The sequence below is a fragment of the Hemiscyllium ocellatum genome, chromosome 1 (assembly GCF_020745735.1).
Source record: "Hemiscyllium ocellatum isolate sHemOce1 chromosome 1, sHemOce1.pat.X.cur, whole genome shotgun sequence".
Lineage (NCBI taxonomy): Eukaryota > Metazoa > Chordata > Chondrichthyes > Orectolobiformes > Hemiscylliidae > Hemiscyllium > Hemiscyllium ocellatum.
In genome coordinates, this window is record NC_083401.1 from 152,489,966 (window position 1) to 152,562,054 (window position 72,089).

At 39.5% G+C, this 72,089-nt stretch overlaps 1 protein-coding gene across 1 annotated transcript; it reads left to right on the forward strand.

Annotated features, from left to right (window-relative positions):
* Nucleotides 1–1,947: 1,947 nt before the first annotated feature.
* LOC132818744 (annexin A10-like) lies at nucleotides 1,948–58,058 on the forward strand. The gene is made up of 11 exons (XM_060829836.1): nucleotides 1,948–2,200; nucleotides 5,994–6,088; nucleotides 18,350–18,463; nucleotides 27,150–27,240; nucleotides 28,547–28,626; nucleotides 37,085–37,144; nucleotides 37,276–37,369; nucleotides 45,173–45,268; nucleotides 45,475–45,533; nucleotides 56,405–56,527; nucleotides 57,990–58,058. The coding sequence occupies exons 1-11, from the start codon at nucleotides 1,948–1,950 to the stop codon at nucleotides 58,056–58,058; spliced, it is 1,134 nt and encodes a 377-aa protein (XP_060685819.1).
* Nucleotides 58,059–72,089: the final 14,031 nt, after the last annotated feature.

Sequence of the window (72,089 nt, forward strand, 5' to 3'; positions counted from 1 at the left end):
ATGGAAAGGCTTTCCAAAATTTAGTTTTGAATCCTTATAAATGTAAAGTATATTAAATCAAGAGAACAGATCAGTCAAACAACGTTATAAGAACTTAAATGTTATTGCTTGAATTAAAAAGCAATAAAATTGTATTAGTTTTTGTTCTGTTTCCACTATTATTTTAATCACATCCATTCTGAAGATTTCTCTATGAACTAGCTGGTTTCAATTCAACTGAACAGTGCTACTAGTTTATTTAAAGCACTTTTGTGTCTTTATTACTACCATACTTTTAAAGTATTAATTAAATATTAATTGCCAATCAAATCATCATCATTTCACCACCTACATCTCTCAAATGCAACTTATTTGACAAGGCAACAATCATATTTTAAAACCCATCATGTTATATGTGAATTTGTCTTTCCAGGCAAGTGAGACATTTTAAGGTGTTTTTTGAAGCCCTCAAAAAGTTAAAATGAGGTTTCAAGAATAGCATTTGGGTAGTGGAATGTAACTTTCTGCAAAATGAAGAATTGAATTGATCAGACTTCATGAAATTCTGCATTGCCTTATCACAATGAATGGCATGCAACCATAGCACCCTGGGAATAGTAGATTCTAATCCTGAGACAATAACCATGTGTCAAGTTATATTTCCAGTTGTATATCTCCTATTTTTATTCTACCATATTGAGAGGATCACTGAAATTTATAGTTGAATTTACAAACTGGATTATCTGCTTAAACACGAGGGGAACTTTGTAACAGCAAATACCTCAAACGGATTAAGATAACATTTGGTAGCAAAGACCTATGTGCTTAACCAGAATGAATAAACCCCAGCCCATATTAGGCTTTGGACCTCATTAAAATTAAATGAGTGAGCTATGGATACCTGCTAAGAATTCATAGGCAGCTCACTAATCAAGCTGTTAGATTACATTTAGGTTTGGTTATCCTTAACACAGCAGAATCGGTGCTTTCAATATTCATGCAACCCAATTTTGGAAAGACAGGCATAATGACCTAAAAGGTGATTTCAGACACAAGCCTGGGATGCCTTAACTTTATTGGAATGGTGCTGGAAAAGCACAGCAGGTCAGGCAGCATCTGAGGAGCAGGAAAATCAATGTTTCAGGTAAAAGCCCTTCATCAGAAATCGGATACGGCCTGACCTGCTGTGCTTTTCCAGTACCACTCTAATCTTGATTCTAATCTCCAGTATCTGTAGTACTCACTTTTGTCTTAACTTTATGTTAGACATGCAATTCCGGCATGGAATATACAATGTGTGCAGCACATCATATTGAATGCTCAGACATCCATTTTGCACTATTACATGTATATTATCTTTTACATTTTTCTGCACAGCCTTGCAAAGGCGATAAGTTGTAACTTGATTGCAGGCATGCAACTTAGTGAAAGTGTTTAATTTTTAATGCACAGAACCAACAATCTCATGCTTAAAATTACAGCAGAGACTCTGAAATACAGTAGGATTATTTCTCTAGCAAGATATCGTGAGTGAATTATTGTCATGTAATGCAAATTGATGGTATCTCCTGCAAGATGCAGTAGCTGGAGAATAGTTACGTATAAGTAATAGTGTCAAAGCAATCCATTACAGCAGTGAGATTTCCAAATGTGATTGACAGGGGATTTGAAGATACTACAAACACTGGGTTGAATCTTAATTTTTTTTTTGCCAAATCTGAGTTGCATCGATTTTTTTTATAAGGCAAGGCCTAGTGGTTTTCTCATTGTATCTTTCCAAACTCACTTCATTAATTACCCAACACTACCACCTCCACCCCCACCCCCGCCCAACCACGCTGGACCTCAGTTCAAATTTCTGCCAATCTTAGTACACGATGTCCCTGAAACAACTAACCACTTAGCAGACAACACCCAAGATTAGCATTGCTTACATCCATGCCAACTTTAAAAGGCATGTTTATCCAGATGGCACTGTTATTCCGAAGCTACCATGTTCATCAAAGGACAGAGCTAGAACGTGGCAAAAAAAAGAGGAAGATGGCATTGCTATGCTATGACAGGGGCCTGAAGGCCTTGCTCGAGGAAATTGTACAAAAAAGACTGACAGAGGAGGTTATGCCACCAGACCAGGTTGTCTTTTGGGTTGGCGCTATCTCCAGAGAGCAGAGGAATGTGCAGCATTACAGTAAAAAGTTCAACGACCCACTCTGCCTCCAGGGTAAGTACAACATTCTTCTCTCTGCAAATTTACACTCATTCTGTTCCTATAGACAACTCCTGCCAAGGTTCATGCTCTGTCACTCTCACTATTGCCTGCAACAATTTTCCTCATTCACTCTCATTCTTCCACCACTCCACACCGCTAACCCTGCAAGGCCTCTGTGCTACCTACTTAGTACCTGCAAACCCATCACTACCTTTTTCATCTGCACTAGCCACATACTGTTACTTCCTGATTCCATCACCCCACTCGTATCATTAAAGGAGATGACAGCTGATAATTGGGCAGAAGAAGACCATATACAAGTGGGAGGTGCCCAATATTTGGATCCTTGCCCACTAGCAGGAAAGAACCTTGGTTCTCACAAAAGACCAGGACCTCTCTTACAAAGAAGCCAAGGCATTCAAACCCTGCCAACCAAGTAGGTAACACTCTTCCTTCCAACAAAACTCTCACAGTCAAACCCTTGCCAGTCTCATTCATTGCACAATAATTCTAATGCTGTCTCTCTTTTGCATATTGCATGTACAACTAGACTGCCTGCAAACTCAGGAGAAAAACACTCAGCTCACCGGAAGTTCCTTCCTGGACTTCTGACGATGACAGTGCCGTGGTCTCAGAGGATACGTTAGCAACACTATCTCTTGCATCCCCAATCAGCTCAGATACTAACATCTTGTTAGAAGCGTTAGCATTAGAAAGTGTTGGACCACAATCTGGTGAGCACTTCACTGTGACAGATCCACTGCTGGCTGACGAAGAAATGGCCGCCTGCTCCCAGGGACTGCTAGAGACCAGGCTCCTGCTCAGGCCCAGGCAGGAGAGGAGCATGTGGTGTTGACAATCAGGGACTTCACCCACATGCATAGGGAGCGACAGGAGCAGACAGCGATGTGGGAGGCAGTGGCTCTCATTGACCAGACGCTGCTGCAGAGCAGTGAGTCATGTGACTGTCTGCCTCTATGGACAGGTTGGTGGTTGCTATGGAGAGCCAGACCCAGCATCCTCAGAGTCTGTTGAAGAGTTATGCACACAAAAACGCGCACTCCATCACTGCAGCTACTGGTCTTGAGAGCCGGAGTCACAGCAACAGTGGCTGAGGGGCAGTGACCCCAATCTAGTTGCCCTTATCTCACAAAGAGGCAGGGAGGTGCTGGGAGGCACCCAGCTGGAGATGGAACCACACAGAGGTTCCTCAGACATCCCCTATCAGGGCATTCCAAAAGTGGCTCAGCTCACCATGCCTGCTCCCCTCCAACCTTTGGCGGTTAAACCAAAGGAGGATCAACTTGATTCTGACAAGAAAACCCTTGGCATGTCTGGACTGCACTAGCAGGTTCCACCACAGAGCAGGATCCCGCAACCCAAATGCAGAACAAAGCTGTACACAGACTCATAATGGGAGAGGGAGGAAGAAGAAAACTTATTGAGAATGCTTCACTGGCAAGGTTGGCAATGACTTGTATGTGGCTCTCATGTTATGGATAAATGTTTGTTCTCTAACTGTACATAAGTTGTAACTCTCGCTGTGTAGGCCAAATGCATTTTATACCATCTGGCATCACAACATGGTCACAAATGTGGATCAATGGTTGCAGGTCTTCATTGGAAGCTGACTGCACCATCTGGAAGCGGGACATCAATGAGTACACAACACATCAAGTCACTCTGCCACTCCTCGGCCCTATCCTCATTCTTGTCATCATCTTGTTCCTTACATAAGTGTCATATGCCTTAGGGTTTTCCTTAATCCTACCTGCTAATACTTTTTCATATCTCCTTCTGGCTCTGCTAAGTCCATTCTTCAGTTCCTTCCTGGCTACTTTGGAATCCGCTGGAGACCTGTCTGATCTCTGTATCCTCAACCTTACATAGGCTTCCTTCTTCCTCTTGACTAGATGTTTGACATTCCTTGTCACCCAAGGTTCCTTCACACTACCATCCCTTCCTTGCCTCAGTGGGACAAACCTATCCAGCAATATCAGCAAGTGTTCCCTAAACAATCTCCACATTTCTGTCATACATTTTCCTGAGAACATCTGTTCCCAATTTAGGTGTTCCAGTTCCTGCCTAATAGTATTTTAATTCCCCTCCCCCAATTAAATACTTTTCCCATACCATGACTATCCCTCTCCGTGACTTTAGTAAAGGTCAGGGAGTTGTGATCACTATCACCGAAATGCTCTCCCACTGAGAGATCTGACACCTGGCCTGGTTTGATGCCAAGCAGCAAATCCAATATGGCCTCCCCTCTGGTCAGCCTATTTACACATTGAATCAGGTATCCTTCAGAAGCTGGATTCCTGTCCCTGCACATAACGTTTGGTCAGATAGGAGGCTAAATATTGCTGAAGGCAATTGGTCAAAATACAAGGCATTTAACTGACAATAATCCCTCTTAATTGGCAATTCACCACTGCCTGGTGAGAAATCTACCTCACTACTTGTGAAAAGCATAAAGATGGATCAAGATAGGCCTTACCCACTTTTCATCCAAATTTTTAAAAATTTAGGCTTGGGATGTGGGAGCTGCTGGCTGAGTCGGCATATATTGCCTGTCCCTAGTTGCCATTGAAAGGGTGAAGATCAGCTGCCTTCTTGAACTGCTGCAATCCATGTGCTTTAGGTTAACCCACAATACCGTAAGGGAAGAATTCAGGATTTTTAACCCAGAAACTTTGTTTCCAATATGGTTCTGAGGTGGAGGGAGCAGATGTGATGCCAATGAAACCGGCTGCTTTGTCCTGAATGGCATCAAGCTTCTTGAGTGTTGTTGGAGTTGCACTCATCCAGGCAAATGAGGAATATTCTATCATACTCCTGACTTGTGCCTTTTAGGTGCTAGACAAGTTTTGGAGAGTCAGGAAGTGAGTCACTCACTGCAAAGTCCCCAGCCCTTGATTATCTCTTGCAACCACTGTGTGTATATAGCTAGTCCAATTGAGTTTCTGGTTAATAGTAACCCCAAAATGTTAGGATTGGAGGGTTGTGAATGCCATTGAATATCAAGGTCCAATGATTAGATTCTCTCATGTTGGAGATGGTCGTTACCTGGCATTTATGTGGCGTGATTGTTATTTGCTATTTGGTAGCTCAATTCTGATATTGTCTAGGCCTTTTACACACAAACTGGTCCAATATCTGAGAAAACAAATATGGTGCTGAATACTGTGTAATCTGCCACACATCTTGCCTTAACCCACATCATATAGGCCCCTATAGGATTCCAGCCATTAAGATTGTCATTCAGATTATCAGTTAATGATTAATTACACTGCTCCTTTTTTAATTGAAACATGATATCTAACTGGTAAGTAATTAGTCAAAGTAATGCTCTTATCTCACTCACTAGAATGTGGTAGCACTTAAATCAAACTACTTGATCTCCATAGCCTGAGCTAGTTACTTCTCTCCATCGTTCTTCATATTCTTCATCATTCTCCGCAAATGTTTGCATTTTCTTCTTATTTTAAGATAATTCTCCAAGTTAATTATAAAATAATTCATTCATCTAATTCAGCAATTTTGTGAGAGAGAATTCCATGCTCAGTCAGGTCTCGGTGTTCATTTGTTTATTTAAACTCCCTTTATTATTTTAACAATGATTTTCATTTGATTCCTTACATATGATATTGCCAGACAATGGAACTACTGTAATTTCATCCTTGCAAACTCATCAGTTTTATTGGTTTTAGGACACTTTTTGACAACATGAACAATATAATACTTAAACCAAAATCTTCAAATTAATATACAAACAAATTCTATTCTTTGTTATTTTTCCATATAGAATGCAATAAAGATGATCTTATTGAAATTTTAACCCAACGCTGTAATGCCCAACGGCTCATTATTGCTCAGATCTACAGTGGTTCATATGGACAGGTATGTAGTTTGATATTTTGCTGATATTTGTCATGAGTTAAAATGATTAAAAATAAGTTGAAGATCTCAGATTCTATCACAAATAGATAACATCCTTTCTGAAGTCCTTTGTGTCATGTCATCAAGTTATCAGGTAAGGAGTTCTTGACAGTTGTTGAACTTATTTTCCTAGTTTTCCATTTGTAAATGGAGAGTGTTATCACTCTCACCATCTCGACTGAAAGACACTCTCCTTAGGGAATTAAGTAAAGGTAGGGGCTTTGATTATAACAGAAGTCCTCGAAATGAAAGCATGGCCCTTGCTTAATTAATTTCTCTTAAAGGGAGTATCTGGCTTAATCTAGAGAGAAGAACATTTAAAAGGCATCTGGATGGGTAAATGAATAGGAAGAGTTTGGAGGGATATGGGCTAAATGCTGGCAACTGGGACCAGGTCAGATTGGAATGTCTGGTTGGCACAGACGAGTTGGACTGAAGGGTCTGTTTCCATTCTGTGTGACTGTGTAACTCTGTGGTGATATTTTTAAAAATTTGATGATCTGCAGAGCTTCTTTTTCTTCATCAGACCCAGATTCCCTCAGCACCCCTCCCCTGGTAGTGGACTATTATTTGAGTGATACACCATCAAATACCCACCTCCACTGATATTTTACCAAGGGATGCTTTGGCTGTTTCACCCCACCCTTGACCTCAAGTGGCCAATTGATTTTATCAGTGAGGAGAGGTGCACAGGTCACATGTTGGTGCCATCTGGTAAAACATGTTACCCCACTGTGCCCTCACCCCCACCTCCTGAACTCATTCAACCAACCATTTCTCTAAGGTCAGCCACACTAGCTTGGTAAAATTCACAACTTGCCGAATTCAGTTCCATATCTCATCAGAACCCATATGATTGCCCAGCAGCTCACAGACGAAGAGCTTCTGAAGGATTCCTGACTCAATATTTAGATAGGTCAACTAGAGCGGAGGCCATATTGGATTTGCTGCTTAGCATTAAACCAAGCCAGGTGTCAGATCTCTCGGTGGAAGAGCATTTTGGTGATAGTGATCACAACTCCCTCACCTTTACTAAAGTCATGGAGAGGGATAGAAGCAGACGATATGGGAAAAGTTATTTAATTGGAGGAGGGGGAATTACATCGCAATTAGGCAGGAACTAGAGCACCTAAATTGGGAACAGATGTTCTCCGGAAAATGCACAACAGATTCATTATGGTGAGTGTGTTGTCTGTGAGCTATAGTCCCACATCCAAATGAATTGACAACCTGACCACCATAAAATCAGATCAGGGCAGCCCAGCCAAATGGAGGCGGGCCCATCATAAATTTTCAAAAATGTAGTCAGAGTCAACCCTTTCTTGGACACCTGTCCATGTTTCAAATACTAGTGTCCATACAGCAAATTCTCTTTATCTGTTCAGAGGAGCTGGGTTTCTTTATCTAGGTCAAAAATTATTACTGATTTCTAATTGCCCTGGAAAAGGTGGTTATTAGCTTCCTTCTTGAACTAGTTCAGACCAGTTGGTCTAGGGATACCAACAGTGATGTTAGAATGAGTGCACTGGAATTTTCACACAATAACAGTGAAGGAATTGTGACTTATGTCCAGGACAGGATGGTAAATGACTTTGAGGGGACTTGCAGATGGTGATGAATCTGCTGCCCTTTCCTTCTTGATGATAGTGGTTGTATGTTTGGGAGCTATACAAGGAATTTGGATGAATTTGACAGTTGTTGAACTTATTTTCCTAGTTTTCCATTTGTAAATGGAGAGTGTTATCACTCTCACCATCTAGACTGAAAGACATCTCATTAGGGAATTAAGTAAAGGTAGGGGCTTTGATTATAATAGAAGTCCTTGAAATGAAGGACTTTCTGTAGTGCATCCTGCAGGTAGTACACACTACTGAGTATCGTTATTGGAGGGATGAGCTGTTCAATCAAGCAGGCTGTTTTGTCTGGATGATGTCCTGGATTCCATTGCATTCCTCACTTGTGCCTTGTAGATAGTGGACAGGCTTTGGGGTGAATAAGTATAATTTGTACAAGTTGGCCTTAAATTCAACAAGGCTTGAAAACAAGTGCAAGGACTATGATTAACCTAGAACGTGTGCCTCCTGTTATTTAAATGATTATAGCTTGCAGACAGTACTATAAACGTAGAGTGGCTCCTCACCTCTGTGTGGAGCCATAAGATCATTTGAGGCTGGTACCAGCAGTCCTGGATTTATTTTTGAGTTCAGCTTTCATTCAGTATTTCATGTGGCTGTGTAAACATGATAATTTAAAGAAGCTGACGAGTGGGCAACCTGCAGAGATACTTTCAGCTTGCACAGCCACGTTGCTAATAGAGATGATTAGCTAAAAATACATGAAGCTCATCAGTCCAACTCTGCCTGACCTTCTCAAAGGGGGAGTGTACTCTGGCTGTAACTGGTTCTGTGTTCAGAAGGAAGTGGGCAAGAAGAATGATGCAACAATATGGCAATGAGTGAGCTCCAAGATTTTCCGATTTTATGTATTCAGCCAAAGTGAATACTTGCAATTGCATTCATGAAGCGTAATCACATCCTCAAAGCACTTTACAGCCAGCAGAAATCCACCCCATGTGGCGTAGACCCTCTCCTCTGCTGCAAAATTGATGTGTTTTTTTTGTATTCATTTTTGGGATGAAGACATCGCTGGCTAGCCCAGCATTTATTGCCCATCCCAGAGGGCAGTAAAAAGTCAACAATGTTGCTGTGGGTCTGGAGTCACATGTAGGCCAGACCAGGTAAGGATGGCAGTTTCCTTCCCTAAAGAGTATTCATCAACCCAATGGGCTTTTCAGGGTCATCATCAGATCCCTTCTTCCAAATTTTACTGAAATCAAATTCCAACATCTGCTGTAGCAAGATTCAAACCCTGGTCCTCAGAACATTAGCTGGGTTTCTGAATTAACAGTCCAATGGTGATACCACAGGACCATCACCTCCAATGATAGAGACATAACTAAAGCAGATGTAGAAGCAAAATAATGTTGGGCCAAGAAAGTCACCCCCATGAAGGTCTTTCACTATTTAAATTTGCTGCCAATGTCATTTGGCATGATGTCAACCAGTCACATTGGTTTGTGCCAGGGTCCCAGCCTTGTTTCCAGTATTTTCTTGCATGTCCAAAATCCACATCCCTGGGCCAGAAAAATCTGCTTCATATGTCCCTCAATGTAGCACTCCCTCTGTACATCATTAAGAGGAAAGCCTGAAGTCAAAATGCATAAAACTGTGGTACATCTCAAATTGATGGCCTTCTGGCTCAGAATTGGTGTTAATACCAACAGAGCCAATCTGACACTTTAAACTGTGATTACTGAAAATCTGACAAAAATGCAATGTAGTAAATAAGTCTGTTTTCAGTGGGGTGCTTTTCATCAGAACTCTAGCAATTTTTTTGTGACTTGTCTGCTCAAGGTGTGAAACAGCTGGCTGTACTTTATAGCGTAAAGTACAAACAGCACACAGATTGAGGGGTGAGTCAGCAGCTAACTGTCAACAGTGCAAATTAGCACAGTGGCAAAGAGATTTGAGTCATCAGGTACACAATGCTGCTCATTTTATTCTGAGTCAAATAATCAGCTATTTGTGATAGCCCAGCCTCATAATTTAAACATCGTTTAAAGGTACAGATCAAAGGTCATTCTATTTCACCTTGATTTCCATTCGACAAGATCAACAAACCACAACTGCTTTCTGAAAATAGTGAATTGAAGAGTGTAGATACAAAGAAGTAAAAACTGTGAACTTTTGTTGTGTCTTACTCAGAGATACAAACTACTTCTCAGAATGGGAGGGGGATGGAGAAAGTGAATATAAAATTGCATGAGAAACTGTAATGCAAAATTATGTATCAGGATGTAAAATGAGGAAAGTTTAGCTTTTAGACATTCATGGGGTAATCCAATGTTGATTACCAGGCAGAGCCGATAGGAATGTAATGTGGAAGTGGGTATTTCTGGGGGAAAGCCAAGCTCCTGTTCCAGCCTGGAGATGAATTTTACCCTTCCTGTCTGTAGAAGATTTTTTTTAGAGAGATGCTTCTAACCATGAACCATAAGTTTGGAAGCAAAGACACAAGATTTTATCCATCAATCTCAAAAAATATCATTTTCCTAATCTTCTTGTGTGTCATCTAATAAAACACTTTCATGGAAAAAATTTCCTGGAAATTTTGTTTCACTGATGTGGAAAGACAGAAAGGCCGACTGACAGGCATAATGCGTTTGCGTCTGGAGATTTTCCTATATGCTTATCCTCTCCTCCTTAACTCGTCATTTCTTCCCCCTATTTCTCATTCTCTTTTGTGCCACTTTTCTCCTCTCTCATGTATCCCCTCCCCTCTTTACTCTTACTACCTTTTACTTTCCCTCTTCCCCATTACTCTCTTCCTCTTCCTCAGTCTAATTATTCCTTCAGTGTCTAACGTTGCTTGACTTGAAAAGAGCACTTGGTCTTTGCAACCCACTTTCAGACCACACGACATTGACCAGAGAGTATTAAGTTCAAATTCTGGTCAATTCCTATATGTTGCTTTGGATGTTTCAGAGCTATTCGGGGGAAAGTTTCTCTCGTGGGTGTGATGTGAGGAAACTGGGAACTTATGGCTAGAATGCAAAAAAGCAAATCAGATATGCAATTCCAAAGCAAATTTGCCCAATTTTCCCCTCAAGACTTCAATGCCAACTTCAGAATCTTACCCATGGATGGTGACTATCTTATTTCTGTGCATTTGAACCTCATTAAATCCCAATTCCCCTTATTTATATCATTTCCAAGTCACATCTCCCCAAAATGGCTCAAATTCCAACAAAAATCAAAGGGAATACCTGGTGCCTGTAGGTAACTGAATGCTTCTCTCAGCATCATCTACCTGTTTCTTCACAACAACACTGTCCCTATCTGCTCCACAGCTGCCACCGTCCTCCACCCTCTGTCCTAGCAGCTTGGCATTGGCAAGCCACCACCATCATCACATAATTGTGGCTACTATCGGACTAACTTGTACACCATTTAGCCCTTCATCACCTTACTTTAGAGTTCGGCACGTGCCAGCAATTTAAATAACAAAAATGAATTAACGCTGGAAGGCTCTGGCATTGGAATCATAGAATCCCATTGAGCAGAAGCAGGCCCACTGAATCTACACCAAACCTCTACAGAGCATCCCACCTGGACCTATCCCCACCCCCCCACCCCCCCCCCCACCCTATCCCTGTAACTGTGCATTTCCTACAATTAATGCATCTGGTCTCCACATCCCTGGACACTATGGGCATTTAGCATGGCCAATTCACCTAACCTGCACATCTTTGGACATTGATAAGCACTTCCACATTTGTGGCCATGCAATTCTCCAAGAAAGGTGCCGAAGAGAATGACTGCATAATTATTGAAATGCAAAATAGAAACTTGCCTGAGAAAAGTAAAATACTTAGCAAAATGCTTTAAATGAAAATGGGAAAATTCCGTCATACATTTCAATGCTTTAATATCTCTGTAAATTCTCTCATTGATATGAACAATGCTGATTTATTGATGTAAAACTGTTACCTCTTTTAAATATTTTAACAGCGATAGTGTGATTTGAAAATATTCCCTTTGCTGAAATATACAACATGTTTCAATGTAGCCTTCAGCATGTTGATAAGTGTATTCATAACTTGCTCACTTCATCACAGGAAACGTTAACATATGATGATCAAATAAATGTCATCAATGTACACCAGTTGTGGAAAGTTAAATGGAAGGGAACAATCTATAACAGTTACTACATGTATGTTCACCTAATGTATATCAGATGATACATCCGCTAACACAAATGATGATTGCTGACTGGACAGGTGCAAATGCATGCACACAATATTAAGCCAATTTTTTAAAAATTAAAAGGAAAATTTTACTAGGTTTACCAATTTATATCTCTTATCCAATATGCTATTTCTTTAAAATTGTGCCATTCGTTGGGACAATTAATTGTCACTATATTTATGAGAGATACTGCAGCAAGTATGCATTCTCCTCAGTGTTAGCAAGCTGAACTATTTGCCTGACCAGTTACTTATTATGTATATTTCCGATAAACAACTGATGCTGAAATATTTCGCAAAGGCAAGGCACTAAATACCCTTCGGCATGATACAATTAACATATGTAAAGTGTGGATAACCGAAATTTTTCCTTATTTGTTCTTGCTTACCCACCCCAACTAGTCGTCCTTGTGATTGTAGGGGGGCATTTTAATTAGTCCTCATTTTTGTAATGGATTAATACTCTCATGGGTGCATTGTCAATGCCAAAATGTCTCCGGAATTAATTTTCTTTCAAAGAATGGTTTGGCAGTTGTTTGAGATTTCTTGTACTCACACAGAGGAATGAACTGATTTGCAAATTCATTTTTAACCCAGTGTAACCTTTTCCTTCCAGAGTATACATTGACTGCTTTATTAATTATATTCTAATGTACACTGGATGCATTTAATTGCTGTCCTTCTGTGAGATGATTTAAAATGATGTACTAGTGGCTAAATTTAGTCTATCATAGTTCCTGCAGTTTCCAAGCAATTAATAAATGCTTAATACAGCATGTTGATGGTGCTCTAGTTAAAATTGAAACTGATTAGAATTTCCAGTGGCAATTTCTTACAGTCTAGTCCAGAAACTTTTACTTTCAGAGTTTATCCCTAAAGCATTTTTACATGAAGAACACAATAAGTTTAAAATCCATGAAATAGTTCTGTTAGTAAATCGGCAGTTGCATCTTATGTTGCCATTTTTCTTTGTCATTTGTTCAACGACAATGGCTTTTTTCACTCAGAGCAGAAATGTGCATCAAGCAGCGTTAAGTGTAGTATTAAACTAGGCGGTCCATCAGATTGGGTAATAGAATGTTGCTATGGTTTTGCTCTATTTGTAGTTTTCAGCATTTTTAACCATGCCTGAATATTTTTTTCCCATTCAATTCACTTAATTAGGGGGCTCCTTTTGAAGTCAAAGGAAGATACTGAGAGCGTTGTTTCATTTTTGAATCTGTGTGCCACAATTTAGCATTTCAAAAGAAGAAATAGAAGCACACAGAACTTCAATGAGAATTAAAGGCCGCACCTTTTTTCCTTCCAGCTGCAGATTTATGTTTGCAATTAACAAAACATATTGGAAGGAACGGCAGTGCGCCAGTCCCAATGGGTTCACAGATCACCTGGGACTAGGCATACTGACAGATGTGATAAAGAAACCATTAGCTTTGTCACTTTATTGTCACAAATAAATAGACGCAGACTACAGAGTGGGTGGGGTGGGGTGCTGGGGGGCAGGAGTGTGCAATTGCTGAGTCATTATGTTGGCATGGATAATGACCAAGAGGCAAATTGATAGAAACCTGGGTGGATTTCCTGATATGCTATGCCACCTAGTGGTAGAATTGAACTTGTTCTCAAGAATCCTATGCTGTGAACTTGAAATAAGACCTAGAAAACATTGGACCAGGATAAGGCCATTCAGCCCATCAATTCAATGAGATCATGGCTGATCCAATAACTCTCAATTCCACTTTCCTATCTTTTCTCTATAACCTCTGTTTGCCTTATGATAAGGGATTATACAAATTAAGCCTTTTTTAGAGTAATAGAGATGTACAGCATGGAAACAGACCCTTTGGTCCAACTCATTAATGCCGACCAGATATCATAACCTAATCTAGTCCCATATCCTTCTAAACCCTTTCTTATCACATGTCCATCCAGATGCCTTTTAAATGTTGTAATTTTATCAGCCTCCTCCACCACTGGCAGCTTATTCTATACACATACCATCCTCTACAAAAAAAGGTTGCCTTTTAAATCTGTCTCCTTACACCTTAAACCTACGCCCACTAGTTTTCGACTCTTGTACTCTGGGGAACAGACTTTGGCTAATCACCCTATCTATGCCCTTCATGTTTTTTTTATAAACTTCTACAAGATCACCACTCAGCCTCTGATGCTCCAGGGAAAATAACTCCAGCCTAATCAGCTTACCATAGCACAAATCCTCCAACACTGGCAACATCCTTGCAAATCATTTCTGAACCCTTTCAAGTTATCTTTCCTCTAGTAGAGAAACCAGAAATGAATGCAGTATTCCAAATTTTTTCAAAAATTTTGAAGTTTAAGAAACGATCTACTTGAAGTCTTCAAGATATTAACTGGAAAAGACAGGGTAGATAAAGATAAGCTATTTCCAATGGTTGGGCATTCTAGAACTAAGTCATGGAACAGACTCAAGAGCCATTGTCTGAGAATTAGGACCAAATTATTCAGGAGGGATGTTAGGAATCATTTCTATTCCAAAAGGATGGTAGATGTTCGGAACTCTCTTTCACAAATAGCATTGGATGCTGTATCAGCTGTTAATTTAATATCTGAGACAGACTGCTTTTTGTTAAGCAAAGGTATTAAGGGCAAGTGCCAGAGGCAAGTACATAGAGTTACCTCACAGATCGGTGATGACCTCATTGAATGATGGAACAGGCACAAAGGGTTGAATGGCAAAAGTGAGGACTGCAGATGCTGGAGTTTAGAGTCAAGATTAGGGTGGTGCTGGAAAAGCACAGCAGGTCAGGCAGCATCCAAGGAGCATGAAAATCGATGTTTCGGACAGAAGCCCTTCATCAGGAATGGCCTACTCTTGTTCCTTAGTTCCTTTACTGATTAAAATCTATCATGATTTTAAATATATTTAATGTGTCCGCCTCAACTGCCTTTCGCAGTAAAGAATTTTACAGATTCACCACATTCTGAAAGCAGACTTGAAAAATAGATATCGGACATTTGAGATGGGCTTTATGCGATTGACATCGCAATGTGTCATATGGCAAGATATCGGTTCCCTTGACTAAGGGCTGCTGACCAGCAAAACAGGCTGCCTGGCTCCATAACTGCACCAAAAGACAATGCATGGCAAGGCAAGACAGGAATGCTGTGAAAACTCAGGAAGGTGCTAAGTGGAGTGAACACTAAAAGAGCAAGCACCCAGAGCCCTGAAATGTAACCTGGTCCAATCTGTGAGTGGGGTCCTTGTAGCAGTATTTCAACCCTGAAGTGCAATTTCAAAGTGCAGAAATCTCCTGCAAGTGGATCAGAAAGGTTTCATGAGGATTCTGAGAGGGTGGCATTGTTAGATGATGCTCTGAGATGCTGCTTGGCCCTAAGCAACATGGAGAACATTTGAATCAAGCAGAGAGCTGAAGTCACCAGATAGCTGCTCTGATTTCCATGTTGTGAACATAGGAAGCTGAACATTAATGACCTAAGTTATGGTATTAATATGGCATTTAGCAAAGAATAATCATTCTTAACTGGCACTGAACACTGCCTGAGTCAATTGTTCATGTCTAAAGGAAGGTATGGAGACTTTTTAGTAGTGAGAAACTCTCGTCAAATGTATAAAAAATATAGCAAGTTGGAGTGAGATGCTCTTGATGTCAAGCTAGGCCTTGCCAGGCTGCTTGTCTGATCCTGCCACAAATCACATCATAGTCCACATCACTCAGACCCCAATTTTCTTCTATTTTGTTAACTCATGCTTCCAGAACTGCATTGGTGTGGAACATTGAGGCATGTCATTTTTAACACGTTAAAAGGTAATTTATATTTAGCTATATAGCACGCCTCAAAAGACTCCAATAAATTAATATGAATTGCAGATGTTATTGTATGGACAATGACAGCTTCTTTTCTCCACCGGCAAAGTTCCTTCTTTTATAAATATATGTTGACTGAAAGAGTAATATTAACCTAGATACCAAAAAGCCTTCAGACCTTCCTTTAGATAATGCTAAGGAACAGTTTTCATCCATGTAAACAATTGAATTGGGTAGACAAAATGTCATCATGTCAAAAGGACAGTGCTTCCCTCATTACTCGATTGCAGTACCAACCAACAATACTTTTTAATTCATTCATGTGGCATGACTGTTGCTGGCAAGGTGAGCAATTTTATCAGTGCAAACACTGGAAATATAATTTAATCCACAGCCTTCAGAGGTGATACTGCTAAACTGAACCAAGCTGACTAAAGGAAATGAAAAACAAAAATTAAAATTCTGGTACTTGTTTCATTTGACTATGTTGCTGTATAAAGTCAAGATATCAAATATTTATCAATTGAAATAAAGTGCAGGTCACGTAAAACTTAATGTTTTTCAAAAATTCATTAAATATATATCAGCAAAATAGTATCAAGCTTACATTCCATACTCTGACATTTCTGCATGTGGAAAAATGACAAGTTTGGAACATAGAGAAATAGAAAATAATAGAGTTGATAACTTGCTGTTCCTAGGGCAGTTTTATAGATTTCTTGGGGGTGCTGGAATATTGTCTAGCAGACTTTTCATCACATGTCATATAATGGAACATATCAGAAGTTGCTGTAATCTGATCTAACTGGGACCAACTGTTCTGATGCAGCTAATAGTGTATTTATACAGCACATTCTAATGTAGTGCTGATTACACTGTCCACTTCCATCACTTTAGACCGGCAGAGAAAGCTCAAAAGGCATGTTAAATTGGAATGCTATTAGTCAGGCTTTGACCGAAGTCTGTTTCTACCTATTGAGAAAAGCTGATAAATCAGATCCTTCAATTAAATAAATGCAACTGTATTATCAGAATTTGTCTAACAAGACAAGAGGTATATTTAGTACGTGCTTTTCCAGCTGATATTTTCATCTAGTTCCCTATACATTTGAACATTTTCAAAGGTCTTGCTTTTACGATATGTGTCCTAAGTGGGTAGTTTTGTTTTTTGTACTTTGATCCTTTGTTACCATTATTTCAGTATTTCATTATTATTCCAATATTGCCAGAAACTATTGAATTAATACTCCAGTGCAGAAGTAAGATCAAACAGTAATTACAACAACAACCGTTATATACTGTGATGCCTTTGAACCATAATAAAACATCTCAAGTGCTTCACAGGAGCATTATAAAGTAAAATTGAACACCAAACCACATGAGGTAATGTTGTGGAAGCTAGTCAAACGCTTGGTCAAACACATGCATTTTAAAGAGGAATTTAAAGGATAAAAGAGAGGTAGATAATCTTAATGAGTGAATTCCAGAGTATTGGGTTTTGACAGTTGAAGATAGAGCTGCCATATCTAGTGTAATTAAAATTGGAAGTGTTGCAGAGTCTGGAACTGGAGAACACTAAGTAACCTGAAGTGTTTAGAGTGGATAGGAAAGGTGAGGCCATAAACAGATTTAAAAATAAGGGTGAGAATTTTAAAAGTGAGGCCTTATTTAACTGAGAACAGTGTAGGTCACCAGGCACAGTGGTGATGGGCAACAGGATTGGAAGCACATTAGGATATACATAGAGATTTGGATGATTTCAAGTTTACGGGGAGGGGGAGTGGAAACTAACAAAAATACATTTAAATAGTCAAGTCTAGGGGTAAGAAGGTATAAATGAAAGTTTCATCATCAAATGACCTCAAGGAGGAACTGAACAGAGGTGGAAATAGGTGGTCTTAGTAACAGGCAGAAAGTGAGGACTGCAGATGCTAGAGATCAGAGTCGAAAAAGCACAGCTGGTCAGGCAGCATCCGAGGAGCAAGAGAGTTGACGTTTTGAGAATATGCTCTTCATCAAGAATCTGTCAATACAGATGCATGTTCAGAAGCTCATTCTGGGGTTCAAAAATAATACCAAGGTTATGAACATCCTGGTTCAGCCTCAGATGATTGCCAGAGAAATGTATAGGACTGAGAACAGAATTATGGCAGGGATAAAGACAATTAGTTTGCTCAATCAAATATTTCGTTGGAAGGAATTTGTGCACATCAAAAATGGATGTCTGACAATTTAGCAATAGTGACTTGGTCAAGAAAGGTGGTGGTGAAGTGAAGCTGGGTGTCATCAGTCATATGTACCAAACCTAACACTCCATCAGTTAAATCACCAGCAACATCTTGGTGTAAGATCATACTATCATGATGCTTATTTATATAATTTCTTAGCTGCCACAACATCGTCTCATGTGATTTGGTATTCAAGTTTACCTTATTCACATTCATTAATTTCAAAGTGCAATTCAAAGTTTGCTGCATCTTTTCAAATACACAACATTTTAATAAATAGGTTATTTCACTTCCCAAGAATTGGCACATGTTATTGACAAAACAACTTGCAGTTAATTGCATGTTCCTCCTGATTGAACATACCTTCTTTCAAATACAGGATCTGGTCACTGACCTTAAGGAGAAATTGTCTGACCATTTCAAAGAGGTAATGGTAGGTCTGATGTATCCACCAGCCTTTTTTGATGCTCATGAACTGCGACATGCTATGAAGGTACAGTACAAATACTCTCGTATTTTCGTGAAATTTGAGTATGGAAAGATTGTTGTTTTATGATAACTCTAAACAGAATTACTTATTTAGCAAGATATTTAAGCTGGAATAAGTGGTGTAATCATTTATTGGACGCACTTAATTTAAATGGTTGGTATATGAATGCCTGATGTTTCTGGTATGTGTTTCCAATAGGAGAGCATGGAATCATGGTCAATAAATTGAATTCTCATAATGAAGGGCTCATATAAGTTTAACTTATGTAATTGTTACTCCTCATTAGAGTAACACACTGGAAATCAAGCCCTGCTATTTCCAGAGTTGTCACAAAAAGTAAAGCATTTAAAAATATGAAAAATAGCGAATTTATCAGATCTTCAAATTTAGGTTGACAGAAAGCATGGACCAGGTTTCTATACCTAACAACAATTATTACTCATTAAAAAGAAATTAATTCTAATTACAAATAAACAATTATCAATCATCAATACATAACTGTACCAGTTAAAACACAAGCACACTTATAAACACCTATACACACACACACACACACACACACACACCCACCCTTTTGCTGATCAGAATGACACTTTTCAATTACCATGCACTTTCACTTGTTTGCAAGAGATGCTGAGTGACTGGTTCACACTTTTAAGGATTGCTGGTGTACTAATTAAAAGACACAATTTATAGCAATTGATATGGGGATATAAACTGGATATGTTGGGGGCTTCAGATTCTTTTGACTACAGTGCAGAAACACCACTGTTTTATTTCCAGCAATCCAACTCCTTCTGCACAACCATTCATAGCCATAAACTGTTCAGCTGCCTGGGAGTTAATGATCTATTTGTTGCCAGTTGGCAGGCCTTTGTCATCGATAACTGGTCACTAGCTCTCAGACCAATCACCACCTTGTTGCTGGCCAAATCCCTATTCCTACACAACACCTGTCTGTAACCGCCTTCCCCTACTGCTTAAACAAGCCATGATGAGGAGGTGCTAGCATTGGATGGCGTGGACACAGTCAGAAGTCACACAACACCAGGTTATAGTCCAACAGTTTATTTGAAATCATTAGCTTTCCGAGCACTGCTCTTTTGTCCGGTAAGTGGTGAAGACAAGCAGCTGTGTAAACATCCCATATAAAATGGCAGTAATCTTTCAACAATCCATGGCTTTAAAATACATTTTTATCTCATTTCAGTCTGCAATCAAAAACACAGAGAAAACAAAAAGCTATGGTCCTTGCATTAAATGCCAAAAATCTATAAGGATTCTGGGTAATCCAAGATGGAGGATGGGAAAAATTCTTGACTGTAACAGGCTGCCCCTTTTTTTCTAGGTACTTTAGGTGTTGGAAGTGATTTCCTCAAATTCCAGGAGTAGCAATCACTGTTTTATACGCTGTTGCAATTGTTTTGGAAATTTGGAGAAAAGAAAGGTCAAAACAACAGTGTTCTTAAAAGGGAGACAGACAGACAAAGGCAGCAAGCATATGGTCTGTAAGGGAGAGAGAGAGAAAGAAACCCACACTGCTAACTGACACAGCAGTGAACCTGCACAGTTACTGCCTTTGCTGTTTGAATTCATGTATCACTGGACATTGGAGTGTATGTAGGAAAATTTAACAAACAGTGAAATTCACAACTGAGGTTGAAGAAACCTGTTTGGGAGAGGTCACAGCACAAAAACAGATAAGTAAATAGTTTTAATTATAGCCTGGCTGTAAATCAACATTAGTAAGTAAAATGTGTTCTTTCTTGATTATGTTTTTATTGGGGTCTGTCTCTTGATTAAACTTTAAAAATATAAGCTATTTGCATGAAGTTAGCATGGAACAGTGTTTTGTAGAGCAATAAGACAGTGCTATTTTCTGGGTCTGTGGATTGGAAGGAGCAAAATGGCCTTTAGTAGAGTGATATGCTCTTTTTGTCGGATCTGGGGGTTTCGGGAAAGTTTAAGGGTTACTGAGTATTATATCTGCAATAAATGTTGGTTGCAAATCTGTCAGACCAAATGGATCACTTGGTGCGACAATTAGAGGCAATGAGGAAGTTACAAGAGCTAAGGAGTGTGATGGATGGCAGTTACAGGAAGGGAGAAAAGTCACAGATACAGTCAGGTCGATGAGTTAATTCTAAGAAAGATAGAAGAGGTAGGCGGGTAGTACAGGAGTCTTCTGTGGCTATCCCCATTTCAAACGAGTATGTTGTTTTGGAAAATGTAGAGGGGATGGACTGGGAGAATATAGAAAGTTAGGCAGAAATTTAAAAAAGAGGTCCTCAAGGGAATAATATTGGATTACTCCCGGTGCTACGAGCTAGTGAGTGTAGGAATAGGAGGATGGAGCAAATGAATGCATGGCTGTGGAACTGGTGTAATGGAGAAGGATGCACATTTCTGGATCAATGGAATCTCTCCTGGGGTAGAAGTGACCTGTAAAAGAAGGGTGGATTTCACCTGAATTGAAAGGGGACTAATATACTAGCAGGGAGATTTGTTCAAGTTGCTTGGGATGATTTAAACAAAGCTGAAAGTGTGTTGCTGGTTAAAGCACAGCAGGTCAGGCAGCATTCAAGGAACAGGAAATTCGACGTTTCGGGCCAGAGCCCTTCATCAGGAATACAACGTTTCATCTGGCCCGAAACGTCGAATATCCTGTTCCTTGAATGCTGCCTGACCTGCTGTGCTTTAACCAGCAACACACTTTCAGCTCTGATCTCCAGCATCTGCAGACCTCACTTTTTACTCGATGATTTAAACAAATAAAGGGGAGCGGCTGTTTGGGACCTAGGCAGATACTGAGGAAAGAAATCAGTCTGAGACTGGTACAGTTGAGCAAAGAAGCGAGTCCAACAGTCAGGGCAGGCAGGAACAAAGCAGAGAACAAGGTAGGACAGATAAATTAAACAGCATTTATTTCAATGCAAGAGGCCTAACCAGGAAGGCAGATGAACTCAGGGCATGGTTCAGAACATGGGACTAGGATATCATAGCAATCACAGAAATGTGGTTCAGGGATGGACAGGACTGGCAGCTTAATGTTCCAGGATACAAATGCCAAAGGAAGGATAGAAAGGAAGGCAAGGGGTGGGGGGGGGGGTATTTTTGATAAGGGATAGCATTATAATAGGGTGGTTATGGTAGGGGATTTTAACATTACAAACATAGACTGGGACTGCCATAGCGTTAAGGGTTTAGATGGAGAGGATCTTTTTTAAGTATGGACAAGAAAATTTTGAGTCAGTTTGTGGATGTACCTACTAGAGGAGATGCAAAGTTTGACCTACTGTTGGGAAATAAGGCAGGGCAGGTGACTGAGGTGTCAGTGGGGGAGCAATTTGGGGCCAGCGACCATAATTCTATTAGTTTCAAAACAGTGATGAAAAGGATAGAGCAGATCTAACAGTTGAAGTCCTAAATTGGAGGAAGGCTAATTTTGACAGTATTAGGCAAGAACTTTCAAAAGCTGATTGGGTGCAAATGTGCTCAGGTAAAGGGATGACTGGAAAATGGGAAACCTTCCAAAATGAGATAACGAGAGTCCAGAGACAATATATTACTGTTAGGGTGAAAGGAAAGGCTGGTAGGTGTAGGGAATGCTGGATAATGAGAGAAATTGAGAGTTTGGTTAAGAAAAAGAAGGAAGCATATGTCAGGTAAAGACAATAGAAATCGAGTGAATCCTTAGAAGAGTATAAAGGCAGTAGGAGTATACTTAAGAGGGAAATCAAGAGGGCAAAAAGAGGACATGACATAGCTTTTCCAAATTTAATTAAGGAGAATCCAAAGGGCTTTTACAAATACATTAAGGACAAAAGGGTAACTAAGGAGTGAATAGAGTCCCTCAAAGATCAGCAAGGCAGCTTTTGTGCAGAACCGCAAGAGATGGAGGAGATATTAATTGAGTATTTTACATCAGTGTTTACTTTGGAGAAGGACATGGAAGATCTAGAATGTGGGGAAACAGATGGTGACATCTTGAAAGAAATGTCCAAATTACATAGGAGGAAATGCTGGATGTCGTGGAATGCATAAAGGTGAATAAATCCCCAAGACCTCACCAAGTGTGCCCTAGATCTCTGTGGGAAGCTAGGGAAGTGATTGCTAGGCCCCTTAATGATATATTTATATCATCAGTAATCACAGGTGACGTGCCAGAAGACTGGAGGTTGGCTAACGTGGTACCATTATTTACGAAAGGTGGTGAGGACAAACAAGGGAACTATAGACCAGTGAGCCTGATGTCAGTGGTGGGCAAGTTATTGGAGGGAATCCTGAGGGACAGGATTTACACATATTTGGAAAGGCAAGGACTGATTAATGATAGTCAACATGGCTTTGTGCATGGGGAAATCATGTCTCATGAACTTGATTGAGTGTTTTGAAAGAGTAACAAAGAGGATTGATGAGGGCAGAGTGATTGATATGATCTGTATGGACTTCAGTAAGGTTCCCGATGGGAGATTGGTTAGCAAGGCTAGCTCTCATGGGATACAGGAAGAACTAGCCATTTGGATACAGAACTGGCTAAAAGGTAGAAGACAGAGGGTGCTGGTGGAGAGTTGTTTTTCAAACTGGAGGCCTGTGACCAATGGAGTGCCACAAGGATTGGTGCTGGGTCCACTATATTTTGTCATTTATATAAATTATTTGGATATGAACATAGGACATATAATTAGTGAGTTTGCAGATGACACTAAAATTAGAGGAGTAGTGGACAATGAAGAAGGTTACCTCAGATTACAATGGGATCTTGATCAGATAGGCCAGTGGGCTGAGGAGTGGCAGATGGAGTTTAATTTAGACAAATGTGAGGTGCTGCATTTTGGGGAAGCAAATCTTAGCACCTAATAGTAAGGTCCTAGGGAGTGTTGCTGAACAAAGAGACATTGGAGTGCAGGTTTATAGCTCATTGAAAGTAGAGTCACAGGTAGATAGGATAGTGAAGAAGGCATTTGGTATGCTTTTCTTTATTGATCAGAGCATTGAGTATGGGAGTTGGGAGGTCATGTTGTGGCTGTACAGGACATTGATTAGGCCCTTTTGGAATATTGTATGCAGTTCTGGTCTCCTTCCTATTAGAAGGATGTTGTGAAACTTGAAAGGGTTCAGAAAAGAGTTTCAAGGATGTTGCCAGGGTTAGAGGATTTGAGGTTAGAGGGAGAGGCTGAAAAGGCTAGGACTGTTTTCCCTGGAGCATTGAAGGCTGAGGGGTGACCTTAGAGGTTTATAAAATCATGAAGGCCATGAATAGGAGAAATAGACAAAGTTTTTTCCCTGGGGTGGAGGAGTCCAGAACTAGAGGGCATAGCTTTAGGGTGAGAGGGGAAAGATATAAAAGACTCCTAAGGGGCAGCGTTTTCAAGCAGAGGATAGTGCATGTATGGAATGAGCTGACACAGGAAGTGGCGGAGGCTGGTACAATTGCATTATTTAAAAGGCATCTGGATGGATATATGAATAGGAAGGGTTTAGAGGGATATGGGCCATGTGCTGGCAAATGGGACTAGATTAGGTTGGGATATCTGGTTGGCATTGACAAATTGGACTGAAGGGTCTGTTTCCGTGCTGTGCATCTCTATGACTGTATGACTCTACAGCACCAATTTTCAGTCCCACTTCGAGAGTGAGAAAAGGGACACTTCCCATCTCCACAAATCTGAGTCTGACTCGGAAATTCAGATTGTAATTTTAGTTCCCATGTGCCCAGTGGGTATGTTGTTTCAAACTGTGGATGAGGGCTCAGTGAAAAAATATACCAAAGAAATACCAAAATCAAAACTGATTGGAGATTATGTAAACAGCCAGCTGTCCCCATACATCCATGCTGGACTCTGGACCACCCTTAATCTCAACCCCATAAAAATGATGTGTGGTCTATCAGAAAATTCCAGCCTTCTGCCCTGAAGATAACGAACAGGGAATTTATTTTAGTTAAAAACAAGCAGTCCACTTGTCTCATGGATTGCCGTACATTGATAAGAGGTTCAGGATACCTTCACATTTACGATTTCATATTAATTTGACTGCCTCTTACAGCAGGATGCCACATCAATAGACCCACAGGATATTCCTGTCAATGACCGTGGAACACTCCACGTAGTCACTGTAAAATCATCCTTTACATAAAAATGCCAGGCTCCAGGATCTTGTGATTTTCATTTGGGCCTGCTGACTCCTCTCAAAGTTACCTTTAAGAGCATATTTGATGCACCTCACAAATATGTGCCCCTTCATATATGTATGTACTCTTATTTATTACAATCTCTAGATCCTTGAAAGTTCATATGATATGTATCTTCACGTATTGAATGTGGTTACTGCCCTGCCATTAGAATCAGAATGGGATCACAGCTATTTCAATTATATATTACATATATGAATAACTATAATGACTCAATGGTAGTCAATTGCTTAGCAGAACACAGATACAACTCCTCTGGAAGATCAAGGTCATCCTTATGCATTTCCTCACAGACATCCAGCTACAGATCTGCTGTCTGTTCTCTTGATCAGGGCATAGGATGTACCCTGGCAGGGACATTATGTTACAGCATAAAACCAGAGCCCATCTGCTGTGCTGTATGGATTGAAAATGTATGATTAGTTATCGCTTATAGGAGTAGAGTGAGTAACCATGCATTACAGCTCTGTACTGCAGCTGAATGGTGATTTAAAAAGCTATTTCACATTATTAGTTGTGTTATGTTGTGGAGTTGATATTTCACCCTGGCTCTATGACTCAATGCTGCAATAAATTCTAATTTGACAGAGAGCCCTGGTGAATTTAATTCAATGCCACTAATTAAATTTCCGAGATGCTGTTAAAAAAATCTAATTGGTAGGTGGAAAAACATTGAAACCATTTTTTAAAATTCCATTAGGTTCTTTCCACTAGATTCAAGGTCACATTCAGTTTAAACAGTTTTCCTCTCCTCATTACGATATTAGCAACTTGTTGATTGTCATTGATTATCTAAGGCCCTCTCAGATGATACTTGTAGCTTAAAAAGGCAACAGCGCCCAAGGTAATTTTAGATTTAACAACAGGGAAATCAAGCATTATGCAGATGTTGGTACACTAATATGACTGTTTTGTCAATTCTGTATTCTGACAAATGAGTTTGTTTTTGAAATGTTAACACACACTGGAAAATAAAAAATTGTATTGTCAAAGTTCACGTTGCTGCAGATACTGCACCTGGCACAGAAATGAAAAACTTGTCCCTTGGAGGTTAAGCATTAAAGCCCAGCCTGCCTGAAAAGTTGACAGTAAAATGACAGTGCCCTTATAATATTAGATACCCTTGGGATGTTAAAAGAGGGATATCCTTGGGTCTGTGCTCTGATTCACTGAATCACCTAAATGAATGAAAACTTGCAATTCCAAAGGGCCTTTCATTACACAAGGTGGACTTAGAGCGTTTTACCACCAAAAAAGTGAAGTGCAGCTACAATTGTACTGTAAGAAATGCAATAATCATTCAAAGATTATAACGTATTTATGTAAAGGAACCTTTCTAATTTTTCTCCATTTGGACTCTCAACTGGATTTCAATTATTTGCTGTGTCTGGCGGTTTCTTGGCATGACTATTTATCTGTATGTTAATAATATGGCTATTGTTAGACTGTGCATACTCAACTGATAGAGACATGAATTGTACTATCTGCTGTCTCATAATCTATTTGTTGAGATGGAGCTTTGGGCACATGCAGTGCCTCAATCCCTAGCTGGTTAATTTTTAACCAGGAGCTATATTAGTGCATCTAAGCATTTTTGAAATTTAACTTTGCACTGGCTGTACTTTCAAAGCCCCAGAGATTAGGATTAATTAAGGTGATCTCATAATTTTGCTTCAGTGCACTTAGGAATCAGACCATCCCCTGACTATTTCACCTCTCAACCACTTTCTCATCGATGTGATCTTAAAACCACTTTGCATCAAGATGAAAGTTGAGTTATTGTGTCATAATATATAGACCTAATTCAGTCCTCAGGATGCCGCTGATGATTTGACAGCAAGGATGCATATATTTCAGTTCCTGTTGCATTTTGAAGCTAAATTTTACAACTGCTCCCTGTGTAGAATTATTTTTACAATTGTCCAAATCAGAGGGATTTCCAGGGAACACTATGAAAAACCAAACATGGCCCTGAGCTATTCGAAGCATTATTACATACAAGGTAATGTCCTTGCAATTTATTTTATGATTAGATTAGATTAGATTCCCTACAGTGTGGAAACAGGCCCTTCGGCCCAATAACTGCACACCGATCCTCCGAAGAGTAACCCACCAGGAGCCATTTACGTCTGACTAATGCACTTAACACTATGGACAATTTAACATGACCAATTCACCTGAACTGCACATCTTTGGACCGTGGGAGGAAATCGGAGCACCTGGAGGAAACCCACGCAGACACTGGGAGAATGTGCAAACTCCACACAGGCAGTCACCCGAGACTGGAATTGAACCTGAAACCCTGGTGCTGTGAGGCAGCAGAGCTAGCCACTGAGCCACTGTGCCGCCTGCTTATTTTTACAGCCACTTGTACAAATTGTAATATTTAATAGTATATTTATCTTTTTCGCGATAAATTGTATTTGTTTCAATATCAGATTAATCTAATTGGCTTTGTGACAGTCATATTATGAACTTTTTTTACTTTAAATGTAGGGTGCAGGCACAGATGAAAATTGCTTAATTGAGATTCTTGCCTCAAGAACCAACAGTGAGATCTATGCGATTAATGAAGTCTACATGATGCGTAATACAATTTTTATAATTCCATTCAAATTTTAAAATGACTGTCAGTTTAGTTTTACAGAAATTAAGATGCTGATTTGCTTTCCTTTTGTACCTTGAGATATGAGTGATGCTGGCCAAGTCATTCTTTCACCCCCTGCTTTGTTGCCCTAGGATTGGGATTTCTGTTTGAACAACTAAAATCCATGTTGCAATGGTACTCCCACAATATTATTAGGTGGAGAATTCCAGGATTCTGACCAATAGCAATGAAGGAATGCCCATATTTGTCCATCCTAGTTTTGTATCTTGGAAGTGATTTGGAAGGTGATAATGTTCCATTGAAATTGTTGCTCTTGTCCTTCTAAGTGATAAAAGTTGCAGGACAAGAAAATGGTCCTAAAATAAGTTTGATGAATTGCCATAGTGCGTCCTATGGATCATACATACTGCAGCATATTGCACTGTGTTGGAAAATGATGGATATTGCATCCAACCAAAATCAAGGTTACAAATGACATATAAATTAAGAATTTGTACTTGCATACCTTGGAGAGTTCACTTGAAGATTTGCTAACTAAGGCCTTATTGTACTTCATAAATTGCAATGGCAAAGTTGAAAAGTGATGGAGCTTGCAGTATTTTGATGCTGGGACTCAGTCGGTATAGTCTACTGAAGTTTATGGGAAATATGGCATACAGTGGCAATGTTCATTCGTATATTCTTTACAGTCCCGGGTACATCCTGTCCTACATAATGAAAACTGATGGATGTGATAAATGCCTTTGGATATTTTGCTACCCTAAACACACTATATCAATGCAGGTTAATTGGCAAATAAGGACATATTTATGACAGTCTCTGAGTAGTTCAGGGACCAGGCCTCAATGTTAGCAAGAAAGACTTTGGAGGGTCAATTGGGATGAAAATACATAGGTTCTGTCCTCCTCTGATGTCTGGGTCATTGCTGATAACTCCATCTGCATTTTTTTCTTATTATTCAACATTAGGACCAATATAATCAAACACATTGCAAACATTCCATTGGGAACGGAAAGTCATCCTAGCATTGTGACACAAGTCCTGTCTGAGCTAAAGCAAAAAAAAGCTGATGAATTAATTGGGTTTTAATGAGGATTTGTTATTTTCTAGGAGTAACTCTCAAACAAATTTATCAAATTCAGTAATAATCATCCTTGGTGTCTAAACTCAGGACTACTGGGTTACTAATCTGGTACCACAACTATTACAATTGCTTTTCCATGATATTCTCTGTAAAAATAAATATTTCGTAGTTAATAACAAATGCACTCTGTTTTGCTTTTAGAATTTGGTGTGCCACTTCAAGAGGATATTGATTCAGAAACATCTGGACACTTCAGGGATACCCTAATGATACTTGCACAGGTATCTTGAACTTACTTCAGATCTGTTATTTTGGGAAATAAATGTACTGCGTAACAGGAAAATCACTAACTATAACCAAGTAGCAACTCTGATTATATCTTAGATTGTTCCAAAAACTTGGAAATAAGTTAAACATAATATTCCTGTGTGCTGTGAGGTTTGCCTCTAGCAGGATGCATTACCTGATGTGGCAATGCTTATGTTATCCCTCACGACAGAAGAAACTAGGTGTGGACAATATTGTATTGAAAGATCTAAATGCTGTTTATTACAGCTGACTATTGTGAACAAATAATACATTTACAGTCACTTAGGTGGCTAGGCTAGAATTATACCGTTCTGTTACAGCAAAAGAGTAGATTTCTAGTCGTGCATTGTACTTCAAGTGATCTCAGGAAAAACTGGTGTCTGGGACATTGCTCAGGTATCTGCTTTGATGCAGCGATGAGCATGTCTTTTAAAGTAATACTGATATGTCTCTTAAATGTATACTGACCATGATAGAAAATGAATAATTTTTATGATTTTTATTACTTTGGCTCAAATATTGGAAATTAAGTTAAATTTTATTGACTGAATCTTCTTTTTTTGGCTAAAGGTGAGTTGTGTCAATTTTTTAAAGGATTTTCATCACAAGGCCTAGCAGATTTTCTCACCACATTAGCTTGCTACCCTACCCGATACTATCCCTCATGCGGATTCCAGCTGCATCTTACCACGTGTTATTCCCAGAACAACTCAACACACAATGGATATTCACCGAAAGAGTGCATCATTGCACTCGCACAATCTTTAAAAGCCTGCTGAGAACCCGGTTAAGAGCAGGCACAAAGCTACTTTGCTCATGGCGTATAGCAGGCATGGCTGACAGTCCCTCGCACCTATCACCCTCATCACCACTCAAAGCCTACACCACACACTTTACCTGTCCTGAGTTTCATCCCATTGAAACACTCTCTCTAAGACCTATAAAATTCTTTCCTAATGCAGTTATTCACATCTTGTCCTTGTTCAGCAGGGGAGTATCAGATGCAGTTGGACAAGCTTAAACATAAGCTTCTATGTCATCTGGAAAACAAAAGGGAATACAAATGAAAGAACTATCGGCTGCAGTTTACACTTACAATATGACCTAGATGTCGGCCTTTTGATTTTGACAGTTTATGATGGTTTTCTCCACCCAGTTCCCATTTAAAGGAACCGGGTGTCAATCAGCTCCTGAGTGCCTTGTAGGACCTGATGCAGCTGAGTTCTGTCATCCACAAGGAGAGCTTCCTCCTCCCAAGTCCTCATTCTCCTTCTCCGAAGATTGTTCCCCTCCCCTGGCTCATCAACATCTAATATATCACCTTATTGCCTGCTTCAATTGTGCACAGCATGTCAGGATTATTTAGCATGTTCTGTCCAGACTGTACTGCATAACTCCTCTTGGAGACCAATCCAAGCTGTGGAGTCAAATCTTCAGCAGACCTATCACCTGCTCCAGCAAGCTCCTGATCGCAACATGTGTATCAACTTTGTGAAGGTGCCATGATGGCTGAGTGACTAATACATTAAATCCCAAGAGGAGTACCTGCTTTGCTTTTACTCCTGTGCATCCTGGATCCACCTCAACCATTCCAATTTCCACTGCATTCATTAGATTCCACTGTCATACTTACATGACTTATGATACAGCGATGCTCACTCGTCCCACAGCAATCTTCAACGTTCTGCAAGTAGTGAGCACCAGTTGGCCAGCATTAGCCTCTCCAAAGTTATTTATCCTAACTTCTGCAAAACTGTGATGACAATGTTAGTTCAGCCAGCACCAATAACATGATGCAATCTGCATTTGACGAACATTTGACACATGCGCATGTTCACCCTGCATGTATTTCTTCTGTGTGAAAAATTGAACGCAAATGATATATAGCTGGAACTTGCAAATGTAAGTTTCATGTATTTGCCCCTTCAGTATCTTAAAGTCCAGCAGATGTAGGTACCATGCTTTCGCCCATCAAAAAGACAATTAATTACTGGACACCATCTGCATCGGGCTTTGCCTAGTCACCGGCTACTCCACCTCCACTCCACCTCCCAGAGCCTCCATGTCTTCTTCCACCTTTCAATATCCTGACAGATGATTTACACCTACCAGCTCCCAAAAGTGTAGACTGACCACATTGAATCTCATCTCCAACTGTCCTCTGCAACTGAACTCCTTCACTACATCTTATTGATAATCCCCACCCTGGTTCTCTAATTCACAGTGCAAAGCGTATGGTGGTGGTCATTGCCAATAGCCTCCCTGGTCATAGCCTCCATGTGCTTTGATGCTGTTCTATATGGTTCCCATCCACCTTGAGACTGCTCCCATCACTGTCCTTATGCTCACTTCCGCAAATGTTTTCCAAACCCAACCCTGACATCCTCATGCCTTTTGCCAGTGGTAACCCCCACACATCACTCCAATGCACCCCATCTACTGTTCCTACAGGCCTCCGTTAAACTACCTTAATAGTCAAAGACCGATTCTCCATGACTGTATTGAACCCAGACCTCTGACTGACTTTGCGGAGTACCACCTACACATTTGAAGGGGACCTGAGGGATAACTTTTTCACACAGAAGGTGATTTGTATGAGGAATGAACTGCCACAGGAAGTGGTAGATGCAGGGTATAGTTACAACATTTTAAAGACATTTGGATAGGTACACGAATAGGAAAGATTTAGAGGGATATGGGCAAAATGCAGGCAAAAGGGACTAGTTTGGTTTGGGAAACTTGGTCAGCCAGGAGAAGTTGGATTGAAGGGTTTGTATGTGTGATGTGTGACTCTATGACTCTACAATGAGGTGAGTTTAGTAAGATAAACCAAGGGAACCCATTGGGTCTAGAGGTGACAAACCCTCCCAAAAAACTCCATGCAACTTGGACTTAGCCAAAACTTGAAAGATTCAATCCAAGATTCCAATTTATTTCCATTGACTTCAATTAGCTTGTTTCCTTTAGTGTCACACTTGATCAGATGCTGTTTGGTTACAATTGCAACCCGTTTTTCTCAAATTCAGTTCTTATGTCCATGTTTTATCCTTGTATTAAAATCTGGAGCAGCGTGGCCATGACAGAATCCAAATAGCACAGGTTATTAATTAGTAAGTGGCACTTGATCACAGTGTCAGCAACTCCTTCCATTGATTTTGCTGATGATTGGAAGTAGACTGATGAGGTGGTAACTGACCAAATTGTATTTGTTCCCCTTTTTGCAAAAAATTTAAATGTGGACAACTTTCCATTTTGTTAGTAGATGCCAACTTTGATGCTGTATTGGAGAAAATTGGCTAGAGGTCCAATTAGATCTGAAGCACAAGTTTTTGGTATAGCCAGGATGTTGTCAGACCCAATAGCCTTTTCTGCATCTATGTCTAGAATCATTTCTTTATCATGGAAATAGCCAAAGACTTGCATTCATGATGTGGGGTCCTCGGGTGTAGCTGAGAATGATTATCCACTGAACATTCCTGATTCAAATTATTACAAATGCTTTAATCATGTCATTTGCACTCATGTGCTGAGTTTTCATAAATGATGTTAATGGAGCCTTTTACTCCCTTTTAGTGCTTTAATTTCCCACCATAATTCATGACTGGATGTATCAAAATTTTGGAATCTTGATATAATCTATTGGTTTGGGGCCACGTAACTCCATCTATTATATGCAGGTTCTGCTGTTTGGCATGCCGATAGTCCTGGGTTATAACCTCTGCATTACAGCATTCCATTTCTTGGTGTGTCTGGTGTTGTTTCTGGCATTCACTCCTACACGATTTATTGAACTAATGTTGATGTCCAGCTCAATGGTAATAGTCAAGTGCGGGTTATGCTGATCTATGAGGTTACAGATTATGGTAAAAGATGATTCTGCTGCAATTGATGACCTTCATCTTCTGATTTTTTCCCAATTTGACTCTCTTCTGAATCTATCCTATTTGGCATTGTGCTAATGCCACAGAACACAATGAAAAGTGTCTTCAGTCTTGATATAAGCTGTTGGCTTCACAAGGACCGTGAAGTAGACATGCCATTTCTATACAACCAGACACATATATATCTGTGACAGGTAAGTTGATGACATTGGGGTCAAACAGATTTTTCTCTCTCTTGTTGGTTTAATTACTACCTGCTTCAGGCCAGCCTTGCAATTCTGCACTTCACCAAATCAATCAGTAATGATTCAGTCTCAGTGATGGACATTGAAACTCCTCTCACCTCTCCAGAATACATTGCTGTTCCCTTGTTACCCACTGAGTGGTGTTCAATATGAAGACAGTGTGTTGTTTCTTCAGCTAACTGAGTTAGAAGATTTCCTTGCCCATATTGATCCTAATCCCATGAAACTTCATGAAGCCCAGATTTAATATGAGGATTCCCAGGGTCATTCCCAGTACTGTGTACCACAGTGTCACCATCTTGAGTACATCCATCCTATCAGCTGAAGGTTTATGGTCAAGTGCTTGTTGTAAGTTGTGCATTTTATAAGCCTTCTCTTCTCCCAGCCTGTCGAATGCTTCTCTCCCTCATAAATTCGTCTATCAATTGCCATTACAGTCATGTTCCAGGACAAAGAATCTGCTGCATTATCATGGTGTATTTAAATTTGTCATGACACTTTTACAGGCCTTAACTGACTAAATCCAGCTGCAATTTTAATGTTAATTGTTTAAAGATCTTTCAATTCTGTATAACTGTGCTGAATTTCTCTAGCTGGCTTTTAATTAAATGACCTTAATAAACACAAACATTATTCCCAGTGCAGTTCATTAAACCCTATAATAAATAAAACAAAACAGCGGAAATGTCAATATGTAAAAGTTCAGGCACCCGTCAAGACATCTGTTGATCATTTTGCCACCCCAATTATAATGTAAGCTAAGGTTGCATTGGTCTTACATTCAAATCTTGGCTGAACATAATTGAATGGTTTTGTGCAGCATGCAGAGAAGCAATAGACTATCAGACTCCTTTCCTTTAGTAACTGCTCACTATATAGTTAGGTAAGCAGTGAGAACAGGAGAAAAAATAAGATGCTACATTGGTAGACCTCTAGACTGTGCTCAAGCACTTAGTGTGATATAGTCCAGGACTAAAAGTTATACTATTACTATCTATAGTTTGTCAACAAGCATATTCCAAAGGCATCTTGAACAAAAACATTTACATTTCAAAATGACAGCACTTTATTCAAACATTTCTCAAATATTATTTATTCTTAAAGATGACTCTATGACTCTATTATTGTCAAACATGTTTTCTGGTCAGTGCTTTGTAAAAATGTGAGACTTAGATAATGCTCATAGGTCTCCACCAATAACTATTAAAATTTGAGAGGTGATAGGCTACCTGCTTATTTTTTGTTAGTTTGCTGACCAATGCTCACTGCCATGACATGAGTGGGATCAATAGTAGTCACCAGATGGAAAATGTCATAGTTTACCTTTGCTTTTGAATGTCCTTGCAGATCTCAGCAAAATAATCTTTTAAAAATATACAGCTTTGGTGATTTTAAGATTTGTAGCTCAGGTTGATGATATGAATGTAAGTTAGTTCACTGAGCTGGAAGGTTTGTTTTCAGACGTTTCCTCATCATGACTAAGTAAAATCATCAGAGGCTCTCACTGATGATGTTTCCTAGTCATGTTGACGAAACATCTAAAAACAAACCTTCCAGCTGAGTGAGTTAATATTCAGCTTTATCAGACCCTGGAAATGTAGTTGTTATAGCACTCCTGTCACACATTTTGGCTGCAGCTCAGGGTATTGGCTATTATTTATGTGCATAAAGTGATACAAGGTCATTTTAGGCAAGGTAAGAAACATGTCATAACATCAGGAACCACTGGCTCACATTATTACAGCTCGTATATGTGTGCTATGGATCAGTGCTCAATCAAAGTGAAAACACCAAACTGGTAAGATGTAATCAGTTTGGTTTGTCAGTGATAGCAAGTATCTGTCCTAAAGTGAAACTTGTGTTCCACCTTATGTAAGATAGATTTAATAGGCTAAGATTGGAGGAAAAAAAAATACGGGAGGTTCAATTCCTTCAAAACGAGTTTGCTGTCAGTGGAACAAGGAAGTTTCGGTTAATGCCAACATGGTTTCATTCAGACATTGAGCGAATCCATTTCTCCTGGGATGATTTATGTACTAGTTTCCAAAGTAGTCAAGTAATACGATGGTTGCTAAAATTTTATGTATTAAAATATCAAATAAAAATACAGGTGTGAATTTGCACTTGGGTTCTCCTACTTGCTCGTCATGCCTGCAACAGAAAATGGTGACTCTTCACAATAAAAACATAAAGTGCATTTCAAGCATTTTATGGGATTTATGCAACTCTCATGCTGAATAATGTTAAGAAGTGAAGAAGGTGCATAGATCAGTGTGGCACAAAAACAACAGGAAAAGTTTGAGAATCTCGCCATCTTCAGTCACATTCAATTTATCAGTTGCTTACTTGTATGGGGGATGCTTTTCAGTATTAGAGTAATCCATTTAAAACATTGTTCATTCAAAGGAATGATCACAATCACTTACTGGCAATTTTCTTCAGAAACAAAAGTGATTCAGAATAATACAATGTCCAAGGTCATACTGCCCCCTGTTGGTGTGAAGGAGAGACTTTAAGTAGGATTTTAATGTGAGATAACAGTGAGCATTTATTTCAACGGCAGCACAGATGCATGCTCAGATCCAAAAACACCACCAAAGTTGAATATCTAGTTTCCACTTTTCATGGAAGCAGAAATAAAAGGAAACTGAAATGACCAAACATATACATAAAAATTAAAGACATTGTTACATTGTATAATTGATCAAGACAAATTGAGATATTGAACATTTTTGTTGCACAAGGATGATACAAAAACTGCAAGCCAATGAACAAGCTGGGTGTTTTCACTTCTGAAAAGAGAAGGCCAAGGGTAATCTAATACAGATACTTCACCATTAGTTTGCTCGTGGAGCAACTTGGATATAATGAGGACTGCAGATGCTGGAAAGTCTGAATCAACAAAGTGCAGAGCTGGAAAAAGCATAGTAGGTCAAACAGCAGCCTGATGGAAGGTCCCAACCTGAACTATCGACTCCCCTGCTCCTCTGATGCTGCTTGACCTGCTGTGCTTTTTCCAGCTCCAATTTTATCGACTCTTGCTTTTTGAGCATGAAACTACTTCTACTGGGAAACTCTTAAAAGTTCAGATTTCCACATGGGTGAGTGTTTATAGACATGGTTTTCTGTCCCGAGAGTTAGTAAGGAGTAGAAATGGGGGGGGGGCGGGAATAAGATCAATTGTTGGATTCATTTTGAGATATCCACAGCAACTATTTCAGAGGCTGCTGGTTGTCCTGACAACCATGCTGCAATTCATGCCAAAGCCATCGACTATACCACTGGGGAACGTGATGCCACAGGAGAACTGGAAACCTAGCACCTGGGATAGAGCAGACTCTCAGTTCATCGATGTCAACCTGGATCCAATACTGGAGGTCATGAAAGAGACAGGATGAAGGTCCTTGTCCAGGAGAGACGGGAAGAAGGCACTAGTCATGCAATTGGTGCTAATTCCTGTTCAGTGTCATCTTGCTCTGCCTCCTTTTCTTCCTCCCTCACATTTTACTCCTGCTTCTTCCCCAAAGAGCTAGTACCTTCCAATTTCACAACGTCATCAATGACCAAGCTTCTCTGAAGAGTCATTCCCTAGAGAATGCAGCAGGCACCTGAATCACATCTTCAGAAGTCTGACTGCAAGCTCAAAAGTGGTCATTCTGAGCAGATGGTATTGTTTACATTGCCTCTGTTGGGCCTGTTGTGGTATCAAATTTGAATGATGCCCATTTAAGAAGCCAACATACGAATGAGCCAAGTACCAGATGTTGTCACATGAGCACAGGCTCTCAGCTCTGTTACATTTGAGGCTGTGTCTGGAAATTACATTGTACTGTATTTTTTAGCTTAACTGTATATACCCAGCAGAAATCCTTAAGCAAAAGGAATTATCATACTTCATTTATGTTACATTTAGAGAACACAAGAGCATAGTTGTAAGATGGCACCCGTTGAGGGGTGAATTTCTTTGAGGTATTTCTTGTATCCTAAATTGAGTGAAAATCTGACACAACTTGGACTGCTGGAGGAGAAAGGAGTTATGTCACCTGCAAAACTGATATGAATCAGGCATTAAAGCAACCAACTGATTTCTGTTTGTCCAGCTCGTAGACCTACAGCAGGCTAACTAGTCTGCCAGGCAGCGTCACAACATTATTTACACACAGCACATGGAGTCTTTAAAGGAAAACCCCCTGCATACAATGAAGGGCAGTGTGAAAACGTGGCATGGTAGAGGATGGTTATGGTAAATTCATCCTGGACTAATTCATAATGTCACCACAATTAATGCTGAGTATAATTCACAGGGAGCCAGAGAAGAGGGATATGAGTATGAGGATCAAGCCATGGCTGCAGAGGATGCTACGGTAACAGAAAAGTCTTTTACATATTTTCAAATGCTATTTAGAGTTACTTAAATTATTGAACAAAGGACTTTTGATGAGCTAATAGATAACATGACACTGAAAATTCTCTCTTTTAATTTTTGATATATTAGATTCTTTGGGACGCATGCCAAGGCGAATCGGGGGAGCATAAAAATATGCTGCAAGATATCCTGTGTAGAAAGAGCTATCAGCAATTGTGGATGGGTAATTAAAGATTCTATTGATGACTTCCTTTATAATTTTATTAAGTTAAAAATCACACAACACCAAGTTATAGTCCAACATGTTTATTTGGAAGCACTAGCTATTGTATCACAAAAGTAAAGATCAAACTAATTTTAAAGAGCTCTTTAAATTTTCACAGGAGGTAAGTTATTTTTGTTAAATGAAACCAAATGTTATATCATTTATATGCTATATAAAGGAGTTATATATGCAATTATTAGAATCAGTACTACTTTAACAGAAAAATCTTGAAAGTCGTGTGAATTCCAGTCACCCAGTTTATTCTCTGTCCTCTCCTGAAGATGAAGGCCGGTTCACTAATGTCCTATAAGGAAGGAAACTGCCAGCCTTACCTGGTCTGACTTATGTGTGATTCCAGACCCACAGCAATATGGTTGATCTCTGGGCAATTAGGGATAGGCAATAAATACTGGCCTAGCCAGCAATGCGCTCATCCTGTGAATGAATGAAAAAAACATGAAGATCAGGTTTCACAGGTTTTAACAACCCCCTGAAATTTCACTCAAGTGAGCACTTGTTAACTATTTGAACATGAAAAGAGAACACTGCAGCTGAACGGGATACTCTCATCACTAAATTTATATTTGTTTCAGCATATATGTGAATAAACATACAGACTTTTATCTGCCTGTATTGCTGACAGAATGTAATACTGGCACCAAGGTTAGCTGATGAGCTGAGAATCAAAGAACTTGCATTTTAAACTCAATTCTATCATTCCACGATAGCCATGATCTGCTGTCATAGGAGTACCTGCCAGAAATTTGGGAACATGGATTTGTCGTTTCCCCAGCAATCAATTTTAATGGATGGAAGACATTATGCCTTGCACGCTGATTCCCTGTAGTATCTTGTTATGAGTGTGACTGCACACTGAGATCGTTAGAAGCATAGATTCAGATCTTTACAAACCACAGCACTAGGAGGTCTTGTAGTACAGGGTTTGCATCATTCCCTCTGGGCCAAATGCGCCAGGTTCCAGTCCCACTTCCATAATGCAGCCAAACCAAATATTAAATCCATCCTTTATACCTATAGCAAGTAGTAAGATTAGGAGCATTTCCTGATCAGCTGCATTTACATTATAGATTCAGCTTCCCCTTATTAAAACACTCACATGCAGGATCTTGCCATGAGCAGCTATAATCCTTGTTTGGAGTGACTACCACACAAACATCAAAGCACTGCTGATGGTGTTTATGTTGAGTTAAATGAACTGGAAGTAAGTACAGAAGAAATTGTCCTTGTATCACATTTCATTTTTAATAATTTTTAAAAAACAGTAATTCTGACTCTAAGAAGACAACGTGATTAAATGCATTTTTCCACCACATTTTCCTTTCAAAAACATCCAATAATTAAATTCATTATGGGCAATAGATCTGTTCGAGCTCTGCATTGGGTTCTTCAGGGCCACAGCCCTACCTGCCACAGAATATCAACATCAGTCTCTTCAAGCTGTGCCTCACCCCCTTAGTTACTTCCTTTCATGATTTTGACTATTTTTTGAAAGGTTGATGTTAGACAAGTGCATCATCATTTTCCAACCTCATGAGACAAATTACGAACCATGGTATTGTTTTACTGATGGTGCCTTCAACATGCTGGAGTCCAACATTTTACAGCACATGATAAGCTAGAAGCCATTCAGGACAGAGCAGTTTGTTTGATCAGTGTCTGTGAATTAAAAATCTCCTTCCTCCACCACTATTACAGTGGCTACATTATTAATATCTACTGGATGCAATGCAGAGCTTCATCGAATTGGCTGTAATATCTTTCTCCCTTGAAACTTCATCCATCCAGAAGGGCAACAGCAGCAACACTGTGGGATTTCTCTTAAATAACACCATTTCTGATTAGGATTCATATTACTGCCTCTTCAACAATATAGAGTTTATATTCTGAAATTCATTTCCTGATACTATAGTTAAAGAAACATCATCACAAGAACTACAGCAGTTCGAAGAGAGTTCTCATCATCACCTGCTCAAGGCAACTATGGGTGCAATTTTTCTCATGTCACCCAATCCTAAGTAAAAAAGTGTGATTTCACAAGAACATTTGCAATCTAATAATGTAAACTAATGTTTGCAAAGTAAAGGATCAATTTTCTCTCTGGCTGGAACAAGACAAAAACTAATTTCAAAATAAACAGATATAAATCAACTGCAAATTTTCAGAGGTCAGAATGCTCCAAGGATGTCATTTAGAAGTTCATGCAAATTTGAGAATCTGCAACGACAAGTTAAAGCAATTGAAAAGATGCTGTGAGTGTTGCTTTAACGCTGTGGCCACAGTACTGTCAACTTGCTGTGGCTTAAGAATATTTGGAAGGTTTCTGACAGAGGAGAAAAGCAAAGGAAACAAAAATAACTGATCAAAAATGACTACAAAGATAAATATTATCTTCTGGAGTGCTGAGAACAACAGCAACTTATGACAACATTCCAAGTTAGCAATGTAAAAAATGGCATTGGCCCAATGGTGAAGAAAATCTTCCATTTTCATTGAAGGGTACAAACGTTAGAGGTGCAGGAGGAACAGCATGTTGTACATGATCATTTACAAGAATGATCATCAAAGTGAAAATTAGACTAGGGGAGAACTTTGTTAAGTGATTCAATGTGGCTCTATTCAAAGACTAGAAAAATCACTTCTGGCCAGGGAACCATACAACTAAAAGTTGAGTAAAGAAGAGAACAGATCATCATTATATCACTTGTTCAGCTCTTTTTTTTCATTTAATATTATTGAACATAACTTGTTGAGAATTAATATATAAATAGAAAAGCATCAAGTGTGTAAAGTCCACAGAATGACAGCATGAATTATGACGTTTTTTCAAACAGTAAATCATTAGGTATCATTGTGGCCTTGTGTAGAGAACAACCAGCTGAGTGAGAGGTATATACAATATATATCAGAGGCCCAAACTTATAACTGCCATGCAGCAGTGACGTCCATTACCAATGCTGGCTCAGGGGTATCTGTTCTGTGATTAGGTGCTCCAGTCATGTTGGAACACTCCTATGAGCAGGATCTGTTGGAAGTATGGCCATCCAATTAAATTATTTTAAAAACTGAAACCCTCAGATTGATTATTTAGGAAGTTTCTGTAAGAAGGTTTTTTAATTAGAAAATATTTTGGGCTGGACTTCAACAAAAATAAGCTGTTTCAAATTTGAGAAAGTTCATCAAGAGCTCTGTGGCTCCAGTGAGTTACTGCACTCAGTTTACCACTGCGCTCTTCATCATGTATGCATCATGCCTCCATAGGACTGTGTCTTATGCTCACTATTAGTAGAAGTACTCCACACTGTTGGGAGCTTCCAAGACTTGTATCACTGGCACTGTAATTAAAGCCCAGTTGTGCACCAGGTCAATCACTGCTCGCCACAAGTAGCCCTTTACAATGAAAGTAATGGGAGGGAAACAATAAAGGAAAGGAAAAGCTTCTGAGAGCACGTAGGTGGTGTGGGTAACATTTCATTAGAAATAGAATCTTACATCCATGTACCATTTTACATCATTACCTGCCTGATCAATTGTCATTGTAACTGCAGCTACAAAAATCAAACTACTCAGGCTACCTCTCATCAGTGACCTGCTGAGTTTCATCAGTAATTTCTGTTTTTAGCCCAGCCTATTTACTGATCACTGCTTCCAAACATGCCAAGCTGCCTGGCTTTCTGTCTGCACGAAAAGACAAAGAAAGACAGAAGGACTGTGAAGCTGTTAAGTTCTAAATGAGGGAATAAAAAACACAAAAAGTTAAGACAAAGGACGACAGAGATGCTCTGGGCACTCAAGTAGGCACAAAGTGAGTGAGCACTAAGAGGAAGGAACACTGAGATGCTGTCCGGTAGAATTCATGAGGTGGTTGCTGTCCTAAAGTGTCATAGCAGCAGCATTACAATGCTAGGTATTGGTGCACTCTAAAGTATAGCATTGTTATGGAGAACTGGTCAGAGATGGGTCATGATGATAGAATGCATCTGGTATGTGTCCGATGCCAATGTCTGTGCATGGTGGGAAGGGGAGGAGCACTTCTGATTTACTGGGTACTATAGTCCAGAGAAGCAAGCAGTGAGCTAGAGTTTTCAGGTTCCCCTTCTGAATTTCATGTTGGAAATTGTCACTGTCTCGTTTCTATCAGGCATGGAAAAGAGTAGAAAAACGCATTCCAATGAGATGGTGTGAAAATGGGTGTAAATATGCCTCTCACCACTCACCAAGATTCTCATTGCCATAGGGTGTGGAGGTTCTGAGACACTGTCACTGAACTACGTCAACTGTTGTTTGGGGACCTCTGAAGGAATGAGTGGCCATCATATTTCAATAGCCATCAAGGTGACAGATACATTAAACCATTTGGCAACTGGCATCTTCCAAGAATCTATGGCAGACTTTTTTGGGATCCCACAACTCTTGGCTAACTGTTTGTATAATCCTAACATGTTTTGCTTGGCACAACTAGAGCAGGAAAAGCAGAATGTGATGGATGCTGAAGAGCTGGGAGACCACCAGCAGTCATCCAAGAAGGAAGACAAGAACATTGAGGAAGAGGAAGCACAATAAGCCAGACAGGACTCAATTCTTACCTCGTTCCAGTAGATATGAGCTGGGTGCAGTGATCAATCACTAACTGTAAACCTTTGATGGCCAAAAGGCCAGTGATCCTGTCTATTTCCAGAAGCAAATGCAGCTTTTCCTTGTTTACCTTCACCTTTATTATTGCTAATAGAAGTTATCATTTTAAACCATTTGAAATCTTTCCACTATGTGATGCTCCTATACTGAACATCAAAAAGATGTTAGGCAACACTGGGCATTAGAGAAAGAATAGCACACCAGTAGGATTCTAAGATGGGATGATGCTAAGGATGGGTAACTAGTGTAGGTTGGTTTTTAAATACCAATATATTTTCAAATGGAAACTTGTATATAAAATGAAATGGCAGCTGTCCTGCCTATGAACCCTTGGTTTCTCTTTTATTCCCCTCCCATTACATGCACCATGAAGGCCAACTCCTGGCTGGCAGTGCTTGATCAGGTGTACAGCTGAGCCTTAAGAATGGAGTTCCCAGCAGTGCAGAGTACTTTCACCATTGCTGACTGGAAGGTAGAGTGAGCGGGACACCAATTAGGCAGAGTACATAGTTATTAAGGCAAGTTCGAGGAAAAATTACTAGGGATCACAGAGAGAAATTCTCCATGAAACTTACTGAATTGAAGCAGCCGATTTCTGCCAAGATTCAGCCTATTTGTTTTCCTTCTGGAAAAGCTGAGATACTTTATGAATTAAATGCTATTATTCCACGATGAAAATGCATGACCTTTACTTTAAGATGAATCGAGTTGCAAAAACAATGTTACATTTCCATAGTTTAACTGAGGTCAATAACTTAATTAGGTGTCATAATATTTTTAGACTACACAGTCTTAACCTCAGGAGTCTGCAAATCTGTATCGCCACTTTAATTGTCTGATGAATTGTTCTTATCTAGGTCAAATTTTACTCCTGTCCTTTGGTATGTAGTAAGGTTGTTGGGATTATAGTGTTGAAAGATAAGATAGTATCCTTGCCAGCTATACTCTCAAAAGACCCAACCTTAACCAAGGTTGGGGAAAAGTGGATGGATTTAAAACCTTCCCTGACCTCAGGTACGTGAGGTTTAGACAATTTTAACTCTCAGGCCTTTCCCAATGCATTTTCCATTCATCCCTCCCGGGGAGCAGCAACTCGCTGACAGTATGAGACAATTGCCAAGGTCACCTGGTACTCTGATAAATCAGGAGAGGATTTCAGGAAGACATACAAGGGAAGTAAAATAAATTACCTCTTTGTTCCCCTTCTAACTCCTACTCACCCTTTCCTGTCAGGTTGAATTGGTGGGGAAACCATAACTGATTCCTTGATCATGGCCATTGTTTAAAGCAGTTGCACTCTCACAACATTGTCAGAGTCTGATCTGCAGATTTAATGAAAGCCCATGCTGCCTTTCTGGTGGGCAGTCTTCCTGCTTGCTTAGAACAGCAGTTTTGAACTGATGTGAATGGTTTTATTCACCATCTGTTTTGTTTTTGTCAGATAAGCATGTTTAAGATTATCACACAAGATATCTGGAAAATGGCTTTGTCCTTCAAATTCTGGAAATCACAGAAAGGTTAGAATAACACAGGGAATGGTTTCACCAACTTGCTATAGTTTGGAAATCTGAAATGGAGCCATCAATCTTGTCTTTAAGTTGTATCTATTATGCCATGAAACCAAGATTCTACTGAAAAAAATGTGCAGACATGGAAGGCCCAGAATAATAACTTCTATTAGTTCTCAACTAGAAAAGCTTCAATGGATCCTTGAAGATCCCACTATGGCAAATATAATGATAATGATTCTGCCCACAACACTCAAGATCATTTATGTATTTATCAAATTAAACTAGTTTGAACTAGTTTTGCAATTAGTTCTTTGAACAAAATAAGCATGGCTAGCATTATTTCTCATGGGAAAATGAAAATGTTGCAACAGAAGGACAATTATGATTGTAGTTCTACATTTGCGAAATAGTTCTGAGGACCATCTTCATTGTTGTTCGAATGCTACTCAAAGTCAAACTGATTGATATCAGGTGTATACTTAAAAATAGAACTTTTTGACTTCATGACCCATCTTTGCTGGCCTCCATTTTAACTACTCATTGCAATTTAGTGACTGTGATTTGGAATAGGCATCAATCTCATAAAATTAATGCAATTTGATCCCAATGCTCAGGCTTGAATAAGGAAGTTGCCTTCCTGCAAGCTGTAACAGGTCAGCAGTATTAGAGAGGATAAAAAGATGCTCCACAGTAAGTGGAAATGTGTCCTTTTCACACCCAAGAGAAGCAGGAATACCCGCAGGACCGTGTCTGCAAGTATTGTTCTGAAATCCAACTAATTCCAGCAGCACAAGTGATTTTACTTAAATTGCTTCTTTCTTGATGCGTAGGGTCAGGTGAAGCAGAGGATAAATAGATGGGGCGAAATCCCACTTGTACACCTCAGCTGCAGACTCCAATTTCTGAAAATATATCAACAAGATTTATTTTATAACAAATACTGTAAAATAACTACAATGTATAATTGTACAGAAATACTGTTAGATATACTGTTAGGCAAAATCTAGGAATGATTTAATTAAGAATTTAGTTAAGTTTAGGCACATTTAGTGAATATGACAGTAAATAAATATCACGAATGAGCTATTACTCTCTATCCAGTATAAAATATAGGCAGAATCTAACAGCTAACACTAAATGTTGCTTTTGTTGTTTTATTATATCACAATGTGTGAATGTGTTCAATAAGATCTTAAATAAATACAAAGCTACTGATTTATTTTTCAATTTACACTGTGTAATTTGTGTTTTAGAAAATTGAGGGCAGTCAGAGGGTAATAGATTTTAAAGATAGGCAGATATTATCTAGGAAAGATTTACATAAGAATCTAACATCAAAGTACATTCCTTAAAACCTTAATATGTGAGTGCTATGTTTCCTCTTCAATTATTTCAGTTAATGGTAATGCTGACTTCATCCTTGATGGTTTTACTTTATTAGCTATCAGGCACTGGAATTGTGCTCAGTTATTTGTCACAGTGTTCTAGGTAATAATTTTTATATAAGTTCTGGCATTCTGACCCTAGGAAACCACTGCGGGTAAATTAATAAAACATTGCTGAAAAGCTTCTCAATTTTCAGTAATCTTTCTTGTAGCTTTTCAACAATTCCAACTTGTATCTGGTCAAGATATTGTGGATGTAATCAGAGACTGCTATGATGGACACTTTCAGCAATTACTCATTGCAATTAGTAAGTAAATTATATTTATTAATTTGCTAAATTGCTAAATTAACGTTGCATTTTTAAAGTTCTACTTGCACTTGGTAAGTGGAAGACAAAAAAAATTCTGCAACAAGGCTCTTCTCAACAATATTGAAATAGAAATTTCTCTTTTTTTTGTTGTAATGTGTAAAAATTTGTTTTAATCTGTAATCCTTTTGTTTGATTTCTCCAAGTTCTTTGTGTTAGGGACAAAGCTTCCTATTTTGCATACAAGCTCAACAGTGCAATATATGTAAGTAATGCACATCTTTCTAAACTGCATTTTTGAGGATATCAAAAGTATTTTTAAACATAGAATTGATTTGGCTGCATTTCAGCAGTGACTTTTACTTGAAATATCAAAGTATTTCCAGTAACATCACCATTTCTGTAGGGAATAAATCCATACATAAAATCTAAATCAAAGAAGATATCATTATAAGAATTGAACGATGAATTATTATTTTGCTATAAATAATTTCATGTAAAATTAAACCTTTGAAATGCAGACTGATTACAGTTTTGGAACATAAGGAATTTTCTGACTTTTCTCCCCCTGTATTTTACAGTAAAACTGAATGCAAACATTCTGCAGGCACTAGTGACACCTACTGATATCAAATCAGAACACATCTTATGAAATTCCAGGTAGAAAAGTGTAAGGTGACAGATTTTGGTAGTGTGGATGAGGAGAGACAATGCAAGTTAAATGGTGTAGATTTCAAGGAAGAGCAAGAACAGAGAGATTCCATGAGTTAGCAGGAAATCGTAACAAACCAGTTAACAAAGTATATGGGATCCTGGACTCGATAGTTAGAGACACAGGAAAATGAGGGATCTGCCCTCATAACACTGCTGTGCAGGTTACGACCCAAGATCTACCTGCAGAGTACAAAAACCAAGACCTAAAACATTAGTTCCAACAAGCTGGTACATTCTGTCGAATTCCGTTGCATCAAACTTTACAAAAATTGTGAAATATATAGAGAGTGCTCAGAAGATGATTACTCAAATTTGTCTTGGATTATGTAATTATGTGGATAAGCTGATGTTGTAGTACTTTAAACAGAGAAAGATAGAGGAGATTTGATAGATGGGTATTTTAAAATCATAAATATTTAGGGGGTATGATGAGTAAGTTTGCAGATGACACCAAAATTGGAGGTGTAGTTGAAAGTTCAGAAGGTTAATACGATGTACGGTGGGATCTTGATCAGATGGGCCAATGTATCGAAGAGTTGCTGTTGGAATTTTATTTAGGTAAATGTGAGATTCTGCATTTTGGAAAGATAAATCAAGGCAGGATTTATACACTTAATGATAAGGTCCTGGGGAGTGTTGCTGAACAAAGCGACTTTGGAGTGTAGGTTTATAGTTCCTTGAAAGTAGAATCGCAGGCAGTCAGGATAGAGAAGATGGCATTTAGTATGCTTGCCTTTATTGGTCAAAGCATCAAGTACAGGAGTTAGGTCGTCATTTTGCAGCTGTACAGGACATTGGTTAGGCTACATTTGGAATACTGCATGCAATTCTGGTCTTCTTGCTATAGGACAGATGTTGTGAAACTTGAAAGGGTTCAGAAAAGATTTGCAAGGATATTTTCCATCGGAGTCTGAGGAATGGCCTTATAGAGGCTTATAAAATCATGAGGGGCATGGATGGGATAAATACACAAATTTTTTTCTTGGGGCGGGTGAGTCCGGAACTACAGGGCAAAGGTTTAAGGTGAGATGGGAAGGATTAAAAGGGACCTAAATGGCAACTTTTTCACACAGGGAGATGCGTGTATGGAACAAGCTGCTAGCAAAGTTGTTGGAGGTGGGTACAATTACAATATTTAAAAGGCATCTGGATGAGTATATGAATAGGAAGGGTTTAACGGGATATGGACCAAATGCTGGCAAATGGGACTAGATTTATCTAAAATATCTGGTCAGCCTGGATGAGTTGGACCAAAAGGTCTGTTTCCATGCTAAACATCTCTATGACTCTACTTAGATAGAATGATTGATTTAAAAAATGTTTCTGCTGAGGATTTGTAACCAGAGGGCACTAGTTTAAAATAAGCTGTGAGGAAACTTTCATTATGCGATGAGATTTAGAATTAGAAATGCAGTAATTGTTGGTGGACACAGAATCAATAGTAGATTCAAGAGGGGATTCACTTAGTATTTGAAAGAGAAATTATTGCAGAGACATGGCGAAAGAACTGGGGAGTTAGGTAAAGGGGCAGTACAACGGGATCTAGGCATTCTTGTACATCAGTCAATGAAAGCAAGCGTGCAAGTACAGCAGGCAGTGAAGAAAGCTAATAGCATGCTGGCTTTCATAACAAGAGGAATTGAGTTTAGAAGCAAAGAGGTCTTTCCGCAGCTGTACAGGGCCCTTGTGAGACCGCACCTGGAATATTGTGCACAGCTTTGGTCTCCAAATTTGAGGAAAGACATTCTGGCTATTGAGTGAGTGCAGCATAGGTTCATGAGGTCAATTTCCGGAATGGGGGGACTATCTTACGCTGAAAGATTGGAGCAACTGGGCTTGTATATGCTTGAGTTTGGAAGGCTGAGAGGGGATCTGATTGAGACGTATAAGATTATTAAAGGATTGGACATTCTGGAGGCAGGAAGCATGTTTCCGCGATGGGTAAGTCCCGAACCAGAGGACACTGTTTAAAAATAAGGGGTAGGCCGCTTAGAACAGAGTTGAGGAGAAACTTCTTCACCCAGAGAGTGGTGGGTGTATGGAATGCTCTGCCCCAGAAGATTGTGGAGGACAAGTCTCTGGATACTTTCAAGAAAGAATTGGATAGAGCTCTTAAGGATACTGGAGTCAAGGGTTATGGGGAGAAGGCAGGAACAAGATACATAATCATAATGAATGGTGGTGCTGGCTCGAAGGGCAGAATGCCCTACTCCTGCACCTATTGTCTATTGAGTCAGCCGAACTGGAATATTATTTGAATGACCTGTTACAAACTGGATGTCCCTAAAGGGCACTTTTTCAACTGTTTCATTTGATAATTCTATTATAGATACTGATGACAGAACATGTTTGTACTAAATTAACAAACAAAGACAGGTTTGAAAATATCTGGAATGAGATTTGCAGAGTGTTTGAAGACCTTGGTGAAGACAAGACTACCAGGGCTGGATTTTGCATTGAGAGTATAAGTAAGGCTAATAGAGATCACCATTGTGATGGAGTAAATTAGACAACAATTTTGGAATAAACAGTAGACACGTATAAGTGAAAATTCAAAGGAGCTTTCCAAATTTACCAGGTTGCTCCGCAAGATGTGTTATAATATATTGGAATAGACTTGGGGTCCAAATATTCACTGTGATGGAAATGCTGGAAGAAGTCAGTAATCCTTAATTCACTTCAAAGTCAGCAGCTCTCATTTCAATAGAGATGGGTTTAGGAGCAATCTGAACTTAGTACAAGCACAGATCATGGAGGCAGCTGGCTGCTTAAATAAGCAGCTGCCTTATTCAAGCCTGATTTTGGAGTCCATGGAGTGTACAACCTGGAGTGTGGAAATTAGACCAAGTAAAAGCAGGTCTGTTCTCAGTGCAGTTCTTTTAGTTATCCACTGTGCAGCTCTAGAGAGCTGATACAGTGGATACCACTTTGAATCTGGTCCCAGGTCACCTTTGGAGGAAATGCTTATCCTTACATGTACATGAAAACCCTATGGGAGAGGAAAGGCATCCATTAGGATTATGAAATGTAGGCATGCTTGCACATTTGTTCATGGGACGTGGTTTTGCTGGCTATCCATAATTGTTTAGAAGAAAGTCGTGCTGAACTGCCTTCTTGATTCTTCAGCCCTAGGGTTTTAAGTTTCAACTTCCCATTCTCCCTCCCACTGGAAAGAAACAAGATGCCAAGAATTTCCAACATATAAGCTTGTTTTATGTTTTTTTTTGTTAGATTGCATTTATATTTTATTCACCCATTTCATATCAATTTCTTGGTTCTGTTTTGTTGTATTACATAATTCTCCTAAATCGCTGAATTTCTGCTATTTCTGGCAACTTTTGAAGCCTTTTTTCTTTTAATCTTTATAGAGTCCCGAGCTTTCTTTGTTAGCCATGGTTGATTGACCTTTTATTGAGTTTTTGTACCTTGGAGGACAGGCACATTTTGTGCATCCTGCTGTGGGCCTGCTACATTCCCCAGGAAGAATTCATCTTGCCCCCTCTTTGTCCTCTTCTGTAGATTGTTTTGGTCGATGCTTAATTTTCTGTGTTTCTACTGTAACTGTGAATAGTCTCTGTCCTGCCATTCACATGTCAATAAAACTGGCTGAGCTGAATTCCTTCCAGTTAGCGCCTCAAAGTCATTGCTCATATCCTTCCTCCTTGCGAACTTGCCATTGGGGAAGTTTGAGTGCTCATTGCTTCCATATACATGTAAGTCCTCTGATCTAAGATACAATTTTACATACTGTGGATGTATGCTTTTACAGGAAGTCTGGCTGGTTTCTTGCAGTGGGCTTTCCCCTGTGCTTTCTTTCTGGTTTTCTGTGGCTTTCCCTCTCCGCAGTCTGTCTAGCCATTGAACATCTGCAAAGGAGCTATGTCACACAGTTGTCAGATCATGGAGCACGGATCTGGCAGGTCTCAAGTAAGATAACCTTCCTTAACATTCCCTCTACAAATGCCATTACAAAAACATAGCTGCATTGTGATCAGGGCTGGGTACTGAATATTCAACGATATTTGACAATTAGGAAGGGCAGACAAGACAGAAGAAGGCGGTGATGCACTGATAATAAGATACAGGATATGTTCATTCATAAAGGAGGATCTCAGATCAGAACAACAATGCATGTAATCTATTTCAGTGAAACTAAGAAACAGCAAGGGGCAGCCGACATTGTTTGGAGTTATTTATAGGCCAGCAAATATTAGTGGTAGTGTGTTGCAAAAGAAATTAGTAATTACAATATGATAGAACTTCAGAATACATTTGAAAGTGGGGTAGTTCATTCTGAAGGAATGGTGTTAAATATGAAGAAGGGAAATTATGAAGGCATAACACAAGTTGTTGAGGTAGATTGGGAAAAATATAATAAAAGACATGACTGTACTTAGGCAATTTGACAGTTTTTTTAAAAAAGACATGGCTTATAGCAACTATACATTTCTTCAAACTGCAAAAACTCAAAAAAATCAGTCAACCATGAGAGACAAATACTGCATAAGGCTAAGACAAAAAGGCCTGTAGAATTGCCAGAAATAGAAGTAAGTCTGAGGATTGGAAGGATTATGTAATACAAGAAAAATGGACCAAGAAATTGATATGAAATGGTTGAATAAAGTATGAATGTAATCTCACAAAATACAAAAAACAGACTGTAAAAGCTTCTACAGGCATATAAAAAGGAAACCTTTGCCTTAAAAAAAATGTGGGTCCATTAGAGGCAAAATGAGGAATAGAGAAATAGCAAGAAGCTAAATGATTACTTTGTGTCCGTTTTACTGAAGAAAATAGCAGAAATCTCTCATAACTAGAGATCCAAGTGCTTTCGAGAGAATACAAAGGTGAAGATAATTACCATAATAAGAATGTCATTCTGGAGAAATTAATGAGACTGAATATTGATAAATTTCCAGGATCAGTGTTGCCTCTAAGCCACTCCAAGGTTCCAAGGTTGCTTGTACAGTCGTCAGTGTTGGCACGCTGACTGCAGAATTGACTTCTGTTTCACACTTCTGACACACAAAGACCTCAGAAGCCTATGCTGCTGAGAAGAAAATTGGAGGAAATCCACCCGCATGATGGTCTGCATTCTACAGTACTGAAGGAGGTGGCTTTAGAGATAGTTAATACACTGGTGATTATATTCCAAAATTATATTTTGGAATCATTCTTGAGGATTGGAATGTAGTAAACTTCACCCCACCACTTAAGAAGGAAGCAAGAGAGCAAACAGACAACTGCATACCTATTAGCCTTACATCAATAGTTGACAAAATTATGGAATCTATTATAATGAATGAGATAAATCAGATAATCACGTTGATAGTGATCTGACTGGCTATAGTCAGCATGGATTTGCATATGCTTTAGAAGCATGTTGGAATTTTCTTTGAAGATTAGTAAAATTGATAAAGCAGGCCTATAAAGTGATTTTTAGAATGTGTTTAATAAAGTGCCTCACAGGAGGCAGATTAGAATGATTAAAGCACATTTCATAGGTGGTAATGTACTGACATGGAGTAATGATTGGCTAATACTTCGAAAACAAAAATAAATAATATGTCATTTTCATGTTGGCAGGCTATGACTAGTGGGATACCACAGGGATCAGTACTTGGGCCCAGCAGTTCACAAAATATATCAATAATTTGGATGTGGGGACAAAAGTATTATTTCCAATTTTACAAATGATAGAAAGCTAAGCAGGAATGTGTGTTGTGAGCAAGATGTCAAGTGTCTTCAAGAGAATTTGGACAAGCTTATGACTGGGCAAGAATATGGCTGATGGAATATAACATGGAAAATATGAGGTTATTATGTTAGTAGGAGAAACAGAATGTGCAGAGAATTTCTTAAAAGGTTAGTAGTAACTAGGTCCCCTCATCAATAAGTCATTAAATGATATCCTGCAGATACAACAAACTATTAGGAAGGCCAATTATATATTAGTCTTTATTGCAAGAGGATTTGAGTACAAAGGTGGTGGTGCCTTGTTTCAATTGTATAAGAATTTGGTTAGACCACATCTGGTGTACGATGTGCAGGTTTGGTCTCAGAGACAATGTGATGCAGTTCACTAGATTTGTTCGCAGGTTGGTGGGATTGTCTTATGAAAAGACACAGAGAAAACTGGACCTGTGTTTAGGGTTTTATAGCATGAGAGTTGATTGCATTGCAACTTACAAAATACTCGATGGGATAAACAGGTGAGATGCAGGGAAGATATTTGTTTCCCTTTGTTGGTAAGTCTAGAAACAGGAGGCACAATTTTAAGGGGATGCCATTTAAGTCAAACATGAGGAGTAACAATTTTTATTCAAAAGGTTTGGAAGGTTTGAACCTTTTGAAAGTCTGATAGATTTCTGATTACCAAGGGCATACAAGAATATAGTGATTAGGTAGGTAAAAGATATTGAAGTGTTTGACTAGCTTAAATCATACTGAATGGTGAGGCTGAAGAGCCCATTCCTGTTCCTATGTTATATTTAGTAAAGCCGTTTCCCATTCACTTCTTAGCATATAGACTCATAGAGATGTACAGAATTGAAAAAGACCATTCGGTCCAACTTGTCCATGCCGACAAGATATCCCAACCCAATTTAGTCCCACCTGACACCACCCAGCCCTTCTCCCTCCAAACCCTTCCTATTCATATATCCATCCAGATGCCTTTTAAATGTTGCAATTGGTCTAGCCTTCACCACTTTCTCTCGCAGCTCGTTCCAGACATGGACCACCCTCTGCGTGAAAATGTTGCTCCTGAGGTCTCTTTTATATCTTTCCCCTCTCACCCTAAAGCAATGCCGTCTAGTTCTGGCTCACTCACCCCAGGGAAAGACTTTGTCTAATTATCCTATCCATGCCCCTCATTATTTTACAAACCTCTTTAAGGTCATCCCTCAGCCTCGGATGCTCCAGAGAAAACAGCCCTAGCCTATTCAACCTCTCCCTATAGCTCAAGCCCTTCAACCCTGGCAACATCCTTGTTAATATTTTCTGAACCCTTTCAAGTTTCACAACATCTTTCCTTAAGGAAGGTGATCAGAATTATATGCAATATTCCAACAGTGGCCTAACCAATGTCCTGTAAAGCAGCAACATGACCTCCCAACTCCTGTACTCAATACTCTGACCAATTAAGGAAAGGATTCCATATACCTTCTTTACTGTCCTATCTACCTGAGATTCCACTTTCAAGGAACTATGAACCTGCACTCCAAGGTCTCTTTGTTCAGCAACATTCCCATGACCATACCATTAACTGTATAAGTCCTGTTAAGATTTGCTTTCTCAAAATGCAGTACCTCACATTTATTTAAATTAAATTCCATCTGCCGCGTCTCAGCCCATTGGCCCATCTGATCAACATCCCATTGTAATTTGAGGTAATCTTCTTCACTGTCCACTACACCTCCAATTTTGGTGTCATCTGCAAACTTACTAACTATGCCTCTTATGCTCACATCCAAATCATTTATATAAATGATGAAAAGTAGTGGACCTAGTGCCACCCCACTGGTCACAGGCCTCCAGTCTGAAAAACAACCGTCCACCACCACCCTCTGTCTTCTACCTTTGAGCCAGTTCTGTATTCAAATGGCTAATTCTCCCTGTATTCCATGAGATTTAACCTTGCTAACCAGTCTTCCATGGGGAACTTTGTCGAATGCCTTACTGAAGTCCATATAGATCATGTCAACCACTCTGCCCTCATCATTCCTCTTTATTACTTTAGATTAGATTAGATTAGGTTCCCTATAATGTGGAAACAGGCACTTCAGCCCAACAAGTACATACTAACCCTCTGAAGAGTAACTCACCCAGAGCCATTTCCCTCTGACTAATGCATCTAACTCTATGGGCAATTTAGAATGGCCAATTCGCCTAGCCTGCACATCTTTGGATTTTGGGAGGAAACCAGAGCACCCAGAGGAAACCCACGCAGACACTGGGAGAATGCGCAAACTCCACACAGACAGTCGCCCAAGGCTGGAATCGAACCTGGGTCCCTGGCGCTGTGAGGCAGCAGTGCTAACCACTGAGCCACCATGCCGCCCTATCTTCAAAAACGTCAATCACGTTTGTGAGACATGATTTCCCATACACACAGCCATGTTGACTATCCCTAATCAGTTCTTGCTTTTCCAAATACATGTACATCCTATCCCTCAGGATTCCCTCCAACAACTTGCCCACCACCGACGTCAGGATCACTGGTCTATAGTTCCCGGGCTTGTCCTTATCACCTTTCTTAAACAGTGGCACCACATTAGCCAACCTCCAGGCTTCCAGCACCTCATCTGTGACTATCGATGATACAAATATCTCAGTAAGAGGCCCAGCAATCACTTCCCTAGCTTCCCACAGAGTTCTAGGGTACATCTGATCAGGTCTTGGGGATTTATATGGTGGCAATGGTGACAGAATCAGAGGCAAGATTACTATCTCCGCAATTATGTAAAAGGAGTGATAAGAAAATGATATGACGTTTTACATTTCTAGATTTTTATTTGCATTGTCCCAATCAGATGAGAACAAATCTGAAATTTACATAACTTTTTCAATTGCCGAATTTCAATCATATATGTAAATATCATAAAATGTATTAAAATGATTGTCCATCCACCTCAAGTGATGGATGATTTATTTTTAATTGTGGCATATACTTCAGAATTATGCAATGACAGCAGAATCTAATACAGGTACACAATCCTTTATCCAAAAATTCCAAAATCCGAATAGCTCTAAAATCTGAAGTTTGTTTGTGATGTTTCTTCTGCATAACAAGGTTGTTTGGCCATCAAGCAGGTGACCCAATTCCACACCCACTCGACACAGTACTGGCAGGTGTGAACTGTGTCTCAGCGTTCGTACTAGTCACATGTGGGTCTACTGTTCACTGTGAAAATGTCATTTATTCTGAAATCTGAAAAACAACTGACCTCAAGGATTTCAGAAAAAGGATTGTGTACCTGTACTAACAATGCCACATTAAGAAGGGAAGTCAGTCTATGGCAGAGTATTCTGTTTTTAGTGGTGGTGAGCCTGGAGAAGTTATGGAAGAATCAATCCATATTCTACAAAAGAAATTACCAGGAGACGCAGAAAATCCTTCACGAAATTAAACTTTAATCTTGCAAAATCAAAGCTGTGGGAGCCAACAAAATGTCTTCTTGACTCCCCACAATCCCCTTGTTCTCCTGCAATTTATACAATTATTCTTCCGCTCTCATCTGATAGCATTAGGTTGCCCTCTCATACTGGCTTGCTTTACCTTTCCAACCTATTCATCATCTGCCACACCGGTTCCCTCACATTACACCATCATCTTCAGCATTAGCTCATCTCCCAGTGATTTAACTAACCTATCACAATGCACTACCATTATCTGTTATGGGAGTCCTGTAGCATGTTCCTGGGCATACATTGCAACACTAAGTTAACTATATAACTGCCAGAATAACTTCTACAAAGACAGGAAGAGGAGGTAATTAGATGAGTTGGTTACATATCTGAAAATGACATAAAGTATACATAGGAGAAATGATAAGACACCTTCCAGTCTTGGCCAGAATTAAGTATTGCATAGCAAGGTCCATAGTCAACCTTCCCATACTACTAACAACTGAGATCTTTAAGTGGTCAGTTAAGGAGTCCATGTCCCCACTACTAGTATTAATCCTGTTACAACCTTGTGGATCCTGGTGACCTTCGAGTCTCTTGATCAAAGACAATCAGCGTCTGTCCAAAGGACTGGATATTGAAAGCCAACTTCTCCTTCTGATCCACATACCACCATTCCCCATGAACCCCACCCGATGAAATCCAACCACTAACCCCTGCCAGACCCAAGTACTTAACTGTGGCCTCTGTCCTCCATAATCATGGGGCCTTAGAGGTTCTCCTTCCAACAGCAGCCATGATCTCCTTGGGATTTTTTGAGCTCTGAACAGCAAGCAGCTCTCATTAGCAAGTTTTATGCCCTTTGGGTCTTGATTCCAGGGTCAAGCCCAATAGTGGTTTCACTTTCGTGATCGGTTTGTTGTACAGTACACCTTCCCACAAAGAGACATTGCAAGCTGCCAGCCCTACAGCTACCAGGTGAAACTCCCAATACCACAATCCCAAGATACTCCTGCTACATTCCAAAATTGAGATATCTTGGAGTGCTCCCAATAGCTTATGTGCTACCAGATGACAAGAAGTTTGCCTCGTGAATGCTGATGCCTGCTAAAAGCACAAATCATCCTGTATATTCTTTATGCCATTTTGAATACTACATTCCAAAATTCAGATTGACCATTTTCAAATAATTATACAGTTTTACTAAATATAAAGGCCAAAACAGTACCAGTCCTGTGATAAATGTTTTGCAGAAGTCCATAATATAACCCAGACTATCATCATTTTACTTAGGACTTCGGCTTTCACAACAAGACAGTTATAAGAATCTTGATTTCAAGAAGTGAACTGGATCTGATGAATATCAAAAGAAGTTACAAGGAGCAATATGGAAATTCTCTACACCATGATATCAGGGTATGGCATATTCATCTTTTATGTAATATCCATACATATTGGAACCAAGTAATTACCTAACGATCTGCCTGCTGTATTGTTAATCATGAATCTGGCAAATTAACCCTGTTAGAATTTGAGTAGTAATAATAGGCTACAAATAGAATCAGAATTTTTTCTATAAATCTTATTTTGAAATCACAATATTTTCTTTTGCATATCTCTAAATTGCTTTACATTAGGGCAAAAAAAAATCTTGTAGGTATCTTGTAGCTTAAAAGTACATCATAGTGAATGTTTTACTTTTGAGATACAGAACCTATTGTTATTTAGGCAACAATATCAACCCAACTTATCCATTGTATAGACCTACATGCAAGAGTGATAAGTAACCAAGATAAGCTTTGGATACTGTTCTTTAAGGAATTAATGTTTATATTAATTAATAGGAGGATAATCTTGGAATCTTTTGAGTCCATCAAATCAAGCAAAAATGGCCTCAGTTTAACATCTCCAGAGAAAGAAAACATCTCAGTCAGTGCAGCATTCCTTCAATACTGCACTGAAGTGTCAGTTTAGACAATGCATTGAAGTCAGTGGAGGACTGCTTAGACCCACGAACTTCTGATTCAGTCAGTTATCTCTGAGGCAAATCTGAAGTAGTGGATATATACATCACATTATGTGGGTCAGACCAAGAAGGTCCTGGCTGCTCAACAATCTGTACTGAAATGGATGATCTTACTCAGAAAATTCAGTAAAAATTAGGCTTAAACTTTCTCTCTAAAATCTAAAGGAACTCTCTTGTTCCTTTCAGCCTCACCAAGAAAAGGAAAGATTTATCTATCTGGAACTTCTCTGGCCCCAGGTTTTTTGTCAGCTAGGTTGATCCAGAAAAGAAACCCCAAGAATATCCTAATCAGGCCTCCAATTAAAACGATAGAGAAGGCCCCATGTGGTATTCTGAGGACCTGATGAACAATATTTTAAGGAGGTATCGGCTACTGAGAAGACCAGATTAAGATCAGAACCTCCATTAAAATTTGTGCAGGTAACAACCACAAGGCATCTACCTGCCTCCAACATAGTTTTCATCAGACAAACAAGGTTAAAGTCAGCAAGCACTGAACTAATTTCAATTTTACTAACAACTGGAAGGGTTGCTTTTTACAAAAAAGATGATTAATAAAAGCAAAACTTAATTTTACTTCTGATTTTATAGCCACATTCAACATATCAACTTAAATGATTTAAAATAAAGATACAAAGGTTAAAAGGAAATTTACAAAGGGTTTATGGGATAAATTGTTTCTGCTTGACTCTCATTACCTCCACATTTTGCAGATGCAAAAAAAAATTGAACCTTTAAAATGAGCTGCTGAAATTTACATGTTCACATATGTAAGAATTTACATATTAACATAACATAACTATAGTTTGCATATTTAAGATTTACAATGGGTTTTGATTTGATCTCTTGCAGCAATATGCATCAGGACACTATGAGGCAGCTCTTTCAGCAATTTGTACTGGTGATGCTGAAGATTATTAGATGAAGAAAGATTCATAACTCATTTTAAATCAACAGTGAAAGTTCTGAAATCACAAAACCCAAGCCCACTTCAATCTTCAATGGAGATTGAAGAGTCAAATTACTTTCTTAAAACATTGCAATCAACTGCACATTACTAATCAGTAATAATAGACATTCTTTTGTTGATCAATAGAGTATCTAGAAAGAGAAAAATACTCCAACGCATTTTAATACTGTATCTTAAGTTTTTAATTGCACAGTTAAGTAAATGAATAATTCTCATAGAGCAAAATAGGATCAGCAGAAACATTTCAACATTCACTGCCATGATCAATTTACTATGTGCCATCTATGAGATGCACAGTAAGAATTCACCAAGGCTCCCTACACAGTACCTTCCAAACCCACAAACTTCTACCACCAAGATCAGCAGATACATGAGAACACAATCACCTGCAAGTCCGACTTTAAGCTACACACCATTCTGATTTGGAACTATATTGCCACACCTTCAATACTAAAACCTTGAGAATCCATCTCTAAAAGCCTTGCAAATATATATGGCTTGCAGCAGTTCAAGAAGCCAGGTCCAGGACAGTTAGGCATGAACAATAAAAATTGACCTAGCCAACATCCATCCATGAGCAGTGAATGAATGCAAAAAACCTTTTTCATGATTATATAATGGTTTGAGATATTGTAGCAATTTTAAAAATGTATAACATTTTTAAGATTGCAATTTCAAAGAAACTGTAGTTAAAATTTCAGTGTTCTTATCTCAAATGTGGCCACAGAAATCTTAATGAATGTAAGGGTTCCTGATTATTCATTCTGAACAGCAGAGTGGATTATCAAGAGGTTCTGAAATCTGCTATAATGCCTTGATTGCTTTTTGTTTGCTGGTACCTTTGTAGATCTCCTTACTTCTTCAGTTCTTTTAACAAAAACAGTGTATTTTAATGGCTGCAACAAAATAAAAAATATTTTTGCTCTTCAATTGCTTGCAAGATATTTCATTGCTATTCTGCAATTAAATTACAAACTTAATATAGTAAATGCAAAACATTTTGCATGAAAGATTCAGTAACATTGATGTCATCAACTGATTATGAATCAAGGAAATATTGGTTATTGATGGAATACAATGATCAGGTTTGTTTCGTAGATTCTAAGATTAAGGACACCAGGAAAAGTATCTTTGATGAGTGGATGTTAGAACATGGAGTGCCACAAAGAGTGGTTGAAGTAGAGATTTTAGGAACGTTATTAAGCAGGGAAAGATAAAAGACTAAAGGGAAAGAACAGGAGATTTTGATTGCTTCAGCGAAGAGCTGTCATAGGATGATATCTTGCTTCGTGCGTGATTCATTTAAATTCTGTAAGTTGCACATCTGCACTAAATATTTCCATTTTCTTGCTTTATAAACCTCTGCTTTATTGAGTATGTTTTGTGGATATAGAAGCACAACACTTTTGAGATCATCTTTGAACAGCTCCAGATACTTGTTAATTAATTAGACTTAGAATTATGCTGAAGCCTAATAAGATGCTGTTTGACTGAACGAAGTCATTTGTTGGGTGTCAGGATTAGTAAAGATCACTTAAAAGTAGTACTACCATCACAAAGTATTATACTGAGTTGAAATATGAAATATATTTATTTTATCTGAAGTATCTTAGAATTGAGAATAGACAAATTCATTTATGAATTGTGTATTACACCAAGTGAGATGAAGAAAGCCATAATTGATTTACACCTTGTAAATAGAGAGGGAAATATAACAAAATAGCCAGATTTTGCAAAATGCCACTCTCCCTCCCTACGCATTAAAATGTAAAGTAGTCCGTGTATATAAAATCCAAAATACAATGACTAAACTAATATAAAAAACAAGTTGACTCTTAACAGATTAAGTTGCACATTTCTTTTTAATGTAATCACAACCACAGCACATGTGATCAAGATGACCAAAGTGATTTACATGCAAACATTTGTTTACCTTAACATCAATACGTGTTGAACAAAAAAAAATCATAATTTGTCAAAAACTAATGAAGGAAACAACCTATTTCTTCTTCCTTCTTAAATTCTTTCAGTTAAGCTATCTGAATACTTTCTCATTCTGTCTGGGTATCTCTGGGTAAATCTGAACATCAGTTCTGATTACCAAATCTTCATAATGGTTGAGACAGCTACATAGAGTGGCGTAATCAAAGGCCCTAACCCACGCTGCTATTCCCTATTCCTGAGATGCTGCCTGGCCTGCTGTGCTTTGACCAGCAACACATTTTCAGCTGTGATCTCCAGCATCTGCAGACCTCATTTTTTACTCACTGCTATGTTTATAACACTAGCTAATATTCAAGGTTTTGTTTTATTTTCCATTTCTTAATTTCACTTTAGTCTGTGGAAGGAATTTGAATAATAGAAGGTTTCACTTGGTCTCACTTTGTCAGGTTTAAACAAATTAAATCTTGTACTGAGTATGTTTAAACACTAACTATTCAGGTGAGCAGCCTAAACTATGGGGATATTCTGAGAGAACAGAAAACTGTCAAGCCTGTGTCAAAGAGAAATATGAAATTTTCTGTCTGGCTTGTCACCAAGCAAATACTTTGCAAAGATCTCTTCAAATTCTATACACTCTTTTTCTGCAGAACATTTAATGCTGGGTGATATGATAATAACTATGTTTGATTCCATTCTTAATTCAAAACCTGTCTGATTTAAACCAAGCTTGTCAGTTAGCTGTCAGTCATCATATAACTAGTACATTCTCCATGACAATGCCTCTACCAATCAGAATTGCTAAACAATCAGCAATTTCGTTTTATATAGTATAGAATATTATTTTCCTGTTATATTGGTATTTAATGCAAACTGTTCTGATAAGTTCCAGACAAAATCAAAGTGTGCTTTAACAAAACGTATCATTTTTTCAGTAATGCTCAATAATACAATATTTAACATAGGCAGTGATTTACAAAAATTTTTGGTTTTTTTTGTTTTTCACATCATTATAGCACAGGCAATATCTTTGTAGGCATCTGCTTCTGCTATACGTCCTCTTTCTGTGTCTTCAAAATATACCAATGGTGTATTTTCAATTCCCTTCTTGGATCCTCTTTTTAAGTCAGTACATTACCATATTTAGCCTTATTCCAACATTATCCACTTAACTAGTCATATATGAGCTCACTTCCCGTACCATGTCTCTTTCTTCAGTAATGGAAGCAATCCTCATTGTAAGTCCATTCCTGCTAACTAAGTACATTCTCTTAATGTAAACATTGTTAAAGGACAACGAGAACTTGAAGCTTCTCATCTTGCATGCATCAACATTTTGTCTCCTTTTTCCAACATGTAAATTCTGTACTAACAGGCATTTATTCTCTTACTTTGATACTATTTGAGCAAACATAGGGAACAGGAACAAGTGTCAGACATTCAATATGATCATGGCTGATCATCCAACTTAATACCTTCTTACCACACCCTTTGATCTCTTCAGTGCTAAGAATGATAGCTAACTCCATCTTGAAAACTTTCAGTGTTTTGGCCTCAACTGCTTTCTACGATAGAGAATTCCACACTCACCATTCTCTGGATGAAGACATTTTCCCTCATCTCAATCCTAAATGGCGTACCATATATCCTTAACCTGGGAATCCTGGTTCTGGACATCCTAGTTATTGGGGACATCCTTCCTGTGTTTACCCTATCCAGTCCTGTTAGAATTTTATAGGATTCTGAGATTCCTCCCTCATTCTTCTAAACTCTTGTGAATACAGTTCTGACCAATCTAGTCTCTTGTCATTCTTCAGTCCTGCTATCTCAGGAATGTCTCATAAACCTTTATTGAACTCCCTTCATAACTAGAACATCCTTCCTCAGATAAATAGAACCAAAACTGCACTCATTCCTCCAGGAGCAGTGTCACCAAGGCACTGCACAATTGTAGCTGAAAATGTGTTGCTGGTTAAAGCACAGCAGGTTAGGCAGCATCCAAGGAATAGGAAATTCGACGTTTCGGGCATAAGGGCTTATGCCCGAAACGTCGAATTTCCTATTCCTTGGATGCTCCTAACCTACTGTGCTTTAACCAGCAACACATTTTCAGCTGTGATCTCCAGCATCTGCAGACCTCATTTTTTACCCTTACTGCACAATTGTAGCAAGATAACCCTAATCCTGTACTCAAATCCTCTAACTATGAAAGCCAACATACCATTCCCTTCTTTGTCCCTTGTTGTACATGGATGCTTACCTTTTAGCAAGGTAAGCAACAATGCTTCATGATTTAATCTTAGTGCAAAGGGAATTAATAAATACATTAAAATGATCATTAAAAAACCCCTAAAATCCACTAAAACCTACACTATTTCACTCCATAGTACAAGAGCCAACAACAAACTTTCCTAGTTTGTCAAAGAACATACTGGTGATATAAGTTCTCCTGACTAAGTTTCAGAGATTCTTGCCCCTTACCCTTCAATATTATTCCAAGCAATATTTGGCTAATTAAATTTTCCTGAAATTATCACACTATAGTTCTTGCATATCTAAGATTTCCTTGTAACATTTCTCCATAAAATATTCCAGTATCATGCCCTTTTACTTGTTCTTTTGTGGCATGTGAGCATTGCCCACAATGTCAGCATCTGTTGCCCCCCCCAGTTGTCCTTGAGATGGTAGCGGTGTGCCACTTTCTTCTAATGCTGCAGTCTGTCTGGTGTAGATGCAGCCATAATACTAGTTGGAAAGAGTTCCAAATTTTCAATCTGGTGACAATGAAGGGACTATCAAGATTTTCAAGTCAGGATGTACATTGCTTGGAGGGGAACCAGCAGATGATAGGGTTCCCATGCACCTGCTGCCCTTATCATTTTAGGTAGCAGAAGCTAGAGGTTTGGAAGGTACTGTCAAAGGAGGTTTGGCTAGTTGCTGCAGAGCATCGAGCATATGGAATGGATATTTAAGAGTGTGGGTGAGATGCCAAATATGCAAGCTGATTTGTCCTCGATGAAATTGAGTTTCTTAAATGTTTCATTCAGCAAAGTGGAGACTTTTCCATCACACTCCTGGTTTGTGCTTTGTGGATAAATGATGGTGCCTCATAGATTTCCAGTTTTGAGTCATTAGACTTGTTTTGAATGCATCCTATTCAGAATGGTGATGTTATCTACAACACAGCAGAGAATATCTTCAATGTTAAGGTAGGACTTCACCTCCACAAAGGCTGTATGCAGTCATTTCATTCAATACTGTTATGAGCAAACGATCTGCAACTGGTAGGTTAAGAAGGCCATGAGTTAGCAGGAGTAGGTTTTTCTGTCCTGTTTCAATGCCTTCAGGAAGTGCAGTGTGGCAGAAATTTCCTTACAGACTTAGCCAGTTGGATCAATATCAGTACTAATGGCCTACTTGATGACTGCATTGTAATTTCAGACACAGCCTATATTATAAGCCCTCACTAACCTAGTGTTTAACATGGAGCAATATTTGGTTAGCTGAGTGATAATTGTACCTGGTAATCAGTAGATTTTCTTGCCAATGTTTAACTTGATGTCATGAGGCTTCATGAGATGCAGATAAATGTTGATGGCTTCCAGGGCAACTCCTCCCCAATTGTATAACACTGCATCACCACCTTCTGTGGATCTACTCTGTCCAAGTAGCAGGACGGACCTAATATTTTTATGGGGGTACTTCCTCCATCCTCACTATCCAAGGCCTCAGACACACCTTCCAGGTGAAGCAGCGAGTTACCTGCACGTAACTCAATCTAGTCTCCTGTATTCACTGCTCACAATGTACCTACATTCTGCCTGCAAAAGTGAACCCGAGCTTTCAGTTACCTGCCACATCAACACATTTCCCTCTCAGGCCTGCCACAGTGCTCCTGTGAGGCTCAGAACAAGTTGGGAAAACAGCATCTCATTTTCTGCTTGGGGACGCTGCACCTTCGAGACTCAAGATCACAGGATCATAGAATCCTTACAGTGTTGAAACAGGCCATTTGGCCCAACAAGTCCACACAGGCCTGCCAAAGAATAATCTACCCAGACCCATTTCCCCCACCCTTACCCCGACCTACACATTCAAGTTCAATAATTTTAGGGCCTGAGTATTTTCTTCCGTGTCCTTTACCCACCTCCAGACTCCAGGCCTTGTTATCGCATGGGGTTACTTCATCATAGCCCACTCACTTTCACTCACTAATGGTTCCCATTTGCAGTTTTTCTTCCTCTTCAGCTCCCCATTATTCATTCCTATGTCTGCTAACTGCTGTTTTTTCTGTCTCTCTCTGGGCTCCATCACCACCTACTGTTTATTCCTCTACTGTCTGCTCCCATCCCCTGTCTTCAGTAGATATACAGTAGATTTTCCTAGCCTTAATTAGTTCTGAAGAAGGGTCAGGGTGAGAGGGGAAAGATATAAAAGAGACCTACAGGGCAACTTTTTAATACAGAGAGTGTGCATGTATGAAATGAGCTGCCAAAAGAAGTGGTGGAGGCTGGTACAATTGCAACATTTAAGAGGCATTTGGATGGGTATATGAATAGGAAGGGTTTGGAGGGATATGGGCTGGGTGCTGGAAGGTGGGACTAGATTGGGTTGGGATATCTGGTCAGCATGGATGGGTTGGACCAAAGGGTCTGTTTCCATGCTGTACATCTCTATGACTCTATGACACTGGACCCAAAACATTAACTCTGCTTTCTCTCCACAGATGCTGTCAGACCTTTGAGTTTTTCTAGCAGTTTATGTTTTTCTTTGGGATATCGAAGTTAAGTTATAATTCAATAAGAACCAGACTGTGGCACAGCTCTCCCAACTTTTGTGCAATCTCTCAGACAGTAGTAAAGAGGAATTTGCAGGAGTGACTGAACAAAATGTGCTGTTGTCATTTCCAATGCTTAGGTTGATGCGAGGTGGTCCATCCAATTATAAACATTTTGGAGTTTTCTGTGGATCTTTGATACAGCCAGGTGGCTTTTGGGCCCTAACCTTTTGTTGCATGAAAATGCTTTCCTCATATCACTTACACGTCTTTTACTAACTGCTTAAAATTTGTGTTCTCTTGTTCTCAATCGTCTTGTGAGTAGGAGTGTTTTCTCCCTATTCGCTCTTTCCAGACCTCTGAATACTTCAATTAGATATTCTCTTTCTCATCTCTGGAAACCTTCTTGTAAACCACTTCTGCACTCTCTCCGCTGCCTTCACATCCTTCCTAAACTGTGGTATCCAGAACGGGATACAATATACCAGGTGAAGCCAAGACAACATTAGTGGGCGGCACGGTGGCACAGTGGTTAGCACTGCTGCCTCACAGCGCCTGTAGACCCGGGTTCAATTCCCGACTCAGGCGACTGACTGTGTGGAGTTTGCACGTTCTCCCCGTGTCTGCGTGGGTTTCCTCCGGGTGCTCCGGTTTCCTCCCACAGTCCAAAGATGTGCGGGTCAGGTGAATTGGCCATGCTAAATTGCCCGTAGTGTTAGGTAAGGGGTAAATGTAGGGGTATGGGTGGGTTGCGCTTCGGCGGGTCGGTGTGGACTTGTTGGGCCGAAGGGCCTGTTTCCACACTGTAAGTCTAATCTAATAAAAAAACATTTAGGTTCAACACAATCTTCTTGCTCTTCTAATAAATGCCCCTACTAACATAGTCTGAGATACAGTATACTTCATAAACTACCCTACCACTGTTAATGACCTATGTGCACATATATCCAGATCCCTTTTCTCCCCTTTATAGTTGCACCCTTTGTTTTATATTGTCCCTCCATGTTCTTCCTAACAAAATCTGTCATAAGAAACTTCCCTGCATTGACCTCGTGTGCCACCTAATCATCCACTCCTCTAATTATGCCCTTTTGAAGTTCCTCACAGTTTACAACGTTTCCAAATTTTGTATCATCCACAAATTTTGACATTGTGCTCTTTATACCAAGATATGGATTATTAATGTATCAGAGAAAGAAAAGGTCCTAAACCTAATCACTAGAGAAAGCCACTACAAACCTACCCACAGCCCAAAAAAATCCATGAACCATTACTCTCTGTTTCCTACTACTCAACTAAACTTGTATTCATGTTGCTACCTTCCCTTTTATCCCATGAGCTCTAATTTTACTTTCAACTCTATTGTTCAGCACTTTATCAAATGCATTCTGGAAGTCCATATACACTGCATTAACTGTATTGTCCTTACCGATCCTACAATTTAGCTAAATGATTTTTTAAACAAGTACATAACATTTGCAATTCTCCTGTGTTCTGGTGCCACCACTGAGTCTAAGGAATACTGAAAAACTATTGCCAGTCCCTCCAAAGTCACTATTTTCACTTCTCCGTCTGTGCATCTCATACAGTCCAGAAGCCTTCTCAACTTTAAGTATAGACAACTCACCCAATACCTCCTCCTTAATTTTAAATGGTTCCAGCAACTGAATTTCCTCCTCTTTCACCATGGCCTAGGTAACATCGTCTTCCTTGGTAAACATAGATTGAAAATATTCATTTAATGCTTCAGCCATTCCATCTGCCTCCAAGTGTAAATCTCTCTTTGGTCATGGAGGTGAACCACTCTGTTAATTAAACCAAACACCAAGAAAAGCTCTCCTCATCTTGTAATCTGTTAAAACAGAGAACTCCCAAATTCCACTATCTAAAGAAATTAACATCAATTTATTTTTCTAACTCACAAAGTGAACAATAAACAACTATTCAACTGTAAATCCCCCCTTCTTTTAACTGTTTATTATCTGTTTCCAACTCTATTAACAACATGCTTTTCCAATAAGACACTTCTTAAAATTACACCAACTTAATTTCAAAACCACACAGCTGCTGTCATCTTCAGTGTCCTTCTTCTTCTGGCTGAACATAAGAACTAGGAGCAGGAGTAGGCCATTTGGACATCGAGTCCACTCTGCCATTCAATAAGATCATGGCTAATCTTTTTGTGGACTCAGCTCCACTTAGCTGCATTTTCACCATATCTCTTAATTTCTTTATTTTTCAAAAAGTATCTACCTTAGCTGTGAAAGCAATTACTTAAATAGCATCAATTATTTCCCTGGGCAAGGAATTCCATAGATTAATAATCTTCTGGGTGAAGAAGTTCATTCTCAGTTCAGTTCTAAAATACTTCCTCTAATCTTGAGGCCATCCCCTCTCGTCCTATTTTCACCAACCAGTGGAAACATTCTATCTATTTCTATTTTATTGATTCCCTTCATAATTTTATATGCTTCAATAAGATCACCCCTCATTCTTCTGAATTCCAATGAATATAATCCCAATCTATTCAGCATCTCCTCATAAGTCAATCCCTTCAACTCAAGAATCAACCTAGTGAACCTCGACCACACCCCCTCCAGTGCCAGTACATCCTTTCTTAAGTATGGAAACCAAATCTACACACAGTACTCCAGGTGTGACCTCACCAGCACCTTGTACAGCGGGAGCATTACCTCTCTGCTTTTAAACTCAACCCCTTTAGCAATGAAGGGCCAAACTCCATTTGCCTTCCTTATCACTTGTTGTACCTGCAGAGCAACCTTCTGCGATTCATGCACAAGGATACCCAGGTTCCTCTGCAAATCAGCATGCTGCAACATTTTAACATTCAAGTAAAGTTGAATTGTTTCTGGACTTCCTGTTTGTAAGTAAATCAAAAATTTCATTCCATGTATTCAGGGTCCTCACCACAAATGCCACTACACCAATGAAATAGATTGATGTTAATCCATGCATGCACCCTCTTATACGGAATACTTTACATTCCAGCTACCCCCTACCAGATTCCTTTCAAATATTGTGAATACTGCAACTTAAAGTGTAAACATGATAGAGAAAATAGGTGGGTACCTGATGGCTGTACTTGACAAAAGCAAGAGGAGAAATGAATGGAATAGTAAGAGTAATTCCCTATATATATATATAAGAAAGCGTAATCTCCATTTACTATACATCACCAAGTTTTATGGAACTGCACAACTCTCATCAGTTCATAGCTAATTCCGGAAAAGCAACCTAAATGTTTTGCATTTGCTAAAGCCTAATTAGCTGTCCTGGATAATGACTTTGATTATAAGGGTTAATGTTTATTTAGACTTTTTAATGTTATTCTGTATTTCTGAAGGGAACAGTGGTTGAAGGGCATTTCAGTATACTTGAGTTAGTTGCTTCAAGTTAATGAATTGTTCAAAATATCAAAGAGACATATTGTCCAAAAGTCTGGTACAATGAACTTGGACTTGGACTTGTGTCTGCACTCCACTGGTCATTCTTACTGTAGTGAATGTGCTATGTGGGAAGCAATCACGTCCAAAAACAAAAAGTTTTGCCAATAGATTCCATGCATGGTTCCCAGTAGGTTTAGTGTAGACAGAGGAGAGTTGAAAATAAAAATTGAAAATAGACAACCTCGCCAAACAAAAGGAAACTTGGACAAATTGGAAAGCAAGTTCATTATGTTAGACAACAAGCTTATTCTTAAGTAACAAAGTAAGATTACTCAGTTATGTCTTCAGCTTTATAGGGGTAGCACAGTGCCTCAGTGGTTAGCAATGCAGCCTCACAGCACCAGAGGCCCGGTTTCGATTCCAAACTCCACAGTCTGTTTCCTCCCACAGTCGAAAGGGTTAGGTGAATTGACCGTGCTAAATTGCCCATAGTGTTCAGGAATATATAGGCTGCAAGCATTAGTCAAGGGATATATACAGCAATAGGATATGGGTTAGGTCTGAGTGGGATGCTCTTCAGTGGGTCAATGTGGGTTTGCTGGACCAAATGACCTGTTTCCACATGAGGGAATCTATGATCTTCTGTAGAGATCTTCAGTCGATTTCTTGGGAAAATATTTTAAAGAGGGAAGCATGATAAATACTTAATATGCTAAAATTTTCTTTCTAGCTAGGAACTTTCTAGCATCATTCTTTTTTATATGCAGGCCAGCTCATATTTTAATGACCAGTATCTAATCATGGCAGTGGATGTCATAAAATTGTTTGATTCTCAACATCCTGTGCTTTTAAGATGAGTTTACAGCCCTCACATCACACATTGAAGGGAATCTGGATGAGTTCAACTGAAATTAACTCTGCTCTTAAGTTTTACTGTGAGTTTGAGGATATCTTAGGTTATAAATAGGACTAGTTTAGTTTGGGAACATGGTCAGTGTGGACTAGTTGGACCAAAGGGTCTGTTTCCATGCTGTATGATGCTATAAGTCATCTACACAACTATAATAATCTATTGTGTTGTTACTCCTACTAAGATGTATGACTTCACATTTACTAACATTGTATTCCATCTGCCAGACCTATGCCCAGTCACTCAATGTATCTATGTTCCTCTGCACACTTTGCTCTGCCACTCATCTTAGTATCATCAGTAAAATTTTGACACCCTACACGTGGCTTCCAACTCCAAATCATCTATATAATTTGTAAATAATTGTGGTCCCAAAACCGATCCCTGAGGCATGCTATTCTGGCTGGCACTCATTTATCCCCACTCTTTGCTTCCTGTCAGTCAACCAATTCTCTATCCACGCTAATGTTCTACCCCTAACACCATGTATCCTTATCTTATGCAGCAGCCTCATGTGCGGCACCTTGTCAAAAACCTTTTGGAAGTCCAGGTACACCATACCCACAGTGTCCCCATTATTCACCTTGCTTGAAACATCTTCATAGAATTCCAAAGGATTTGGTGAAGCATGATCTGTCCTTCATGAACCCATGCTGTGTCTGTACAATGGGACAATTTCTTTCGAGATGCCCTGCTAGTTTTTCCTTAATAATAGACTCAAGTATTTTCCCCACTACAGAGGTTAAGCTCACTGGTCTTTAATTCCTCATCTATTGTCTACTTCCCTTTTTAAATGGTATCATCACATTTGCTATTTTCCAATCTGCTGGGACTGCCACAGCGTGCAGTAAATTTTGGCAAATTACTGTCAGTCCACCTACTATTTCTCCCGCCATCTCTTTTAGTACCGTGGGATATATTCCATCAGGGCCAGGAGACCTATCTATCCTAACTCCATTAGCTTATCCACACTAGCTCTTCCATAATAATAATTGTTTCCAGATCCTCACCTATCTTTGACTTTTCGTCACTTACTGGCATGTTATTAGTATCCTCCACTGTCTTTAAATCTTTCCAAGAATATAAAAGGATTGTGGTCCGTGTACACAACCATCTGCAACACATTGTTCATCACATAAACATGAAAATATTTAAGGCCAGTACCAAACTCAATAATTATTTTCCGATGGTGGAGTATTTTCTGTTGTGGATGTTGAGTTTCTTTGAAAAGTAGCCAATTGGTCATTCAACTCCATCATCATTTTCCTGTAGCAGAGCAGCTCCAACTCCTATATTGTTAGCATCGATTGCAACTTTGAAGGGTTTCAAAATGTTTGGTGTAGCTAGAACGGGTGCAGTGGTTAATACTGCTTTTAAATTCTCCAATGCCACCTGGCATTGTTCTAGGTAAAAACAAGGACTGCAGATGCTGGAAAGCAGAGTCTAGATTAGAGTGGTGCTGGAAAAGCACAGCAGGTCAGGCAGCATCCGAGGAGCAGGAAAGTCAATGTTTCTGGCAAAAGCCCTTCATCAGGAATAGAAGCAGGGTGCCTGCAGAGTGGAGAGATAAATGAGAGGGGGGTGGGGATGGGGAGAAAGTAGCATAGAGTACAATAGGTGAGTGGGGGTGGGGATGGAGGTGATAGGTCAGAGAGGAAGGTGGGGGAAGGTAGCAAAGAGTAATGGGTGAATGGGGGTGGGGATGAAGGTGATAGGTAAGAGAGGAGGGTGGAGTGGATAGGTGGAAAGGAAGATAGGCAGGTATGACAGGTCATGAGGACGGTGCTGAGCTGGAAGGTTGGAGCTGGGGTGAAGTGGGGGGAGGGGAAACGAGGAAACTAGTAAAATCCACATTGATGCCATGGGGTTGAATGTTCCGAGGCAGAAGATGAGGCAGTCTTCCTCCAGACGTTGGGGTGAGGGAGCGGCGGTGGAGGAGACCCAGGACCTGCATGTCCTCGGCAGAGCGGGAAGGGGAGTTGAAATGTTGGGCCACAGGGCAGTGGGGTTGATTGGGGCGGGTGCCTCGGAGATGTTCCCTAAAGCTCTCTGCTAGGAGGCGTCCAGTTACCCCAATGTAGAGGAGACCGCATTGGGAGCAACGGATACAATAAATGATATTGGTGCGTGTGCAGGTAAAACTTTGATGGATGTGGAAGGCTCCTTTGTGGCCTTGGATGGAGGTGAGGGAGGAGGTGTGGGCGCAGTTTTTGCAATTCCTGCGGTGGCAGGTGAGTGTGCCAGGAAGGGAGGGTGTGTTGTTGTGGGGGGGGAGGGGGGGGTGCGTGGACCTGACCAGGTAGTCATGGAGGGAACGGTCTTTGCGGAAAGTGGAAATGGGTGGGGAGGGAAATATATCTCTGGTGGTGGGATCCGTTTGGAGGTGACAGAACACTTCAACTCCATGGCATCAATGTGGATTTCACCAGTTTCCTCATTTCCCCTTCCCCACCTCACCTCAGATCCAACCTTCCAACTCAGCACCGCCCTCATGATCTGTCCTACCTGCCTACCTTCATTTCCACCTATCCACTCCGATCTTCTCTCTGACATATCACCTTCGTCCCCACCCCCATTCACCTATTGTATTCTTTGCTACTTTTCCCCACCCTCCTCTCTCACCTCCATCCCCACCTTCATTCACCTACTGTACTCTATGCTACTTTCTCTCCACCCCACCCCCCTCTAATTTATCTCTCCATTCTGCAGGCATCCTGCCTCTATTCCTGATGACGGGCTTTTGCCTGAAACATTGATTTTCCTGCTCCTTGGATGCTGCCTGACCTGCTGTGCTTTTCCAGCACCATTCTAATCTAGACTCTGGTTTCCAGCACCTGCAGTCCTTGTTTTTACCTAGTTGATTTTAATCCTACTGCGAATCCTCTTGCAAGGATGCCTGCCTTGAAGAAGTTTTCTTCTCTCCCTACAAGAATCTCAGTGAGTCTTT

Bases quoted from the DNA above. Each gene is read 5' to 3' on its own strand.
- LOC132818744 (XM_060829836.1), top strand. From the start codon at position 1,948: ATGGCACTGTTATTCCGAAGCTACCATGTTCATCAAAGGACAGAGCTA. The intron at 45,534-56,404 runs GTAAGTAATGCA...CATTTTACTTAG, and splicing joins AGCTCAACAGTGCAATATAT to GACTTCGGCTTTCACAACAA. The intron at 56,528-57,989 runs GTATGGCATATT...GATCTCTTGCAG, and splicing joins CTCTACACCATGATATCAGG to CAATATGCATCAGGACACTA.